General features: G+C 28.6%; 1 protein-coding gene across 1 annotated transcript; it reads left to right on the forward strand.

The window, feature by feature from the left end:
* The first annotated feature begins 12,082 nt into the window (after positions 1-12,082).
* On the forward strand, positions 12,083-16,896 carry LOC129980691 (uncharacterized). Its single transcript, XM_056091072.1, has 3 exons — positions 12,083-12,088; positions 13,553-13,624; positions 16,117-16,896. Exons 1-3 carry the CDS (start codon positions 12,083-12,085, stop codon positions 16,894-16,896), a joined length of 858 nt encoding a protein of 285 aa, XP_055947047.1.
* Positions 16,897-72,089: the final 55,193 nt, after the last annotated feature.

Consider the following 72,089-nt stretch of genomic DNA (forward strand, 5'->3'; position numbering starts at 1 on the left):
TTCACATGGATACTGTATCCCATTATCAATAGTTTTATTTAAATGAAGCATTCGGAGAGCAGAATCTAAACATTATTATGTATTCTGGATTATCATACAGATTGCATAAAGTCGTAGTTCCGATTCAACATTCGATTAGCAACTTCAGATAAACAAACATGTTTAGTTTAACTGGTAATGACATCTGCTGAAGTCGCAATTGACTGAGCGCGCAGAATGCCAGCTTTACAAGATTGGATAGTTATTAAAATCTAATGAAAGGAGGTCATCTCGAAATTGACAAACTAAACAGCGCAGAATGGGACATGGGTGCGGTTTCATACACATGTCCCATTCTGTTCTTGTTTTCATATTCTTATGTTTGTAGTCTCTCAGAATTAGATGAATTTTAACATTGTGGTATAATTTAAACATTTCTTGTAAAATAATATTAGCCTCATATACTGCACAATAATATATGTTAATAAAAATATTCGCAATATTATGTAATATTGTTGAATATTTTATAATATAAAATAATATCACATGACATTGCACAACAATCTGTGCTACCCGGTAGTGAAGGAAAAGAATGTTGTGATTATTATCCCCTGTATTTTAATACAAATTAAAAATAAATCTCAGTCATACTACATAAATTCTAAAATAATTTGTGTTTTATGTCTAATTTTGATAAAAAAAATAATTTTATAATTTTAATGCAGATATAGCATCGGAGAATTTGAAGGTTTTTATTTTGTTTTCTCTTAAAATGCTAGTTAATTAACTCTTAGCATTTGAAGAGACAAGCAAAATAATGTTATTTAATGAAATTTTCTAATGAATTATAATTCTATTTAAATAAATTTAATTATCGAATTCAAGTCGACAAGTCATTTAAGCCGCGTTTATTTTTTATGTTGAAGTAAACTTTAGAAGGTCACAAAGAATCATCAATCAAAATGTCATTATTAAAAGGAATTGAATTAAATGTGAAGTTTCTACTAAAAATTAAATGTCTTATATTTTAAAATTTTTGCATATACCAGTGAAAAAGTAGATTTATACTCGAGAGGTTTATGTCACATTAAATTTTTGCTTTTAAAATTCTGAGTAATTATTTACAACAAAATACAAAAAAACTCAATCTGCGGGTATTTTGCATAAGAAACAGCAAAACACTTTTACTAATTTTTAAGTATTTAATTGAAAAAAAAAATAGTGATTGCCCTCAATTTTGCATGGAGTTATTATTTTTCTTTCGTAGAAAGGAAGCTACTCTACACGAGAAGCAAATGAACAAAAAGAAGAGATTAAAACGGTTATTTTAGTGAAAAAGTTTTATATACTAATATTAAATATATTCAAAACAATTAGATAAATTTCCACGCAAATATTAACACTGTTATTAGAATGTAAGTTAACTATTTTTCTATCAGTAAAAAGCTGCACTCTTATAGAAATTTGAGAATAAATAGGTTCATTTTTGATATTTCAATGACACATTTGATTATTTAGAATAACTTTAAGGATAATTGGTCACAATTATACTATAGATTATAAATTTATCTAAGCATTTGACATATTTGAAAAAATAATTTACAAGAATAATCGGATTGCACTTTGTAAAAAAAATTCTTCATTCTGTTACATTGCTAGTTCAATAACATTCTTATAATTTCAAAATTATTATTTTTTCCTTTGTTAGTTTTCATATAAATCATCTTTTTTTCACATGGGTGAAATACTCCTTAGTAATGTGTCGTTTAAAATGTATTTAATTTTTCTCAGTGTTTGCTATATTATAAATAATGCATGTATTGTGTATGAGAAAGTTGTTTTCATCAATATAATATTAAGGTGCTTCAAACAAAAAATATTAGTTAGTTTCCAGAAAACTATTAAAAGAAACTAATTAAAACATTTTTAGACTTCCATTTTCATTTTTAACGTTATATTTTGAAAATATATTTTTAAACATTTGACATTTTAGTTTTAAAAATTTCTGTGAGTTTATCACCACTTTGAAAGATTACGCCTATTGAAAATCTATTAACGATTTTATTATAATAATAAATTTAAATATTGATTTTTTTTATCATTCGTAAATTGCATTCCATCAGATAAAAAAAAAATGTATTCAGCGGCCACGATACCTTAATGAAATATGTATCTGTTTTATCGCCTTTAAGCATTGTTCAAAAATGAATATATTGAATTAAAATTCAACAATTTAACACTTGAAAACCCACTAATTCGTTATTCATAAATCCCAAGATTCAAATTTTCCAGTTCTTGTGAAGCACATATTGGATAATAGGTATGTATTATATATTAGTCAACTCCATATTATATATATACCACGTATATGCCCAAAAAATTAGAAGTATGATCTCTATTTACAGGTCGATAACTCACTGACGTATGTAATCTTTAACCCTATCACTTCAAGTGGGGTGGTTTGGGGCGCTTCGGAAGTTTTCCTTTAACATCCAAGTGGGTCGGTTTAGGGGGTCTAATTCTGTTATATGAGAGGTGGGTATTAAAATCGGCTACTGATTTAAGCACTACAGGAGATCTGTGTTATCTCTGACGACCGCGGCGTTTTCACAGAAGATTCCCCTTTCCTTAAGGTGGTACAGTTGTGGGGGTGATTCAATAAATAAGTTGTTTGCACATATTTTTTTGTTTTGATTTTGTTTAGTAGTTTCTAGTGTTTTGATATGTAGTTTCTATTTTCACGTGTTGTTATCGCAAAATTAGAAAGATTTTATAATTATTTATGAAAGGAATTTTTTACTGAATTTCTCTGTTAACAATCAATGATACATAAGGATGCCGACACGTTGTTTATTTTTCGGATAAGCGCGAGAGGCTTTTTTCGATATTTAGACTATGGTAATGATATAAGGACAAACTATTGCATTGTCCCTGTGGCCTATTCACATAGCAGTTTTCTCACAAAATGTGTAGCGACTCTTATTACTGTAGGTGAAAGTCGTTTTACACTCCAAGCGTCTTATTCTATCATCAAAGGACAGTAGGAATTTTTGATGCCAACTACAAACTACAGCTTTCAAATAGCATTAAAATACCGAAAATGGTTGGGAGTTTTTCCCCTCCTTCATAGAGTGAGATAAATTATATAAATGCCGAGTTCCTTGTAAAAGAATGCTATTCTGAAAATTTCTTTTCAGTTGTGAATTTCTACTCTTTATTTTACGTACAGAAATCGGGTTTTGTATCATCAGGGTATTTTTCTATTTAAACGATTATTATTTCTTCATTATATGAGCAAAAGTAAACTTGAATCCACTGATGAAGAAATTAAAACAATTTTACCAGCTATTAATAAAAGCGACAGTTATCTGTCAAGCGAAGATGACGGTTGGTCAAAAAATGATGTTCCAGCTGATCGTTTTGAAACATTTTCTTTAATTTCATTTATTTTTCTGATTTTATTGTAAAATGAAGTTTAAAAACCATCTCGTCTATTTTCCGAATCAATTTAATGTTAAAAAAAGCAGTAATATATGGCATATTGTCTACGATTAACAATCGACTATTTTAATAACATTTTAAAAGTTTAATAAAAATGAGATGAAAAAATAAGGATTTTTTTTTTGTTTAGACATTTGTCCCAACTTTAATTTCAATGATCGGAAAATGCTTTACTAAAAAATTAAGCGCGATTTACTCAGGCGTAAATTTGTGAAAACTTAATTCGGAACTTTCGTTCAAAAATTCATTTTATTTCATTTTAATAAGATCTTGTCTTAATACTATAGAAAATTAAACTAACATTTTAAAATCAGAAATTCAGCTTGAAAAATTTAGTATGATGGTTTATACAAAAAAGTAATATTTATGTTGAATTAAAGAAAAATGTTCAAACTGAAAATTGAAGGGATATATTTGCAAAACTTATTTCGCAGAGTAATTTTTCCCCGAATTTTATTGAAAAATTTTTTGTACGTCAGTATTAAATGAAATTTTAAAACATGTTATCTCATTTATCGAACTGCTTTGATAAATGAAATATATAACGTTTGACGTAATGTAGTTTTTCGTTTGATAAAAATTTTAAAAGATTTCGTAAAAATGAGTTGCAAAATAAAGATATTTTTGGAATGTATATTTATCTCACATTCTTTTACAAGGATTTAAGTAAAAACAAGAATTCTTACGTTTTTGGAAACCAAATTGAATTTAAGGTCTAAAAAATATTTTTGCCTTACGATGGAAAATTCAAAATAATATTTTATATTCAAAAATTCAATGAGCACAGCAGTTGATATTAAAAAATGTAATACTGAAAATAATAATAAAAAAATCTTAACTGAGTGTTAAAACAACGCATTATTTTCGAAATGTCTTTCAAATATTCGGCTCTAAAAATGAAATGCGCGGTTCGAGCAACGATGACATTTTTGGGGAAAAAAATCTTAATACTGGCAGTTATGATTCTAGCAGTAAAGAAAAATAGGACTGTAGCCCCAGAATTCGATAATTAATGTAAATGATTACTACTCAAAAATGAATCGCTTTCAGTTAAACATAGGACTAATCATTTTTATTTATGCTAATAACTTAAAAAAAATAGTCGCCTTCGGTAGCAGCCGTTCACACACCATACAAGTCTGTTTAGTTTAGTTATATTAACGTCCCGTTTTAATGCACCACTAGGGCTATTTTGGAACGGATCTCGTCATTTTGAACCACGGTCAGATAGCAAGTACGACACATGAGATGGTACGCCTTTCCAAGCTTCTATACTACATCAGCGGGAGATGTTTGGCCTCGACGGATTAACCGTGCACCAGACCCGCTCACATGTCGGTTCTTCGATGGAATCGGGTCTGGAACGTAAAACCTTTCGGTTCCAAAGCCGGGACCTTACCATAGGGCCACTGCAGCCAAGCATGGAAGGTTTAAAGGTTCAAGATCATTTTCATTAGACACATATGAATCTATACCTGTCGAACACCAAGACATTGTCAACGACTCTACAACGATATGCAACTATAGGATTGAATTCCACCCACATTTAAGTCTCCATTTTCAAATAAAGATACTTGATTAAAGGGTAGAATTTATCAATGTAATGCGCATTATCCCTTAAGTGGACAGAGTATCATACAAAGAGAGGACAGAGTGCGCCCACGCACTAAACACAATAATAATAATGCCATGTCAGTTGTATTTTACCACAAAAAGTCAACAATATTTTAAAGCATTCCTGTACAGTAAACATAGATCATATTAATTTATAAGTTATACATGCATTCGAAGTTGCGAAAGCGCTTGTCGAATAAAAGTGACAATAACCGGTCAGATTTATCCGGTTGAAACTGATATAATCGGTAGGCTGCGTTATAGTTTTATTACTCTATAACTTTCGAAATGAGAAAATTGGGAGAAAGAAGCATTCATCTGTATAGGGATCATGACTTTTCATATCAAATAGAAACTGGTGAAATCGAACCAGTGGTTCAGGCTGGGTGACTGGTTCAATTTTCCCTTATTATTTTAAATATACAGATTGCTTGTACAATTGTAAGTATGCAGATAAGCCCCTGCGAAAATATTAGACAGCGCAAACTTTACCATTCATTACTACCTTAAAACTTTCTTTTTCACATAGGATGATTAATTCCAAAAAAATCTTGGCTGCAATTTTTTTTACACGACTGTGCGTTATATTTAACAGTTAAATATGCAGGTTTTTTTAAAATTAATTTAGTAGATCATTATTTTATCAATAAAATATCAACTGCAATTAATGAAAAAATAAATGCGATACTGTAGCTTTAAGTACACAAAAAGAGCTTATTCAAGCATTCGCTAAACTTGTTGAATAAATCGGTACCCAATTTTATAAATTCTATATTCAGTATTACAGCTATGAAATCCAATTCCTTTTCGAATTTTCTTTCCATTAATGACAAAAATACAATTTCAAGTGCTAAATTTTTAGTAGATTTTATTTTCTATTTTTTTTTTTGATAAAGGAATTTTAGCAATTATTACTAATGAAAATTAAATTTTATGTAGAAAAATATTAAGTATACATATACAAAGGAGAAAATTCTTAATATTAGATATCAATGATATATAATATAATCATTTTCCTCTATTTATATAGAATATCCCGTTATGTACACTGTTAAAATGCTTTTACTGAGTAAAATGCTTTTACACCTGCTCATTCACGCAAAATTACATTTACGACATAATCACGATTGAGAACCATCTGGATGCTCTTCGCTTTCCTTCGTGTTCTTTTAAATTATCAGTAATATTTTTGAAGCATGTTGGTGTACAAAATAAATTGATATTTTGTAATATTTTCTGTATAAATCTCCAGCACTCAAAACTCTAGAGTGTAAATGTATTTCAAGACGACATTTTATTGCTGTTTAGATGTGGATATAAACTTGGAGTTAGTCTTTCGATTTCTAGTTAAGAAGGAAATTGTGCTTTACTTTAAGAAAAAATCCCAGATATTTGATAAATATTTAAATGTATTAAATAGTTTGATAAATATTTAAATACATTATAAAAAGTGTCAACGAAGAGCAAAACACCTTCATATAGTAAAATTTGCCAAATTCGCAGCTCAGAGAAGCAAGTCAAATTTTTATTGCTAAATTCTAATCATCCACAATATATAAATAGAAGAAAGAATAAAAATCAACATATCCAAGCTAAAATACGATTTTAAACCAAAAATGGCAATACATCTGTATATTTAACAGAAAACTTAATAAAGTAGAAGTAAAAAAAAATTAGGTTTATATAAATTTTAAAGTTGAAAATTAGGAATAGTGCAACGAAACTTCAACATAAATTGTACAATTCATATCCAACTCGGTGAAAAAATTTTAAAATTGTAATTAATTTGTTCTTAAGTAAAGAGCCTTAAAAATTTACTCACTTGCGATCACAAAATATAGAAAGAAAAAGTGAAACAGTAAATAATTATAAACTTTGAATTCGAATTGGAGATTAAAATTTAATAAAGAGAAATCTCAGAAATGGTAATAAATTCGAATTCCTCAAATTTCACTGCATTTCTAGAGCATGAACAGTTCAGCTAATATTAGAATATATGTACTATTATTAGAACTGATATATGTATTATTAGAACAGCGAAATGAATTAACATTTCTAATTTGTCATGTTTATACTCTATCAATAAACTAGCAAATATATTCCAATGCTATTTAGATTAATAAAAAGATTTTAGGTAAAGATTGATTTACATTTAAGCTGAATTGGCTAATGATTTATATTTTAGCTAAAACTAAAAAAAGTAAAGGATAGAAATTAATTCATCTTAAGAATTTACTTTTATTTTATATCAATTCAATAGATCTTAGACGATGTACCATTTTAAATTTAGACTACGATTATGTTAGCAATGTAGTTTCTAGAAAATATTTCACTATCGAAACTAGCAAATATCTGAAAAAATATCAGAATATTTGTTAATTAAATAAAAATATCGAATTGGAAATACATACATTTTATTTTTAAGTTTCATATACAAAAATAGATAGTTTACAAGATTTTTACAATATAAAAAGAATATGAATGCATTTGAAATAAGAATACATAACAGGTATCAAAGTAAATTGGATTTTATAACTTTATGCAAAATGCTTAACAAGAATTAATTCAAAGCATTTTTTTTAAATAAACCGACTCTTCAGTTCCAAATTCTATTAATGCATTTTTAAGAGTTGCGTACATTTAAATAAATTACTGCATGATAACCAATATAGAGAATTTTTAATTATTTCAACATTTGTTTTCAATTGGATAATACAATTCAGAACGAATGAAGATAAAATATTGTACTTAATATTCAAGAAAATACTTTTCCAAATTTAAAACTAAAGAATTCTAAATAATCAACTGCTAAAAGGTTTCATTTTCATTTTCAAAAAAGAAAATTGGGATGGAATCAACACTAGGCTATTGCAACATTCATTCACCTTCTCAAAATGTTGCGTTTTATTCAAAAAAAATTTTCCCGAATAAACAACCTTCCAAATTTATCCACTTGCAATTGGGGAGGGATATAGAAAGTTAATTTTTGACTTTAAATTTAAATGAATATCCCAATTAAAGACATTAAAATGTCTGAAAAACAATATTAAGAACCAGAGAAAAAAAGCCTGCACTAAATTCTACTATACTTCTAAAGCATGACCAGCTTTCCAATATGTCATATCTACACTCTTATCAATAAGCTAACAAATTAATTTTAATAATTTTCATTTAAATTAAAAGAATTTTTGGTGAAAGATAAACAAATAACTATTAATTCATTTTATGCATTTCTGCTTTTAATATGAAGCAAATCTATATTCTAACGACTTGGATGTATGCACCGTCTTAAACTAACAAATGAGTAAACTGAATTTATAATTTCCCCGAGACGTCTCGCATCAAATATGTCTGTCGCAGGAGTCAGTATTCAGAAATTAAATACAAAATTGAATTCAATGTACATAAAATTTTATTTGCATGTTGGATATACGAGAACAGGCATTTACAAAATTACACACATAAAAAGTACAATATAAATGCATGAAAAATCCAGTACAGGTATCAAAACAGCAAAGGCATACTACACAAATAAAATTCGCTTAAGAAAAATTCAGTTTCATAGTAAAACCATCATTTTACATTGAATTATCATACTCGAGTTGGAATATTTTATGCAGCATGAGTTAATATAAAAAGGGAAAACAAGTCTATCCATTTGACATAATTTCAATTAAAATTATAAAAAAATTCAATGCGTAATGTAACAGAATATGGGAAAGTTTGATGTTCTATTAAACTGGGAGAATTTCTTAGCAAATTTATTACTGAAAAGCTGATAATTCAGAACCCTAGACTCGAACATGTTATTGGAAAAAGAAAATCCTGCCCTACATTTAGATTATTTAACATTCATCGCATCCATTCACTTCCTCCCTCGACAAGAGACATTATATTCGAGTAGAATTTTATGTATATTATTTTATACTAATCATTAAAGAGTATCGTATTTTCTCTAAAAGCATACTGATCACCGAGGTGATCAAGCACGATGATCAAATGCTTTCTGAGAATCAAAGCACATTTTGATTGACTGGCCGGCCGAGCCAATCAAAGTATACTTTATCCGCGGATGTAAACTTTATTATTAAATCAAGTTAAATTAAATTAAAAGTCAAAGTAGCGAGATATTTAGAATTTCAACATTATTAATCTTTCTGTAACTATTTTATTTTAAATTTAACATAAATAAAATGTTAATTTAAAAAATAATTGCAAATGGATGTAACGAACAGATTTAATAAATCTACACTGACCATGGTAAAAGTCTGAAATGTTAACGAGACTTAAATTAATAACCAGTGACATTATGACTAAATTTGGATTCAGAAACAGTTAATGCAGAAAGGTAATCAAAAGAAACTAAATATCCTGAAAATGTTATAAAAACTCGTATAGTTTCTGAAGTCAAGTATTATTAAATTTATAATATTACCATAAAACGTTTCTTCAAAATACAGAACTGTTTCATGTGCGTAAATACACGACTTACGATTGATTAATATTTATTAAATATGTTTGAAATTTCAAACAATGCAAGAAGACAAACATGCATGCCAAAAGTACGTTTTGATTTATCCTCTATACATACATTTCTCGACAAGAATTGCTATTCGTATATTTTAACTTAGCCGAACATGCATATGACTGTTATTATAGCAAATTGCGAGCAAGAGTGAACTTGAGTTCACTCTTAGACCATTTAAAAAAAATTGCATCATAGAAAATATAACTGAAATCAGCATAAAACATGCATATGGTAAGCATAAAATAATTTTGCATATTTAAAACAAATTTGAATGGTGAACATCAGAATCGTTATGAAATACAAAATCCCTTTATACTATAATCATACATATGGTCATAAGAACATCGTGAATTATTTGATAACTCATTTTATAATCACAAAGCCAGTTCTAGAAGTGAACAAGATCTTGAAGTTGTTTTCACGACCATTGATATTCAGTACAAGATGAAACCAAAAAACTGCAGTTTTGAAAAATATGTACATAAAATGGAAAACAGATCAGTTTCCAAAAAATATTTACATTTTATTTTTAAGTTTTGTTGTGGTAATCAGTGATTAAAAATAATCTTAACAAATCAACGAATGGCGAAAAGATTCATTTTCCACTCACAATGAAGTAACGCAAATGAAATTTTCCTTCAAAATAACAATTGCGATTCTTGCCTATATTGCTGGGTCAATGAGAGCTATGCTTATCAACTTGTTGAGCTCTAATAAGAGATTAATAACCCACAGAAATTTTAAAGCGAATTTTATCTGAAAAGTAAATCAAACTTTCAATCTTGTTGCAAAGTTGGTTTAGATTACTAGCAAAATTAAATACACTACCAAATTTTAAGTTATCGATATTAAAAAATCATTTCACCAATGTAGAGTCTTTAAAATACTAATTCCTCTAAGATTAAAAAAAAGCAATTATTACATTTGAAGGGAATTGATGAAGACCAATATTTTAAAGTTTGTATAAGAATAAAAGTTTCCGGACAATTTTAAAATGTCGAAAAAAATTCAAAATTATATTAATATTCAGTATCTTGCTCTTAGAATAGAATAAAACATTTCAAAGATGTATTGATAACCTCAAGTAATGCTAACTACATACATAACCACATTTCCACTGTGCAGACCATTTATGTATTATTTTTTGGTACTAATATAAATTTAGGCAAAACCAAAATGAATCTTACAAAGTCAACTACATCAATTGGATCTCCATAGTTCCATTGAAAAGGCTCCGGATTGCAAAGTTGAAGGCCCCAAATGGGATCTTGTGTCGTGATCACTTGGGTAAAAAACATGTAGACATCTGAAAATATTAAATTAATAGATTAAGTCGAACTATCGAGAGTTTTATTTTCTAGCATTTAATAGCAGACTACATTTTGATCTTTAAATCCACTCCAATAATTCAGTAATATGAAAAAATATTTAATTGCTATAAATAGAAGTGGAATCTAGAATTTTTTTCCACCAACAGTTCGCATCATGAAAATGTCACTAACCATTGAAATACAATTTGAAAATTAAGCATTTTATTTAAGCATAAGCATTAAGCATTGAAAATTAAGCATTTACCCTCTGAGACATACGCTTGATTTTATTCGCCATGAAAGTCAAAAATGGCAAATAATGAATGCTCTAATAGCGTCCGATAGTCCTATTAGAGTATAGTCCCATTATAGCAACGTTTAGATTTTGGAATATGGTAGATTTTGTGAGGCTCTCGAAAGTTCCACAAAACCGCTTAAAAGCGCCGAAAAAAAAAAAAAACTAATGCATCCATGCACAGTGGAGAAAAAAAAGATACGATGTTCAGAAATGAGCACAATTTCATTAGCAGAGATTGCGAATGAATTTCCTAGATTACCGTTTATATACTTTAAAATCAAATGAGTTCTCCTTACTGATTATTATATTCGCTTAATGAAGAATTGAAAATTTTAAATAGCAACTGCAATACGTTCGGATTGACCCCAAAACTTTAGCGGAGAATTGGCATAAAATTATGTAGAAACCTTCTTTGCTCATCTCTCACAGTCACATGTCTGAAAAGGTTTGACCATACATATCCCTATTGACAAGATGAAAGCATACATACGCCAACTCCATTCTTGGAGGATGAATTACTTCGACATCTATTTACAGAAATTGATCTCCTAATATAACACGAACGGTAATTAGGTTCGTTTGTTCAGAGGCAGCTAAAACATCAATGCTTCCAGGAAACTACGGTTCAAGTATTTTTTGTGTCTTCGGAATACTGCCTAGAGTGTCCAATTAAAGTAGTTTCCGAATATCATGCTATTCTGATAATTTTATTATAATGATTCAAGAACTTACCATGAGATTCGCCACTTCAATTTATCTTAAGTTAGTGAGTATTGAGGGCTTGTATATGGAATCGAGAAAGCATTACTGATGGTGAGGGCACACTTTTATCCAAGAAAAAATGCATCCATAATGGTCGTAAGTTGTCTGACCCATGAATACCTAGTGAAATAAGAACATTTTTATAGGTCCAATTATTTCATAATCAAGAGTGTTTGGATACAATTTTCAATTCGATTTGACAGTTATAATTCGTGAAACTTACCGATACCATTTCGGTACCATTTTTCCGCCAATCCAGACATCTCCCATATTTTGAATTTGTGGCTGTAGGCGAAATGGTATTCACTGCACAGATGAGGAATGGCATTAAGCCGTTGTTCAATTAAATTGCCTCTAATGTATTCTTAGCAGAATGCGCTGATCTTATATCAATTGCAGATGATGCTCAAGTTTTCCAGATTAATAAAACGTTCCATCGTAAGTAAACACTAAGAATTCCGTCAGAATACTTTCAGGTATATTATCTCCAAAGTTCTTGCTATTCTAAAAATTGAAATTCTCTTTTTCCTGTTCATCTCTTTAAAACAGCTTAAGAAGTAATGGCCATGGTTTTTCCCTACATTAGACTGAGAAATCAACGTAATTCAGATTCGCCACTTTCCTGGAATATGCACGGTTTATAAACATTTCTCTTTCAATCCACTGTGCAGGTCATTTTTAAATTCCGGTAATTTTACTGTAAAAAGTGGATACATTAAGCTAAGTCTAATATTTCAGGCTTTATAAATCATCCAATAATTCTTTGGTCTGCAAGTCTGATTCATTAGGATCCAAATTCTAATAAGCGCTTGTTGAAGCTCCATGATCACTTGCTTCAAAACATTTCAACCTCTGAAAAGAAATTAATGATTAAATATAAAATCTGTCAAGAGTACTATAAAATGCAAGAATATATACATTTTACTTTTATTCTTATCTACATCGAAAATTCTAAAATCTGATAATTTGCTTGCAATTTCATTGACAGAAATTAAAGGTTTCTCGTTTTAATCAGGAAATCTTACTGCTCACATCAGTTCAATTTTTCTTTTAAAGAATTAAACTCTTGGTAATATTTAAGATATATTCGTTAAAAAATTCATACAAATATTTGTTTAAAAAATACTTCAAATCTTATCCGAGAGCTATAAGCGTGTACAGGAAAACAAGTCCTGCATCAAATTTATTAATTGCCCGTTACGCATAATTGTCGATTATACTTAATATAAGAAAAAGTTTATTCGCTTAACGCTACAATACTCTTTAAAACGATCCACAAAATGCTTAGTGGTAAATTACATGCAATTTCATTTAAGGAACATTCAATTTTAATTTTGGACGGTTGCATTTCAAATTTTACGGAATATCACATTTAGATGCTTGAAAAATAGAAAAACTAATTTGAGTATCTTACCACGAAGTATGTTTAACTACAACTTATAAAAGATCGAAAAACATCAATTTTTTAAATAGCAATACAGTTATTCGATCTAAAATGCAAGTTTCCCACAGTCCATTTAGAAACAAAACAATTATCTTTAATCATTCGTCCTGTTACAGGTGCGTGTTGGAATAAATGATTTGAGAGCCTCTGTCCCGGAAATTATGTTTCACTTCTCTTTGCAGCTTCCAGTAAGCTTACTTTCGAGACGAATCGAATACAATTAGTTTCCAAACGCCATGTTGCTTTGTCAGTTTATTAATATAATTTGTAAACTTACTGTGTCCTTGAATTTATTGTACTTTGACGTCATCATAAGAGAATACTTCCTCGCATTCAGCACATTGGTACAGATGGATAGCATGTACATGAAGCTGAGAAAACAGTACGTCGTGCCTTTGTCAAACAAAACGGCATGGGCACAGATAAGTTGCCCTACCTATGAAAAACTAATGAAATAAGAAAGTGCATTTTTATAGCTCTCATTACCATTGGCAAATTATTGCATCCAATCTTCATTTCGATATGACAGTTATAGATAGCATTACTTACCGATATTACTTCTGTACGGAACCGAGAGAAAGTCCCTTGGCCATCCAGATGGCTGACGTTGACACAATTTTTGCCAAGAGCTGAGAAGACTGTCACTCCACATATGACGAAAGGCGTTGTTTCATTGCTCCAACAATCATATGAAGAGTCTACAGAGAGCTGCTATTATAACTGCAGGATTGGTTTCGTTGATAATTTCTGTGAGGTTGCATTTCTTTTAAGTGAGTGAAAAATCCGATGAATCCAACACACATTTCATGGTATGAGTAAGGCAGTTTAATGATATCCAAGATTTTAACCACTGAAACTTATCAAATTAAATATTTATTCAGCATATTTTCAGAAACGGCACAAGAAAACATTCACTATGGCTCTTCCCTATATCATTAGACTATATCAAGTAGAATCCGCGTAATTATGGCACTTCCGTCACTTGAAAGCCACTTTTGTAGAATATCCAGAGATTAATTCTTCCGTATTCAATCAAAATGCCAAATGTTCAGATTTCAATGCGTCTTAACTTTCCTAAAGTTTAAAAATATACGAATGGGTGGCTAGGAGTTTAGTATTTAATTTTGAATTTTGGAAGACTGAATTTCAAAGATATCCCGTGCTAACTTTTTAATAAAAAAAATCGCTCTCGGATAGAACCTTCTTCGCCTTAAAGCTTAAAAAACAGTCGGCACAGATTTATGAAAAGGAAAGTTATTTTTTTTATGCATTAAAGGATAGATAAATCCCATGCGAAATTTTCCTACTTTCAAATACGTTCAAAATAGCTGCATTTAAATGGGCATATGCCCATTTAGTTTAATGCAATATGTCCATATCTTCATTTGAAAAGACAATATCTCCAATGCTTAGTTAGATTACATCTCTAAGCGTTTTTCTATCCCTGATCTAGCCCATTACTTCTCATTCAATTCAAAAGGTAATTAGAATTCATCCGCATTCAATATACGAGATCAAACTTCTGTTTTCGAATTTTGATATGGAACCAACTAAATTTATAATTTCACTCTGACTCCTATTTTATTTAGTAGAAATTATACTTTATTGCACCTCTAGTCACTAATTGATACGCGAGCACGAATTGAAAGCGTTTTTCTGTGTCAGGTGCGATGTTGCAACCTCAACTAGGGGAATAATTTCAAATATAGAAAGAAAACGACATCCACAATATTGCTCTTCATATTATAGTTTGATCATTTTAATTTTAAGATTGAAGGGGGAGGAGGAGGGAGGGTAGTTAGAAGAATGCAACGCTTCATAATTTAAGATTACTTATACGGAATTAATATTGTCCAAGATGGCAAGCATTTTTTTTAATCTGAAATTTAAAAAATAAGGCAGCTTTTAAACGTGATGTATAAATTTTGGAATAAATTGTTTAATTTCCAATACGCAAACTTTTTTATTTCACTCCACGAATAAGTAAACGCAATTCGAAAAATCTAAAGTTTGTATATTAGGCATTCCAAGTTATTTTTAATGAGCCAATAGATTTTTTTATATCGAGCTCAGCCCTAAAGAAAACGCGGCCAACCAAAGACTCTGGAAATCAAATATCTAATTTCACCACAATATGAACCCAAATCTATTCTTTTCATCAGTTCAAATCTATGTTATTCAAGTGCAATTTGTCGATCCTTGCATACCATGAAGAATTTCGATTTTTCATTAAAATCAATGCATTTGAACAGTCAGTAAAAGCAAAGTTCTAATTGTGACAGATTCTTCGAAATATTATCACAAAACGGATATCAGAACAATCGATTTATCTGTTATTTAATCCTGTTCAAGCTTATTCCTATGTAAAGTGGAAACTTCAAAAACGATTTTTCAGCCATATAAATATATAGCTGTCAGATTTATGGGATTCAAATACAAAATGATTGTTAAGAGTATCAAGAAAAACTTGGTTTAATGTTAAATCTATTTCGGAACAGTAATCATTCTGTTAAGCATTCTTCGCCTTTTTTCCTACTTCAAAGCAACGTTTCAAGCTCATCGCCTCCTATATCCCTACTTTCTATTCAAATAATGGTAGTCAACGTAAAGTTAAAAAGTTGAGAATGGTTAGAATGAGGAAATCCTCTTACAACACAAATGCGGCCCCGTTTTCCTTCAGCATGTTCCATTTCCTCAATGTACACACGTACACACACGCACACACACCCCTCCAACACCAACCTCAAAGCCACATCGCACACATTACCCACGCCTGCGGCACCAACCTCAAAGCCACACCTCGCACACACACATTACCCACGCCTGCGGCACCAACCTCAAAGCCACACCTCGCACACACATTACCCACGCCTGCGGCACCAACCTCAAAGCCACACCTCGCACACACACATTACCCACGCCTGCGGCACCAACCTCAAAGCCACACCTCGCACACACGCATTACCCACGCCTGCGGCACCAACCTCAAAGCCACACCTCGCACACACGCATTACCCACGCCTGCGGCACCAACCTCAAAGCCACACCTCGCACACACGCATTACCCACGCCTGCGGCACCAACCTCAAAGCCACACCTCGCACACACGCATTACCCACGCCTGCGGCACCAGCCTCAAAGCCTCACCTCGCTCACAGACATTACCCACGCCTCCGACACCAGCCTCAAAGCCTCACCTCGCTCACAGACATTACCCACGTCTCCGACACCAGCCTCAAAGCCTCACCTCACTCAGACATTACCCACGCCTCCGACACCAGCCTCAGAGCCTGACCTTACTCGCATTTCCCATGCCTCCAACCCCACAAAACCACTGCTCAAGCGTCCATTCGCCACGCCCTCCACTCTATTTCCAATCCATAATTCTCGTAAATATCAACACCTGCAAATCCATCCACAGTTCACAATTATCACACCTACAAACACATTTCCCGTCTGACACCAACTCCCAATATAAAATATTGCGTACAATCGGATATCACCACAAGTTAAGCAAGTCAATCATGTCTTGTCCATAACGCATGGTGAAGTAGCTTGCATACTTTACGAAACATTGATTTTTAAGTTCCACAAAGCTGTTACTCCACTCACTGATTAATGAAACATTGCACAAATTATATTCCACACCCACTCCCAAAACAAAGTACGTTAATTTCATCACGTGAATCATGCTCGTACATAAGATGGCTTTTGTGATGCACATCACTAGGGAATTTTCTAATTCGCATAATGCACCTCAACCCGATACTAGAAAGCATGTCAGTATCCTCATTACTCAGTGAAAATCAAATATTTTGCATTAAATTATAAACGGAATTTAAAAAGTAATGAATCCAGCAGCTTTTATGCTGTTTCCGATTAACACGTCGAGTTGAATAGAGACAGAGCATGCGATTTGTTAAAAGTTTTTTTATAAATTTAATACAAATAGAATCAGTATTCTATACCGCTTCCTCGGCTAATTTATGCATTTAAATATTAAATTTCCTCAGAGTTGGGTGCCAAATTGCCCAAACCCTACATCTAACAATTCTCGATCATGTTTCTGAACAATTGGATTAATTACGATCATTTTATATTGCGGAGAAAAAGTTTTAGCCGAGGCACGATTTGCATCGCATAACGCAAGAATGATTTGATTCTCAAATTTAAGAATAGATACTTGGATGTACGATTTTGTCTAATTTCTTCCATGGCATTTCTTTAATTTACCTTTTCAAATTTTGCATCTCAATATTCCAGATTTCTTTGTGCTCATATCAGTAGGACACAAAACTAATTTTCTAAATCCCATTTAATAAAATTAAGTTAATATGGCTCGGTTTCTGTCCGGAAGTGGTTAAAATACATCACGATTGAAATGTTCCGATAGTTTATGTAATAGCCTATGCAAGAATTCGCTATTTAAGTAAATAAATAGACAATACTAAACAATGAAGCTAGATAATGCTAATTAAATGGCACTCCTTAAAGGTTACAATTAAAATTCAGAAATACAAAATAATCGATTTATTCCATTAATGTAGATTCCACGAAGGGCGTTAAAATATTAAGAATAATGACAGACTAATATAGAAAAACAAGAATTTTATATGAAACTTGTTTACGACATTAAAAACCTTAACACAAAGAGTTATTTCAAAGAGCAAGAGAATGTTTAGGGTACTTATCGACAATTTCAGTACGAAATATGCTTTCCAAATACGAATTAGCGAGGAATACTTCAGACTTAAAAAGGATGTTTAACATCCATTGAAAGTTATAGTAAAAATTATAATTTTCTATCCTTCTTTCCTCGATTCATTCGATTAACCGTTACCGCTCTATCATTACGAACTAATTGTATTTAGCACATAATTTCTTTAAAAATTAAGGAAATCCCTCGATCTATATCGCAAGAAATATTAAACCGTGATTATTTTTAGTACCTGAACTAACAGTTAATTCCTTATCTTGGTTCATCTTGCATTCGATAAAAACTATCAAGAATTAACTGCAAAACTAATTTTTATTCGAAACACAGGTGCGCTTCTTGATTGAGTGGTTAGACATTTTGATTTAAACTTCCCTACTTTAAAAATTTGATTTAATTCGCAGTACGAAATTAGCCATATCAATTCATAAACAGAAGTTTGAATAACAGCCTGAAATCAGATTTTTGTTTACTTTAGAATATACCGACTGAATTAAGTTAACACTATTAGGAAGAAATTTCAAGAATCGTCAACGAGTTAAATTAAGTAGTCCTTATAACTTCGAAATACCCCGAAATAAAACTACATCGGAACTTGACTGTAAATTCGTCAAAAAAAGAAATTAATATTTAGAGGACGAGCTGATCTCTAAATGAACAATCGTGAAAATTTAATGAAACCAAACTAGCTTGAGAGATTCATTTTGGAAAATTTAACTTTTTATCGATCACTGTATCAGAAAATATTCAACTTCCGTTTTCAGTTTGAGAGTATGCAATTATTGCCAGGTTATTATGGGTTTGAGATTTATTCGTTTTTGAGAGGGTATTCGATTTCTCTATATTCTAGACTGTGCCTTTAAAACGTTTGACACCTCGCAAGTTCGCTAAAGACGCTAATGACCGCAAAGACGCTAAAATCTAAACTTTTAGTATTCTGAAGGAATAGGGAAGAGATAATATCCAAATATTCGACACAAGTAACCTCCAAGCAGATAGGGTACCACAATTATGTAGACATACCTGGTTAGTCCAATGAGATGCGACAGCAGGAAATTCAGGAGAAAATATCTCCATCCATCCAAAACCAGCACAACACTATAGTAATGGTGTTCCTTCTTCAAATCATCTTAGAACTAGTATTGAATTGAGTCGAAAAGATGGAAGAATGACTCTTGCAATAGGCGGTAGTTTTAAAATATATAGTCCATCACATAAGGAGTCGGGTATAAAGGTGCAGTTGTCGCTTCCACATCGTATTTGAAACTGTCTCTTGTGAAATGACCTGAAAGAGAAATTGCAATTACCTTGACGTAGTTTATAAATGATAAATTAAGAATTTTATTTTAAGAAATGGGATGCGTTGCCCTACTTTATATTGATTCCTGTGGAAAATTTTATGATTAATGAATACTTCGCATCTCGAATAAGATTTGAGAGAATTATGGTCTTTAAGCGAGGTTCTAATTCCTCTATCTACGCAACAAAAAATACTGTTAATAGAATTGACAATAACAAAACTTAACTTGAGTCACTATATAAAAGAAATTTTTTTTTTATGGGAAAAGGAACAGAATTAGATAAACTGCGTCAAACAATGATTCACCATCTACGCTACATACGTAATAGAATATTATTAAAATATGCAAGTTCCTCATTACATAGAGGAGCACTCAAGCTTGCCTTAACATTACAGCTTTACGCCTTTATCATTTTAGATAAATTGAAGGAACGTACTTTATTCAGCTTTCATTAATGTTACAATGGAAAGATTGACGCACAAATACGTTTTAAATGTTTCATAAAGCACTGAAAGTTTTGTAAGTTTCAGTGTTTTTCGTGATAGAGCAATAATCTTATTATGCTAACAATATATAGCTAAAATATAACCTACAACTAAGAAACCATGTGTAATCATATTTTAATGATTTTATTTTATAAGAATCGTCTGTGATCCCAAAGCTTTAATCGTGTACGCAAGAATGAAATTTAAAAATTTACATTTCACCACATGAATGATTTCCGAGAAAAATATGACAAGAAATTATAACCGTGCGACAATTTTGCAAAGTGTGTCATTAAAATTCAAAACTAGGGAGGCAAAAGCTACGAACCTATATTTTAAGTATAAACAAACCTACATTTCTACATTTTATGCAGCATTCATTGTTTAGCCTATTGTAGTAACAATGTGAATAAAGAATTTAAAAGTATTGGCACTTGTTCAAATTATGCATTCCAATAAATCTTGGCGCGCTGGTCATTGATGGCCCCACGGCGTCAAAATCATGAAGCACCTGTTCTTAGTGACCCTTGACACTCAATTCATTATTTCGGATTATTAGAAGCTTGCACTGTTGAAATTCATACGTTAACTTAGACACTATTAAAAAAATTGTACTTTCAAGATGAAATTACCATGAATTGCGAAGGGCATTTCGCACGGAATATAACGCTCTTTAGACAGATTTGAACCCAAAACTGCTAATTTTGGCAAATAGCGATTTTCGAGAAATGGTATTCAAGAGGGATTCACTTACAAAATTTGATTTTTAAAAATTTAATTCCTACCAAAATTCATTCCTCGTAATAGAAAATTTTCCTTGAAAACTCCAGAAACGATGAAAATATATCTTTACAGAAATTTAACTACTAAGCAATAATTTTATCTGTGAATTTAATTCAAGTTTTAAATAGTAACAATGCTTATACACTGTAATAAAACTCAAAAATCTGTTACATATTTAAATCGCATGCTTTAGCCAATGTAAATCTAACTTAAAATGGTGCAATTTTATTCATTAATTCCAAAGCATAACTTTCACTTCTAATAGATTTAAACTGGTATTCTGCAAATCAAATGACTAAAGTACTTCGAGTAGAATGCGTGGACTAACGGCATAGGGCTGGATCGACTATTCAAGCTGAAAATACCATGCTATTACGAGATTTATATTTGCCATATTTTAAATTTTTTAATCTTTTTCTTCATTGTGCATTTAGTCCAGTTGCCACTTCGCTAATGGTCCTTCTAATTTTGACTATACTATAACTTGTTTCTTCTATTACGATGCAAAAATTAATCTTTCGTTTTCAATAACCTTTTGAGGCATTCGATTAACTTTTTAATGAAATAACGAATAGGCTTAAATTTCTGAACTATATAATCTATTGTTAAATATTAATACAATAATTAAAAATTACTAAAATTTAGAAAGATCTCCTTAAATTAGCAATAGATTTTTTTTTGTATCAGTATTTAAAGAAATATCACAAAACCCACGAAATTCATCTTTTATAATAAAAATTGTCATTAACATTTAAAAAGTTATCCGAGAAGCTACATTACCACTCTTAAAATTATATATGTGCCAAATTTGGTAGCATTAGGTCAAATGGTCCGTTTTGTGGAATGCCAACACACATTGATCTTTATTATTAGTAGAGATGCAGAAATTTACAAGCAAATTTGAATTTTGGGATGTATCAAATCCCTAATACAAAAACTTGTTTTGTTGTACGAAAAACAAGCACATTTTTTTATTCAGCCCAAAAAAAATGTTTTCGTAGTTCAAGAGACAAGTGAGAACTAACCGAGTTCTGGAGGATTTTACAATGCCCCTATTTAACATTTAAATTGGGCTACAATTATGCGTACATTCATTCAAATGAATTAGAAGTCAAAATACCGAATATCTGCAAGACTATAGAGGCTCTTTTATAAGTAAACACGAATTAACAGAAAAATTGAATCTATCATTAAAACTAACAGGATCTTAGTCAAACGACGAAGTTTTGAGCTTTTTGAAATGTGCCCTATTCTGTAAAAAGAAATTTCTAAATGTTTGTTTATATATACATAATGTTTAATTTACGTAGCCATATTTGTAAAATATATCATGGAAATTCATTTTTGGCGGGGTTTTCCTATGAATGAAGTGTGGCTTACAAGAATAAAATTCTAGACTGCTTTTGTCGCAATAAAATATCGCGGTTTCTTCAATTGAATTTCCCAATAAATTTGACGAAAAATGAGTTATGTGATACCGTTATGTTTTACAACAAGCCATTTACATAAAACTAATAATCGAGCTTTGACATTGTAAATTTGTTTATTCATTCATCTAGAAAATGATAGCTTTATTTATATATAGTAATGGTTTATTCAATAGTTGCATAAATTCAGCTACATACTCGATTTCCTGAAAAGTTGTTTAAAATAATTAAAATGCTAAACTTTTTCTAAAAAAAGATTGAATATTTCAGCAGAACAATTTTTTTAAATCTTCGATACATAAAAATAATTATAGTTTATTTTTATACTAATGCGAATTCGAAACAACTAAGTAACTTACCCATTATTAGTTATTTCAGTATGAATATGGCACCAAAGAGTTGCAGACAGCTAAAATATTCCATTTAGATTCAGTCTCAAAAGAAATATTAATAATTTACACAATGTACAAAGTTTAACAGAATTATAAAAGAACATCATAAAATTCGTCAAACGGAATCATAGTTAGAACGCAAGTAACAATAAAACTTAAACCGATACATTCTTTGAGTATTTATCAGTTTATAGGGATCTAGAAATTTCTTACAAATCCTTCTCTTCTTCCAAAAATTCGTGCGAGGTGGCTGCTCAGCTAGCGCGTACGAAGTGGAGTACGAGATATTTTCTGAAAGTTGCTCACTTTTTGAAAAAGATTCAAAAATATTTATCCAAATTCGAACCCGAAAAAAGCATACTCAATAAATATAAATATTATTTTAAAAAATTCAATTCTCGACAAATTTAAAAATAAATATGTCATCTTACGTAGAAAATTAGGATAAGGTGAAACAAAGGTGCCCTATCATTCATTCAATCAGCAATTATCGGTTATTACTTTATATGCTATAAGCTGGATTTTCGCTTAAGGAGCATCAAAAATATGATGACCCAGTAGCATAGGAATCAATGAAGGTACAACATGATATTGTTTGGCTCCGAATCCCAACTAATTCTTGCTGAAATACTCCGATATAGCTTCTTTAGATACTGCAAACTGCCTGTTATGTACACTGCTGACCATTGAGATTGCAACACCAGGAAGGAATGATCTGACTAACGTCAAAATCCTATAAAAGGAAAAAAGAGGTTGGGGTATGCAAATGATTAGAATTTCAGCGCATTTAGATGACGCAAGGGATAAACGACATATGAAGTACTGTATAAAATAAAAATTGAGAAGGAGATTTCTCCTTTGGAAAGCTTTTTTGTAAGAAAGGAATTTGTCCAGAATATGGTTTTATACATTGAATAGTAATAATTGAAATTCAGTAGAAGCAGGATCGTTGGCTATCGACATTATGGATTAATGCTCCTGACAACGACAGTCACACCGATTTGATTCTAGTATTATCATGCGAATATGGAATCAATGGGTTGTAGATAATCGTACTGAAAAACGGGCATGTTTGCAGCACGCCCAGTATCTACTCGTACGGTGCGCTATTACTTCAACTTTCCTTGACAATGCAGCATAGAGAGACGGCTGCATTGTCAACCCTCTCGCTTCCAGCCCGCCGTTTTGGGAAGTTCTGGGAATTTTCCTTTAACGTCCAATTGGGTCAGTTTCGGGCGCCTGCCTCCGTTACAGGGAAGGCGGGCATTAAGAGCGGCTATTGTGTTACGCACTTCAGGAGGTCCGTGTTATAGCTGACGATCGCGGCTTTTTCAAAGATTCCTGTGTCTTAGGCGGTAGAATTGGTGAGGGATTCGCTCAATGGGTTATTTGCACATACTTTGCGTCTTGAAAGGATTTTAATTTCTACTTCAATATGTTATCTCAAAATTAAAGATTTCATGGCTATTTATAAAAAATATCCACTAAAGTTCTTTGTTTACGATGAATATAAGGATACTGACGTATTGATTTTCGGATAAGCATGAGAGGCTGTCCTCAATATTAAAGCTGTTGTAATGATATAAAGACAGACTATTGCACTGATACTGCGGCCTATTAACATTGCAATTTTCTCGCAAAATGGGTCGAGATATTTATTACTAGGGAGGAAAGAAGCTTTATATTCCCAGCATCTTATTCTATCACCAAAGGACAGTCGGAATTTTTGATGCCGAGTACAGACTACGGCTTTTAAATAGCATTAAAAGGACCAAAATTTTGTCCCTCCTTCATAGAGTGATATGAGTTGTATAAATGTTGAGTTTCTTGTATGAATGATATTCTGAGAAGTTCTCTTCAGTTGTGAATTTCTACTCATTATTTTACGTATTGTGAATCGGCTTTTGTTTTATCAGGATCATTTTTTAAACGCTTATTATTTCTTCATTATAAGTAAACTTAAATTCACTGACGAAGAAATGAAAACGATTTTACCAGCTACTGATGAAAGCGACAGTGATCTGTCAAGCGAAGATGATAGTTAGTGAAAACGTGTCTAAGCAGGTCATTTAAAACATTTTCTCAAATTTAATTTCATTTCATTGTAAAATGAAGTTTTAAAATCACTTCGTCTATTTTCTGAATTATACTGAAATACAAAAGAAATTAAGCAGCAATGTAATGCATATTATCTGATTGACAAATGCTTTTTAATAACATTTTAAGTTTAATAAAAATGAATTGAAATATAAGGATTTTTTTGTGTAGGTATTTGTCCCATCTTTTATTTCTATGATAGAAGAATGATTTACTAAATTTATGCACGATTCATTCATGCGATAAATTTGTGAAAACTTAATATGGAACATTCATTTAACATTTTATTTCATTGTAATAAGATCTTGTCTTAACAATACTATAGAAAACTTCAAATAACATTTTGAAATTAGAAATTCGGCTTGAAAAATTTAGCATGGTTTATATTAAAGTAACATTTCTGATAAACTAAAGTACAATGTTAAGGTTGAAAACTGAAGAAATGTATATGCGAAACATATTTCGCTGAGTAATTCTTTTAACTGGACTTTATTGAACAATTTTTTTGTATATAGGTATTAAATGAAGTCTTAAAAACATGTTATCTCATTTATCGAATTGCTTTGATAGATGCGATATATAACGATTGATATAATGCAGTCTCTAGGTTTGACAAATTTTAAGATATGTAAAAATCAGTTTCAAAATAAATATATTTTTGGGATGCATATTTATCTGTTTTTTTTTTTTTTTATTTAAATAAAAACAATAATGCTTAGGTCTTTGAAAACAAAATGGAAAACTTCCTTAAAAATTCAATTAAAAGTCTAAACAATCTCTTTGCATTACGATCGAAAAATTCAAAATATTTTATATTCAAAAATTCAATGAGCATAACAGTTTATATTAAAAAAATGTAATACTGAAAATGATAAAAAAAAATGCTGAGGGTTAAAAGAACGTATTTTCGAAATGACATTCAAGGTGCTCTTTTCATTTATTTTTTTTTAATTCAAAGGATGTGTTTATTTCAGTATTATATGAAGATTGAAAACAATATTTTGTCTATTACTGAATTGCATTGACATCTATACTATGCAAAAAATATAACAGCATTGATGTATACACTGTGTATATCGTATATTATGTAAAAAAATGCATACTAATATATTACGCATTTAATTTTTCAAAAAAAATGAATTTTGAATGAAAAGTTTTTTGAAAATTAGATGTTTTTAAAGTGATATTAAGCCCAATTTTTTATTTTAATGATTTAAATGGTTTGGAAATCTAATATAAAATTTGCTTCACACTAAAAAATATCAATGCACTAGAATGAAATACTTAGGCCGGTAGTAAAGGCAACTCGTTGTCGGAAAAAAGCAAGGCAATTGCTCAAAGTAAAACTATGTCAGATTTTTTACTGCTGCCCACGGAGAGTAACTGCCCCTGAGCTCTCCTCAGCATGAAAGAGTCCATGTCTCCCAGCGATACGCTCAGAAAGTCTGGAAGTTAAAGAGAGTGCAACTTGAAAAGTGCTTGGATGTTAAATAGTTTACACACTCCTTGCCTTGATTTACCCCCGTGATTTGGACGAGCTATCTAATTAGTTGGCTCCATCTTTGATATCATTTGTCTATAGAAGAAAAGGGTCATCTCCAAGGGTCATAATCCAAATCTTAATTTCTTTCGACAAGTGAATATCAATCTACGATCTTAACTTAATATTATAGCACCATTTTAAATGTGTAATTATAAATTAGAATATCATATACGATTCTGCAATTTTGCTTCTTTCTGCCTTTTATAATTCTTATTGAAAATGAATTCGAAAAAGAAAACTCTTATTTTATTTATTCTGTGCAACTTTAGATAATAAATGTTTGTGTGCAATTCAATAAATATTCAAGGTATATATATCCATTTCTGTTTTCCTTCAAATACAATATATATTTTATTCAAAAGTTGCACATAACTGAATTTCTAATTTCAATTAAAATGATGTGTAGCTGCTCTCTGCAGAACGTTGATTTAATATATAAAAATCTCTTTAGGGTTTCAGTAAATCTGAGAGCTTACTTTATAAATAGTCTTGAGTATAGCTGAAGTGGCATGTATTTTGCTGCCGTGAAGTAGAAATGTGCTTTTTATTCAGAAAATACGTGTTTAAGCGGTACATATCCGTCTCTTCATTTAAATTTAAATTTGGTATTCATTGCTAATCTAAGGAAGAAAAAAAAATACGGCATAAAGCCTGTATTTGGATAACGTGTTTTATTAAATTATGATTTGAAACCCTCCCACCACTTCGAATTTGAAGGGAGGGGGGCACTTCGAATTTGAGGATAAGAAGATTCCCCTGTATTATTTGACTCTCACCACCCTATTAGTATAGAAATGGTGGGTGTTGATTGCCTCCTACGAAAAAGGGACATATTTCCCACTGAAATGATTGTATATTGACTGGTAATGACTGCTGCTGTGCCTGTCCGGTTATTCAGATTTAGTCCGTATGCTTTAGTTAGTCGTTTTGGACTAATCAAGTTGTGGTTAGTATTTGAAGCTGCATCCTTAGTCTCCATATTTATCAAGAATTTAATATGTGGTTCCATATTAAAACTTAATTTAAGCAGCTAAAATAGGACCTAAATGCAACAAATCCATTGAAACAGCAGCATTGTTTTCGATGATAATATTATTTTAGCAAATAGTAAAAATCTAGTTTGGCATAAAATTGAATTTTTTTTTCTAATATTAAACATATTTATGTTCAAAATTGTAATATTCTTTCAAATAACATCCCGTACATGATGCGGGACAATTATAAGTTCAAAATGATCAATAATGGTACATAATTTCTCCTACTTTACTTTTAATTGAATAATTCACAATTTTCTTTCACATGAGAAGCATCACAATAATCTGTTGAAGAACAAGAAATTGAATTATTTTTCAAGAAATGCTTCAGTTTTGTAATATTTTAGCATATAAGTACTATTATTGTAATTAGCATATTTCTGTTTACAAATTATTAGCTTTTTCCTAATATATACACTGAAAATGTCTCAGTAACAGATATTTATATATATATATATATATATATATATATATATATATATATATATATATATCAATAATTATAGAAGTGGAATTTCCATCTAACGAATGAAAGCTGAATTTCTTCGTTACCCGTTCGTTTGCCAAATAAAACGGACAATTTTCTTTTTACTCTAAATGAGAGTAAAAAGTCAATCTGTAATGCATATAAATAGGTTGATAAACTTTTTCATATATTAACATTCATTTACAGAAACAAAGATGCAGAAAAATTATAGATAGAGAAGAAAAGAATTTCGCTCACTTATTTTTGATGTATCACATCCGATTATTTTGTCAACAGGCATTAGATAGAATTAAAAAAATAATTAAAATTTGCTCTTCTAAGCAAGTAGAATCGTATAATGCTCATATTTCTCCGCTGATAAGTGTAAAGCATTTTAACGATTTAACACTAATCGCTTGTAATTTCTAGGTAATTTTATCCCTTTATTTCCAGATTCAAAGTCATTAAGCTCTCATTTAGTACATCGATTAGTCTCTTTACTTAAGAACTGAAAAATTTATAAAGCCTTTCTTAATTTCTTACTGCAACTGCTATAACCTTCCATAATAAGTACTTAACTGAAATATTATACTGTAAAACAATTACAGACTTTCGAATCACTTCCGGTTTACCTCCACGTAACTGTAAAGTAATGATTAAAAAAAATGAATGCTTTATCATCTCTAGGTAAGGGAATGATATCCTTTCCTCACTTCCTTTTAATTCAGCTTTGGATATAACGTGTTAATACATGTTTGTTTAATACATTTCTTAGTTCAATTGCGAAACAAATCATATAAAATAGCTCATTCATCAAATAAAAATTTTGATATTTGAAAATATACAATCAGTATTAATCCCTTTAAATATTTATTCAATTTTTCACATTAATTTTAAATACAGTTTGCTTAACTGAGAAACTAGATGAACTAGTTATGTGATAAGTTATGTCCCTTGTGGCAGTTCAAGTGCTTCGAAGAATCCTTTTTTCCATTGAGTTTGCTTGCCCACCAGTTTTATGATAGCAGAATGCAGCTGCAGTAAAAGACAGGACACACACTTCCTGCAAAGAGGGCCCTTCCGTCTAGTCAAGGGCGTCTGCCAAATATAAAATTGTGAGTGTTCATTACGGTATAAAAGAAGTTAATTACTTTTTAGTGAAATGAGACATTGCTTGATGTGTAAAGGAGTCCACTATTCTTTGGATATAAAGGCTAATTTACCACTGAGAGAAACAGTTATCAACTTCCGTGACATTCAATGCACTACAGAAGATTTGATTTTAACTTCTCAGTTATTTCGCCAGCAAATTGTGTCAAACTGCTTTAGTGTGGCCCTGCCTTGGGAATCAAACTAGTTTTTTTTAACTGTACCCATAAGGAGTTTTCAGTAATACTAGAATCGAAGAGATTCCCTGTGTGTTTTTAAATATGCTCATTGAAAGCCTTGAGGGTTTTTTCAACTCCAGTCGCAAGACGATTCTCAAATTCCTTGCCCATTTAGCATCGCCATCACGTATGTTTCCAACTATCTCCTTCCCACTCGAAGATATTGTAAAACGAATTCAATGCAATGTTACTTCAAGATGCCTTTCAAGGAAGTGTGTCTTCAGAATTCTAAGTCAAATATCCTGGGTGAGTTGGTAAAAAAAGCATATATGATTTGAAAGAGTATTCCTTGCTAGATACATGAAAATGAAAGTTAATAAATGCTTACATTTTTATGCGCGAGTGCATCGTTCCATCGGATATACATCCATACAATTAACTGTTTGTCGAACAGATGACGATGTTTATGGGAATTAAATGCAATATGCCAGAGCAATAGTTGCATCTATTTTTTCTTTATTTTAAATAATTCTTAAGTAGATATTTAGATTTATTGTTCGAAGGATGGGTTTGAACTGGATTAATTAAAATAATATTGTATTTTTCTTTATATAGAGATAGCAATTTTCATATAAAATATATATATGTGTGTGTGTGTGTGTGTGTGTGTGTGTGTGTGTGTGTGTGTGTGTGTGTGTGTGTGTGTGTGTGTGCGTGTGTGTGTGTGTGTGTGTGTGAGTGTGTGTGGGGGGAGGGTGAGTGTGAGTGAGTTTAAAGATTGAAACTAAATAATTTAAAGATTGATTGAATTGCATAATAAATGTAAATTGTTATTCTGAAATAGGCTTATGAAAGTTCTTTACGGATAACAGCATTACGAAAAAGAATTTCTCAGTTTTATAACTTACTTAATATGCTTGTCGGTGTCCTGTCCTAGGAGTAGCGAGTCTTAATGGATCTGGGCATTCCGAGTTCGAGTCCTGATTGTTCCGTACCTTGTGTGTTATCTGTGAGGTATGTAAAAAAGCCTGTTCTGCTAAAAGGGGTTGGGTAAGCGTGTGTGTCAGTGTCATCTTCATATGAGCTAGAACACAGACTTCTGCCCTCGGGTGCTCAGGGGCCTTTTCCCTTACAAGATACTCCACAAACTCGGCTTAAAATAGATGACTGAGTCAGCGACCTTGTCTACAACAAGTGCCATAAATAACAACAGCTGACTAGAACTCATGAACTTTCAAATAAGTTACTTTACCTTCAAAAAATCAGAAATGGATACTTGCATAATTTGTAACAGCAGCCAACAGAAAAGAAACAAAGTTATAATATGAAATTAAAGACATGTGACAGAATGCGCATAAAATATTTTTTTTTCTTTTTACTTAATCTAAAATAAAACGTAAACATCTGTGAAAATAAAATTTAAAGAAATTGGAAAAGGAGGTTGTAATAAGGCCGCAGAATCATAATTTTTATCCATACTATATTTTTATTTATAATGAAGAGAATTTCTTTAAAAAAGAAATGGAATCATAAAAAGAAACAATTTTCCTTTTAAAATATCCGATAATTATTTTTTTGGAATCCAATTAAAAATTATGTATAAAGTTAGACATAACGCATAAAAAAAAGGTTTTGTATCTTTATGAAGAGACTCTTTTGATTGATGTACATTTTCAGACAAATTTATGAGAATACAACTAAACAAAGATTTTTCTTTCATCTTATGATTATTAAAAGAATAACTGCCATTGATTGATTATTTTCGGAAATCAATAGCCATCTCAATTATGCTCAACCTCGTCTTGCCATTTCCTTCAGAAAAAATGTCAAAACATTCTCTAAAATAAAACATCCTTGGATTCAAAATATGATATATGTCATAAAACTACACAATGCAATAGAATATACAATACAATACAATATAATAATGAGATACAATAATGTTTCATTCTTCTTATTTCACGCTCTTCTATTTCCATTATTTTTCCAAAATTGACACAATAACCTATTTTTTCTTCAGTAACGCTACCAGCTTTGTTGAAGATAATGGAACGGTGATGCGAAAGGTGTAGATAATAGATAAAACCGTCTGTGTTGCAATTCTAGAAGAATGAATCATGTTATATGAGTCGAATGGATGGTCACGAATTCTAGGAATAACGGCTTTCAATAGATTATTTTCTGCAACGAGAATAATTAATGGAGCATTTTGTTGTTTTTCCCCCTTCTTCTTCTATTATATTCACCCATTAAAATGATATGTTAGAAAGCATTGTTATATATAATGTCTTAGTAGGGAACAAAATTATTTCCTTTATCCATCTAATATGCGATTTTAATACAAGTTTTATATTACACCATGTTTATATTACATTATATTACATTAATAAGTAGATTTTAACATTAAGTGTTTTCTTCATGTGTATGAAAACTTAGAAAATAATTTGATGTAAAAATATTATCAAGAAATCCCCAACAACATTATTACAATATGTTTACATTATTAGCCAGAATTTAGAATATAAAAAATCGTGATGACATACAATATTTTATGATAACTGGAAACATAAGTGTAATTACAGTTATATTGTGAAGTATGTTACTAAAAGTAAGTTGATTTTTAATCTACATATTTGGAATTTGTAATGAAATTTTTCAAAATTAATGAATTTAAAGCTGTGTTGCCTTGAATTATAAACGATACTGAAGCAAAAATCCTCATAATATTCTACTTCCTCATTTTTTTTAATAATTATTCATTTTGTTATATTAGAAATGATTTTTATTAGTTACTAGGATAGTTTGAATATGTGTGTAGTTTATGTTTACCGAGTATTTCGCGTATATCCGAAAACTTTAATTGGCTTCATCGTGTATTTATCACGAGATCAATATGGAAATACTTTTGTCCAGTATAGATGTAATTTTTACTTACTTGTTTAACTAGAAAAGTGTTTCCTTTCATTTTGAAAAGTTTCTATATAAATACCGGGTAAATATGAAGCAATATAATCGTAAATGATTATTTTCATTAAAACACTGGTCCCAATGAATAGGAAAGGAATAGATAGTTTATGAGTAGACATCCTTGAATTGCTGGCGGATCCATTTCTTGGGTAACCATTACGCAAAATTTTGCCATAACCAAGCTACATGTGAATTATGTGAATGTGAATCTTTTACTTTTTGACGGTTCAACAGCAAATTCGCATACGGTATCGCAACGATTCGTTATAGAAATCTTCTAAAGCCGAAATCATGGCACTGTTGATCGTAATAAGCATGGTAAATCCTTGATGGTTAAGCGCCCCTCTCATAACGCTGACACCACCAGAATGTGGTGCACAATGTGAGATATTAATCACTGTACACTTTTTTAATCATGCTATAAATTTTCACTATGAAATTGAATAGTTACTTTTTGTGCTGATCTGAATGAATCCATTATGCAACGACATGTGGAAACAAATATCTCTCCAGAAACGAGGATACTAATTCGAAGCCGTTAACTATGCCATCTATGGACTAACACATTCATTCACTAGGGATTGATATAACGCCACCTCATCTAGGTATCCTTTTCTTGTAGACAGACTTTATATATGAAGGAGGCTATAAGAACTTTATTCGAATTACGATCAAACAATTATAACTGATGTAATAATTGTATTAGCGTCATTGAAAAAAAATGTAAATGCTTCAAAAATTAAAATTGCTCTTGAGATAAACTGAGAAATATTTTTAGCTATGATTTTCATTGTCAATTCTATTAAGAACCACTAAACAAATTAAGGAATTCTCTGATATAGGGATGGAGATATATCCTCATTTCTTTAAAAGTATGATAAAATATTGAATTATTTAGAATAAATAAATATAAATAAATCCAACCATTTCAATTGTATAAATAAAGTAAGTAATTCTAAATGCTTATGCAATCGCTTTGACGGTCTAAATTGTTTCAAATGTTTTTTTTTTTTTTTTTTTAATAATTAGTTAAACCTTTTCTCTTAAATTTCCTTAATATAAATTGCCTTATTATACAATTTTGTTATGTATTTGCAAACTCTGAATTTTAACAAAAGTTACTTTTGACATCTATAATAAAAAACAGAAAATGTAATTAAAAATTAATAATTAGTATGAATATTTAAATAAAAAAAGTGTTATGAAGTCATTTTTTATTAAAAATATGATTTTTTTTCAAATATTTGATTTTTCTTCTAATTATAATGTATGAAATATTTAATAATTACTTTTATTTTATCTTATAATATATATTAATGCCTTTTTAGAGAAAAGAAAAAGTTCCCTAAAAAATGCAATCCCATTAAAAAATTCTGAAATATTTGTGCGAATTAATCACGAATCGCTCCATTCTTTTTACAAATAAATGAGCTCCTTACTTAAAAAGAGGAATTTAATGCCCATTGCTTGCTACATAAGAGCAACTATTGTAAATTTACAGACCTCTTTGGTAATTCCTTCTGCGAATGAATATTCTTAGATAGCTAAAATTGCTATGTTTCATAGTTAATACAGAGTTTTAAATCGCAACCATCATTTTAAAGCAAATTTTTGCATTGCTAATACAAATAAATAGATGTTTATTATCCTTTTATATAACCGATATTCATTTGCAAAAAAATGACTATTATTTAAAATGTTCCTTTCATATTAAGTAATTGTAATTTTGTTAAAATTACATTTACTACGCATCAAAAGGACAAAATGGAATCATTTTAAGAAATCATTTCAGAATTATTTCATTTTACGAATATATTAACCAAGTGAATTTGTAAAATTCTTCGTAAGTAAATAGAAGAATGTTATATGTATAGTCGCAAAACCCGCACATTTCAGAATGCTCTATTTTCTATTTTTGTTAATGTTCATATTTTAATGCTCACAAATTAAACCAAATACAGAAAATGGTAAATGGTTTCTGAAAATAATAATTTCCTAGATGTAACTTATTTTTTAAATCAATAACTTATTTACAATCCGTATTCTTATGTCATATGGAGATGCAATTTCTAATAAAATCTCCAACGTAACTATCTTTATTTCATTTTTAAGTTCTTGCTATGCCCATGCATAGGGCAGATAACCAATAAGGTGATAACTTCAAACATCAAAATTATGCAAGAGGGATAAGTAAAGGAATATAAGACTAACAGAAAATTAACAAATTTTGTTTTAAAAAAATTATTATATCCTAAATGAAAATAAAATTTGTAATTATTTCCTCATATTTTATAAAGCTCTTTAATTTTCTTAAAGATGCAGGTATTAATAAACTCATTTGAGTCCATTTTAGCCTTTCTTTAGAAGTTCAGTTATAGCATATTTCATACAATTTGTTACTCCTTTTAATTGACAATTAAAGAAAGAAGTGGTTCTATTATCTTGTGTTTGGCGCAGCATGGTCAGATATAGCTCTTGCGCAAGAAAACACAACTCAACCAACCAATCCTCATACTTTACATGATATTTAGATATATTTGTATACTTCTTGGAGTAAAGATGTGAAATATCAAACAAACATGACTTTATACAATATTAGAACTTATTTTGTTCAATATAGCTTTATTATTTAAAATTTTATTACAAGTCTTATATTTCACACTAATTCAATATCATTATACACTTCACATTTTGATATATTTTGATACATACAGATTTCAAATAAAAGAAATGAAATGGGGGCGAAAATGTATGGCAAATAAAACAAAAAAGAAATCCAGGGTAATATTGAGATTTCATTTCAAGGAACGTTAGATTTCATTTTGTTCCGGTATACAAACAAGTTTTTTTCTTTGCATCACCTGGGAATCCATTCCAGAAAGGTATAGTTTACAAAAATAGAAAAATAAAAAATAGTTTCACAAGCGCGATATCAGAAATTCTTTCAAACTATAAATTCTTGGCAATAGTAAGATACTGAAAGTTGAAACAAAAAATGACGAAGTCTATTTTCGTCCAGTCATCTTTATTGGAATTTATTTCACTTAAGATTGAAATCTGAAGATTATGCACTTTCGAATGTCAGTATACGATTTAAGTAGAAATGTAAGCTATTTGCAAGCTATAGGACATTTATTTTATAGATTTATTAAAATGTATACTTTAATATTTTGACGGCTATTCTTTGTATTTACGGCCAGTTTGCAAGAAAATAAAGCATTACCAATAACGGGTGTCTAATAAATAAAATAAAAAAATAATTAACTAAATATTTATGAAACAATTTTCATAATTACATTTGTTGCTCTTGTACGTCATCTTCAATAGCAAACTTTTACATACAGAAATTCACAAAATATTAAGATTAAGTCAGATTGAAGAGTGATGAAATCTGATACAAGTTTGATATAAAGTAACTTCTGCTTATATTTTCTGAAAGTCCTCATGTAGAATAGAATAAAACAAATAAACTATTTAAATAAATAAAAAAGAATATTTAAATAGTGTTTAAAGATGAAGTAGCTAGCTTTACGCTAAAAATAGCAAAAGAATGTCAAAATTTCAGATAATTATTTATTTATTTAAATTTTAATTAAGATTCTAAAAAATCACAACAAGATGTTCAATTTTATCCTCTAAAGTATATATATATATATATATATATATATATATATATATATATATATATATATATATATATATATATATATATATATATATATATATATATATATATATATATATATATATATATATATATATATATATATATATATGTGTGCGTGTGTGTGTGTGTGGTGTGTGTGTGTGTGTGTGTGTCTGTGTAAAAGCATATTTTTGAAGCAGATTCGTAGCCCAAGAGAAAGAAGATACTTTGAATTTTTGAACTTCGTTTTATTCCATCCCTGGAGGCATAATTTATGTACAAGAAGCGCGTACAAAACTTGCGTCCGTTTATCAGCATACAAGAGCCAAAGAGAGAAAAGGGAATGCAATATTTTCCCGTTGATTATATACCTTGAGATTCTGATAGGGATTTCTTTACATATGTCGATTTAAGTAAGGGGAAAATAGATATATTTTAAAAGAATTCTCTAAGCACGACAGTTATTCATCCGTCCACTCGGAGTGTGGGAACCTGTCGATTTCAGCAATTTTAGAGCTTGTGTAGCATTAATTAAGTAAAGAAGGTAGAATTAGATGAGAAAATAAAAAAATATTTTAGCATGAAGTTAATAAGGACTAAATTAAGATAAAAATTAGGAAATTAATTAGGATTTAATTTATATATATATATATATATATATATATATGCAAAGCGTGATAATTCTAGCATTCTTCTTTGCACATTCATTTTTATTATTACTGGAAATTATTAACATTTATTCCTTTTTATCTATTTAATTTTGATTTATGGATTATTCATTTAAATTATATCCATATTATTTATTTTCTGCCTGCGAAATTCAATGCACTTTAATGTAGGTGATTTTAAGAACATGCAGTCAGCTGTAATATCTGCTTTTTCATTATTATCGAGCAACTTAAAGTCACCACATAGACAATATACAAGCATCGTAAAAGTAGGAGTAAGTGTGAGCGAACACTTCACAATGGAAAGTACGTACAATAAAAATCCTCAAATGATCAATGAAGATAAAAACCAGTTGTTTATGAACTTTGAAACTAAGAACTGTTGAAAATGCCGTCCCAATACTTTTCACAGAATATCAGATAATCTTTTAACAACGTTCTCGGCAATGTTTTATCCAAAGACACTTACAATCAAATTGTTATCTATTTCTATCATATTGTTATAAATTATTATGATAGAAATTTTTTTCTGAATCAGAAATTATAGAAACTGATATTGAGAGAAGGACTTTTAATATGATCCGAAAATCCAATTATGTCTTGAATGCTTTCATGAGCTTCGCCAACTTTTGGAATGTCTGCATATTGTCCATGCGTTGTTCATCAGTTCGACAATTAGACCCATATTTCATATCGGCTGAAGAGAAAGCTCTAATATGAAGCATGGTCCTTTAACGATTATGAATTATTATTTTCTTTAAAAGTAACAAAAAAAAATTAAAAATTAAATAATTTACTCTACAAAAGATTTCACAGTTTCACTTTCCTCTGAATTATAAAACAGGCATCTATAAAATACATGCTATTGCTGAAAGTCAAGAAAAAATTTCTACGCCTTATTAGATATCTCGATAAACAAAATATTGAGGAAAAATAACATAGCCGATCTGAATGAAGTTTTGGAATTTATCCATTTCAGAAATTAAAATTACATTTGTTTCAAAATGATTAAAAGAAATAAATATGTCCCTTTTGTCTTAAATTTAAACGAAATTTCATTGCTCTCGTACTTTCTCGGACACAGATTTAATTCCTTTTGTGTGTTTGTAGCAAAAAAATGAAGGGATACAAACGAACTAGTTGTGTTAATTTTGAATATTAACATCAAATTCTTTTCAAATGGTAATAATATAATGAATTACATAGAAAGTTTATGGACCTTAAATGATCATTGACAACTTTTAAATATACTTTCCTAATTGTAATTGTTTTGCGTTTTCCGAATAATTTGATGCTTTAATGAGTTCCATATTTTTTTAATTCCTTCAAGAAAATTGGAGATATCTTAATATAATTTTAATATATCGGTTATAAATATGATATATGAATTTTAAATTAAATTTCAGCATAACTATAATTTTTAAATTCTTGCTTTTTATGATTGAAATTAAAATACAGCATATCAGCGAAAAAAAAATAAAATGACCCGTGTTAGTTTCAAATTAAATTACTTTACGTTAATAGTTTTGCTATAATATAATAATTTCTATCTTAGAAAGCTTTTTAATCCTAATTCAATCAATGTTCACCCTTTTCTTTTTGAGAAATAGATTATAACATGTAAAACTTTTAAATGAGCTAAAATACGAATGAGTGATGCAGTTTGCAGTCCTTACATGAAAAATGCATTAACCATTTATAATTATTTTAATGCTTTTAGTTATTAACTAAAATGAATATTCAATTTTTGGCATTTAATAAGAACTATTATGTGTATTTATTTAATGAAAATCATTATTTTAAATCTAATAATTTATCCAACATTTGTATATCCGCCTTTAAAACGAACACAATGTGAAAATATATTAATATTTCCTGATACTATTGGATAAAGTGAATCCATCTAATTCCATTTACGTCTTTCAAGCAAAATTGGTCGCACACAAAACTTCAAATATAGCGTCTCTAAAACTTTTATGGTACAACTCCGGAATCTTCGCGAAAAGCGACCGGCGATTCACACTGAATAAATCTTCATAAACCAGAATTCAAACGAGCAATAATCTCTTTACTTATCGCAACCCGTCATCATTTCCATTATTTAATATTCAATTTCCAGGACAAACATAATTACCTAAATGGTCTTCACTTCTAAACCATTTCACCATCGTCGGAAATGCTTTGCTTTCAAGCAACGTTAATTAGGAGTAATTTTATTAAAATGCTTAGAAGGATGCTCAGCCTTTTACAACAAAGCTTTAGCTCACTAGAATCATTTACAAATTAACTGTGAAGGGAGAGATGAACAATGCTATAAAGGAATCTTTGAATAAAACATGAGAAACTGGACAGAGAATACTATGCGCTTTATGTATATCTAGTGACAAGGCAACACAAAAAATTAAATACAATAAAGTGACATAACATAATGGAATTCTTTAATTAATTTCAGTACATATTTTTCCTGAAAGGCTCATTTTATAATGACTTTTTCTATGGATGCGTGTGTATAGTATCTTTTTCAAAAGCTGGACATAATTTTTTTTTGACAAGTGTTGATTTGAGTATTATTTAAAATTAATTTTGAATAACAACAATTAATTTCTGTCTTTAAACGTTTTCATGCAACGTTTGCTTTAACGTTTAAAACGTTCTGTTTTAAACGTTTAATACATGAAATTCTCATATTTATTATAGAAAATTCTATGCTGTTCAAATTTATTTTATCATAATTTTTATGACGATACTGGAATTACGTGCAATGGCTCTAGTTGATAGCCTTCTACAATACACTGGATTCTGTAAAAATTTTATCTTTATTAGTTCCGTTCTTCTCCATAATATAAATATTAATCATGTTATCAGCAATGCACAAGTGTGTCTTACATTTCTTCACTAGGAATGAATTGATTACTTTTGCTTTCTAGGATATTATGCTTCCGAAATAAAATATTTAATCATCATAATGTCTTTCTTTGTCTTCAGATTATGGTGGCGCATAAAATATTTTTAAGAATGCTCTTTAAAAATGATGAATTTTGAAGAAAAGCTTTTACTTCTTGATATAAATTCTTTTATATTCAGTTCAAATAAATAAAGATATAATGTTTTATGGTTATGGAGGAAAAATATGTAATGCATTATTAAAGCACATTATATATGCCATGAAAAAAATATTATTATATTATATAATATGATTAAGAATTTTTCTATTCGAAAATAAGTAGCCCAATAATAAGTGGAATCATTCATTATTGATGGCACTATAAAATTATTACTACAACAAATTAAAGGAACTTTAAAGAGAAAGTATTCTTATTTATTATTACTTTTCCTGAACAATGTTTAGATTAATAAGAAATTTTCAAAATGTTTCTTTCAGTCCCATTGTATGGTTGAAATATATGTACTTAAAGCAGTCTTCTATTTTATTAGTCTAAATCATAAAAATATGAACATAAAGATTAATTTGATATTTCTCAGTACTGTAAGAAATAAAAACATTTAAATACATTTTGTCAAAATTTTATTACATCTTTAAAATTTATGTCACGTCTTATTTTTTTTATTCAAATAGTATGATTTTAAACATAATTATGTGAAGATATATGAAAAAGCAAAAATGCATTAAAAATATTATTTTATCAAATATACTTGTTATTCAGTAACATCCAAAGAAATTTAATCTGGATATTAAGTTTTTATTACATTGTTTTTAAAACGAGATTATTTAAAAAGAACTGAATTAAAAGTAAATCATTAATTGATTGAGAGAACACCTTATTAATTAATGATAGAAATCTCTCTTTATAAGCATCATCAAGAGAAATTATACAAATCTAATAATTTAGGCATTCAAAAAAATTTTTAATACTGTTTCCTAAAGTCTTCAATTAAACATAACGTAAGATATTATGCTTAGGCAATATATGCATTCAATTTCATGTCGGTGATATTTAGCATCCAGTGCTAAAATGTAGTAAAACTGAAATATTCCAATCAATTTTTAGCTTTAGCTAATCTTCAATAAGGTTTTCCATTTTTTATAACAATAAATCAATATTGAAATTTCAAAATTAAAATTTTACGGAGAAAAGAACCATTCTCTTATTTATAACTAAAGAAAATCTGTTTTTAATTATATAGCTAAGAAAAAAGTGGATAGAAGTACGTCGAATCTATATAATATGAATATAGAAACAAAGTGAAGTCCCTACATCTATCCATCACAAAGATTTTTCAGTTTAAAAGACCTTTTATTGATATGTTTTGTATGTAAAGTTCTATTTATTAATATATACATTTCTACTTACTTGTTAAATCATCCAGAAAATTTCTTGCTAATTTTTTAAATGGAAAAAAATGTACTCCTCATCATATGATACATATATGTATATGTAAATATATTTTAACACTTCCGTGGTCAAATAGAAGAAGCTTTTGAAATTTTAACTTCTCAGTATTTCTTCCCGGGAATCATAATTCACATACAAACTATAAGCGATCATAAAATATGAGGCAGTCTATATCGCGATACAAGAGCAAAAGAGACAGAAATTTTCCCATCAGTGATTTACTATATGATTTTGATAGGGATTTCTTTGGAAAGGGACTTAATAGGGACAACTTAGGAAAGGGAATCTTGTGTATCTTTTTAAAAAATCTTATAAGCATTAGGTATTTTTATCTTTTTATTCGGATCGTAAGAAGATACTGAATTCGGACGTTTTATAGAACGCGTTTTGAATTCATTAAATGGAAAATTGAAGACGAATCAGGAAATAAGATGCAATTTTAGAATAGAATTAACATGGACTAATTTATGATAAAAATTTTGAAATTAATCAGGATTCAATTTAGATTTTAAAATATTACTACATATATTCACATATAACAGAACAGTTTGCACTTGCTCATTTCTTCTCTCTTCTACCTTGTTTTAAATACTTTTCTTTTTTTCTGTTTTATTTTTAGTTCTATTTTGTGTTTACGTGTCATTTTTTTAATATTCATTTTCGTTGCGCTATTTTTTAAATGTTATCTTCTTTGTATTGCAGTTATTTGGAAGCCATCGTGAAGTTTGAAAGCATAGTTATTACTGCAAGTTCTTCGAAATCATTCTCAGTAAATATAAAATATAAGTTCATATCAACCATTTACAACATTCAGTAAAACGATTTATAAATTGCTTTCTATGTTCTTATAAACAAAATATTACAATCTCTCTAGTGTTTAACTAAGACTCTAAATTTTCTTAGGGGAGGGAGGGAGCAGAAAATAAGGTTCAAGCAATTACTTCGTTATCCTCCGATCCAACTAATTTCAGGTGATATTTGCATGCATAATATTCCTCAGAGACGGAAATTATATGCGAAATCACGAACGGAAGACTGGTCCAGAATACATTCGTTACTCAGGAAGCGATGCTATCAAGAAGTAATTTATCCGGGTGAATGCAGCTTCATGTTTTCGATGTAATGATTTCATTAGGAAAGAAGAGGTAATCATTGGGTGTGAAACTTTTCCCCGATCGTTAAGTTAGAGCACGACTTAAGACGATTCGTGACAATAGATTATGGTGTGGTACCTATTTTTTTTTCTTTGTCTCCTGCTCAAACTGAGATGAAACATTTTGCTGATTAATCCAAAAAAACGTGCCTTATTATTTATTTTGTGTAAAATTAAGGTATAGGAGTGTGGGATGAAATTACTAAGAAACACTCTAAAGTAGTTATACTTAAAATTTTTTGCTTAGAATAAAATGAAAAAACAGTTATGAAACCAAAATACACCACTAAATGCTGATATCAATTGTTATATCAATTAATTTTAAGCTGTATTTCTATCCAAATATTGAATTTTGGGGTTTGACTGATAAATAACATGGCATTTAAAATTTTATTGCATTTTGAAAAAAAAATATATCTGCTATAGACTGTTTTAAATGGATAAATTGTTTATTCCATAGTTGGGAGCTGCAGAAACTACTTGAATAGGAATTGCATTATAATTATTGAATGAAATTAGTATAAAAAATATGAATGTAATCCTGAATTGCGAAGTTTTTTTATGATAAGTGGTCAAAATTTAGAATTTGGGGAAATAACAATTAAAGATGCAAAATTGTAGTAAATGTGCTATATAAATATAAAAATCAATTTAAATTACCAAATAAGGAGCTTAAAATCAAATTCAAAAAGTTTCATAAAAAAACTGTTAAAAAATTAAGATTCTTATCATTTCTTTTATTCGGCAAAAATTGTCTTTCTAGTGATGTATTTTAGAGTTATTCAATTTAAAATGTTTTTTTATGAAATAACTTTATGAACTAACGATTTCACACCTCTGAAATAATTTCTTGATATATGTAATGAAAAATGAATTAAACATTATTTTGAATTAATTTCCATGCTGAAAGAATAGGGAAACCCATTGTAGATGCTTTAGTTCTTTTAATTTATGAAGGCAACTCTTTCATGGAAACAAAGTCAGTAAATATTTATATTTTCATCTACATTAATAAGTATAATAATTATATGTTGTTGTTCATTTAAAGATGTAATACGACTTACTCGAAATTGAAATTAATAACATATGGAATTAATAGTGTAGATTTATATTTTTATTTTCAATGTTGATATCCATGAATAAGATACGATTTTAATAATTACAGTGTGTAATTATTCGCTGAGAAATCTACATCAACAATTCAAATGAAATATTTTCCGATTTTCTGTTTTTGTTTTATGACTATAATCAAATATTTAATGACTTTTTGTATTGAATTATCTCATAAAACTTTTTAAGTTTTTCTAAATTTAAGCATTAAATTTTCTTTTTACATCGGCTGCCAGTTCGATGCTGGATTATTAAATTAAAATCTATATTGCTTTTTAGATATTATCTCGAGTTTTTTCAAGTTCAGAAATTGTTTCTACTCAATTAGATAAAAAAAATGATTTTATTTTCTCTTAACATGTTTACTATAAGAATATTTGGTACAAAATATTTTTGTTTTACTTATATAAAGACGCTTCATTCCGAAATGGAAATAAATATCAATTATTAGAATTTAATTTTTCGGAATTAAATGAAATTCAAATATATTTTCATCTAACATGTTGACTTTCAGAAGATGATGAAGAAGATATGATTGAAAATGTTTGCTTTATTTATATAATGATGCCTGATTTATCAAATAGAAAACATAGAACAGTCTAATAATAAAATGAAGGCGTCCTGGCATAGGGGTAGCGCATCTTCCCCGTGATCCGGACGTCCTGGGTTCGAGTCCCGGTTTGGGCATGGTTGTTCTTCCGTTGTTCTGTCTGTGAGATGTGTGAATGTGCCCTCCTGTAAAAAGGGGTTGTGCAAGCGAATGAGTGATGCGTGAGTGGCAAAGTCGTACTCTTGGCCCTAGTTGGCGCTACTATAAAAAACAAGAGGCGCTCCCCCACCGGCTTAAAATCACTGATAACAGCGGGCTTGTCCATGGCAAGTGCCATAAGAAACAAACAAACAATAATAAAATACTTGGACTCTTTTTTAATGCGTTTCAAATGGTTTGACTCTATATTTATTTTACACTTAAAAAAATACAAACAACTTTTTTGTACATGGATTTTTGTTTATATGAAAGTCGTCATTGCTGAATAGATGTGTACTCTCTAATTCCATAAGTTAAAGATGAATAAAAAGTATACAGTCACCAAAACGTGCATTTCTTTGATAAGTAGAGGGGTGAATGGTCTATTTCAAATTTACTAAATTTTATAGAAGGAAGAAAAAAATTGCTATCCCAAGTTAAAAACAATTGACCACTTGAATTATAATTCTTTTAAAATAATGTCGAGAATTGAGAATTTTATCGAAGTATTTTAAAAGCATCTTTCTCAGATTAATAAGACTCATGTAAATTATTTTTTTTTTCGATTTTAATTTCAGTGTGATTTATTATTTATTTCAAAATCTTGTACGCTTGCAATCTATGATAAACAAAAAAATTTAATCTTTACAAATAAATCGTTCTTTTATTTTAATAAAATTGTTGTTTTTTTCGTTTAATTTCAGTTTCTTTATTTTAAAAAATTAAAATTTTTAGTGAAAGACTAACAGAATTTTGAATTGTATGCATATAGATAACAATAATTTATTTTTTAGAAAAGAATCTGCATAGAAAAAATAAATAATTTACATCAGCGATGATCCCGATTCTCTCACTTAAATGAATAAAAGGACATTTTGAATTTCAATTATATGAGAGACAGAATATCGAACAAGATCTCTCTATTATTCTAGTGGCCAGTTATCTCTTGCAGAACAAATGTCTCAATGAGCATCACACAACTGTTCTACTAACTAGAATTCAATTTCAAACTTCTACGAGGTGAGTAGTTTACAAATGGGGTTTCCACTCAACGTATCCCTATGATAAAAGGGTTCCCTAACTATGCCAATAGGAAGAGTACTTTCTAGAGCTCTTTCAGAGAGAGCTCAAATGAAACGACTCTCTATCTATTGAGGATTTCAGATATCACCCCATGATAAGTAGCTGCGAGTGACTATGCTTTGAATGTAATCAATCGAACTAGAAAATATATATTTATATATGTATAAATTATGATTTAAAACATGCTGTAAAAGTTATTTAAAGCCGAAAATAGATCTATATTTCTTTCACAAAATTTAAAACTTGCTCTCAAGTTATATGCATTTTGTCAAAAAATGTACTGAAATAATGCCTTTAAAAATGTACTGAATTAATTAAATTTAATTTACGCTTGAACTGAATAATAATGAAAATATAAAATCTCACTATTTTGTAAACTGTATTTGAAAAAAAATGCACTAAGAAGCACTAAGGAATATTAGTGTTAGTCTAATGTGTAATTAGTGTTTCTTTTCTAACAAATTTCTCCAAATTCTAAAATGTAAAAGCTTTGTTAATTCAATGTGTTGGTTTCTAAAAATGGAATATTTTCGACAAAAAATATAAGAAAGATGTAATTACTGATTTTTGAAAATCATTTCTAATCTTCTCAATCTTCTAAATGTTGAATGCTGAAAAAACTTATATACCAACCATTATAGCGGGGTCCTTTTACTTGATTTGAAGTGGAATTTTTTTTGCTTGGCTTGAAATGGATTCTTTTTTTTCGATTCTTGAATGTCATATCTGATAACTATAAGACTATAAAATCTATATTTCCTGTGAAGTTAATTATTTTTTAAGCTCACAATAAATTTAATATCAGTTATGCCAAGATATGATGAATGCTAAATTTTATTTTATATACAGTATGTTTCTTTTATTAATGAATATACACTGCGTACTATAATTTTGAGTATTGTTTGAAAATGGAGCTATAATCTCTACTTTTTGCACAGATTGCTTCAGTACAATCAAATATAATAAGAAACAAGACCATAAAGTAACAAATAATTTTATGATAAAAGCATAATTTCAGACTTGAATCTTAATATGACAATTTTTGCCACACTTGCAGGAATTCTCGGTTACTTTTATGTTTTCAAATTAAAATCTTAATATAAAATGCAGTATTATTTCAGAAGTAGTAAATTTCAAATTGAAACTTTAAACTTTAAAAAAAAATTAATTTGCACGCTTGCAAAAGTTAAAAAATGTGAAATAAAATACCTTCGGTTTTGCTAACAAATGATTTATATATGAATTCATATCATATAATTTCTTTCACTTTATTCCAAAAGAACAGATATTTATTTGTATTGTTACTTTGAAAAATTAGATTCCAACTTATAAACACGAAAAATAAAATAAAAGTTTTTCAAGATTAAAAAGTAGTTTAACTAAGATCAAGAACAACAGCAACAAAAAAAAATCCAGCAAATATAAATTTATGTTCACAAAAATTTATATACCGTTAAATATTTCTGTCCCTTGGAAAGAAATTATCATCAAATTTTAAAGTAAATTTCAAACCCAGATGACTCATGCTTTTAGACATTTCAACAGTATCTTTTGTTTATTATTCATATTCTTGCTGGAGAGCGAAGTTATTCTTACAAGTCTCAGCCCGCAGTCTTGGATTTCAACAAAACATTACCAAATAGCTTCGTACTTCATATTGCTAATCTTCATTTCGATTGTTAAAATAACGTCTTATATCCAATAGACAAAGTTATGATCCTAACATACTAGACATTATCCTAACGTGCTCTCAATATTATGGTTTCTTTATATTATGAAAATTTGCTAAGAATATGCCCGCTAAGAATATGTCATCGATAAGTGAGTGAATATAATTTTTATGAAAATAATACATCCATCATCCAAAAATACATCATACATAATTTTAAAATGTAACATTATAATTCGATTTAAATTTGTCCTGCAAAAAAAATCTGAATTCATATACCTTTAGTGAATAATTCGTTAAAAATATTTGTAAAGGCAGCATTACTGATTTGAAGCACCTCTAGAAACGAAACTGATATCCCGTCTAATATTTCAGTTTTGTTGCATTTTTCAGCATCCTGCATTCTTGAAGAAATTCTAAAAGAAGAAATAAATCTGAAAAAAGAATAAGGTGAAACTTTGCAATGAACAAAAATTGATATATAAGCTTTATTATATATACCAGTATTCTATATCAGAGGACATTACGCCTTTGGAATAATTGAATTACAGAAAATGGTAAAATTTCAATCTAAAATTGTATCGAAATCTCTGTTTTTTCTACCATTGAACGGTTATTTTATTCTTCACATATGTTTGTCTTCTAAACAGGATTATAAAAAAAGAGAGAATATGAAGATATATTTATGAATGACATTGAATATATCATATTTAATTTTTATTTTGCAGGTGCGAAAGATAATTTTTGTTACGGTTCCTAATTTACTTTATTTTCATATTTTTTAATTTTCAAATAATTAATAATTAATCCTGAATAAAAGTATTACTTCATATGATTTTCTTTCCCAAAACGTTTAGTGTGAAGCTTTTACTTATATGCAACTTTATGCATCGAACATTTATTATAGAAGCAATATTGGTCTACCCTAAATTTATCGCCTTTAATTATCCACTTAAAGCTTAGTAAGCATTGAAAAAGCAAAAAATAATTTGTGCCGTAAATTCTGAATATTTGTAAGATTCATATTAGGACAAATATATATACTCGCTGAAAGTTAATATTTTTAGTTAATTTTAAGATCATGCACACATCACGCTTAGAGATTTTTTCTTAAGTGCCATCAGTGCCATAGTGTTCTTATTACACATCCTTATAAGAGTTTATTATGATATGATATATCATATCATACAATTTAAAGTTTTGAATGAAGCATGATGTTAAACTTAAATGATCATAAACACCATTGTAAGCGATATAAATTTGCCTCCCTACCTCAGATGAATTATTTTGCAATTTAAAATGATAATTTGAGTTTTTTTTCTTTGAGTTTCTGCTTAGGATTTGTCAATAATGAACTTTTAACTTTTAGTTTCTTCTCCAGTTATCTTGTCTAACTGTTTAGAGCACGTCTAAACGGACTGTGAGAATGGAGCTATCCAATGCAGCAAATAGTCACCAAAGTTTTATATCATTACACAAATCTTTAAGCTCATTTCTCAAACTCGAAATCCACTAAATATCGCTAACCAGCTATTTCTCCCTTTAACGAATGCATTTTAACGTCAGAAACAAGAGAGTCGTCATTATAAGGCTAAGGCTAACCCTTCATCTGCTTATATCACGATATCCGCGGTTTGGCAATCAGACCATTTCTATTGCATCCCGCATTTCCCGCAGTTTAGACGGCTTATTTTTACGAATACAGTTTCTTTATTATATTATATTATTATCATGTAACATATAATATAAGTTAATTTTATTTGAGAATTATTTGAACTTATTTGCAAGCAACGCATCTAAATAATGATTTTAAAAACTTACGCAGTCAGAGTGCTAATATCACATTTATATACACCGTTATGTCTATACACGACTAACACATGAGAAAACATATTTTGCTACAGTAATTTTACTATGTTTTTCCTGGATTCTAAGGATTCCTATCTATCAGTTTCGGAATTTTTCATAGGAATTATTTGTTATTACGTTTTATATTAATAAAATTTCAAAAGCGACATGCAAGCCAAATGAAAATATCACAAACACTTTTGCTTAAGAGCTAGTAGCTCTTAAGAGTGAAATGATAATTGCATTAACTCTTACCACTTATGTAAAGCACGAAAGTAAGAATAACATTTTTGTAGAGACATAATAATATATTAATCATTGAAAACAAGTCTATTATGATATGAATGTAAATAGAGAAGAAATTTTGAGATCTAATTTTAGTCATTTACTAAATTTAGAAACCTATAAACTTAAACTGGCTACTCCCACCCACCGGACACATGGAAAAATCTGAATAACAAGACCGCTTCAACAGCACACTGGCGGGAACTGTGGTTGAGAACTAAGGGTCATCACCGGACACACCCTTCCCTGTGGCAGTGCATCCCGTCATGGATGAGAGGAGTCAGACTTCCACCTTTTTCTGTACCGACCACTGTGCCGAGAACCAACCACCATGCCGGAAGCTTCTCATCCTAATTTACTCAGTGCTTTTCTTTTTGACATTTCTTCGTTGTCTTAGAAATTGCTTTCTTTTTCTAATTAATCGCAGTTTGAACAGCTGAAAATTCTTAATAACCTACCTCACAGTCCAGGTGATTTTTAAATAGGGAAAGAAGCTAAATAATGTGTTTTGAAGGTATGATAAAAACATAGAACTAACGCACTTTTAGTGAAAATTTATTCGGATTATATTTAATGGAGGCGGTAGAAAAAATTTTTAAAAAGGGCTTCATTAATTTTTTTTAAAAAAATAACCAGATCTTTCTTGTTTACTGAGAAATATGTGCCTGAATTTGTTTCATTCTTAGTTCATTTAGAGTCAATTAAACTACGACATTAGAAATTCAAAGCAATGCTATTAATTTGTTATTTTTAATAATTTTCCCTCCTTACATTAATTTAAGAGGCCATATCCTCAGTTGATTATGTGTCAAAGTATTAATATTGTATAATTCTGTTTTAATTGCAATTGCCCTAGATAAAAAAATAAATTAAGTACATCCGCAATTATTCTAATCAGAAGTAAAAAATTCCCATGAATGTAATGAATGGAGAAAGCAATACACTATGAAGGAATTCTTAATGCAATAATTGAAGCAATTAAGTAAGATGGAACATTAGTTAATTAAGACGGGATTATTTCCATTAGATAAATAAAAAAAACCTCTTGAAATACTTTTGGTATGTGTCAGCTTGAATTAGTTATTCCTTATCCCAAGAGTATTTCAGTTAGAACAACTTAAAAAAAAACTAATCATGCTTTTAAGCATTAGTTAAAAATTAATGAATAGGAAAATACATTTTTTCTTCATTTTAATGTTTTCATTTTATAGTTCTTTTTAATCATATAATCATTTTATAGTTCATTCTAATTATATATTTATAAGTCCATATTAATCATTTTATAGTTCGTTTGGGAAAATTGCATAATATCAATTTTATTGGTTTAAAGTGATAGAGTCGTATATCCAAAATTGGAAATTAAATTTTTTCCAGGCAATGTTACTGGAATAAGAAGTGGAGTAGGAGGAATAGATAAAACATTTGTTTTTCCTCGTTTAAATAAAATGTTATTAATCATTAGAAAAATTATAAATAAAAAAGGTATATATGCTTAAAAGATTTTAAAAAAGGAGATCTAAATTGTTATGATTGCTTAATCAGATCAGGAGCCATTTTATAAAAGAAGTAAACTTAAGAAATATGCACTTAAAAATTTATTTCGGGAATACTTTTGGAATTCCATATTAACTTCTCTACAAAAAATGAAATTTTGCCAAAATTTCAAATAGATGTATGTAATTTTTTGTCGAGTTTCGAATTTATCAAAAAAAATAATGTTATCGAGATATACTTAAGCGCTATCAGGTTTGCAATATACAAGTTATCTGTAAATCTTTTAAAATGCATTATGTATAATTATAACTTGTTTTTTTTTTTGCTTTAAATTTCTTTATAATTAATTTTATATTTCAGTTGTTTCGAAAAATTCGTCAGGTGGAGTTAATCTCACATTATTTAATACAAATTTCTTGAAAATTTAGATTATATTGTTTTAAAAATAAATTAAAACTAATTAATTTAATATGACATTTGATTATTTTTATGCACCATATTTATTAAATTTTTATTACGATAAACCTGCAAAGTTTATTACCTAGCGCCATTTTTGAAAATAAAATAAATGCTAATTTGTAAATAAAATTCTATATACATAGTTTAATGTTAAAAAAATTATATATATATATAAAAATTGTACAGTGTTGTAAAGCGATCTGGTATAGCATAAGTTTTGAAATCATAAGAATTAGGTTGTTGCGTTATTAAAGGAAATACATATATTATCTTCATTTATTATTCATGGTTTATTTTAAGTGAAAAGGTAGTTAAGAATTTCGAAAATTATTATTTTTTGATTACTCTGAAATTTAGTAAAATGGCTGAATGGACACTTACGAAAACTTAAAATGAACGTTTAATCAACTTATCAGATTTGTTAATAAACTTTGAAATGTAAGACGCAAAATATTCTCTTTTTGCAATTTTAATTTCTTTAAACGCATAAACTCAATTTTTAAGATGATGAAATTTATAAATAATTTAAATTTGTTTTGGAAAGTAAAATATTTTCTAATTTCATACAAATTGATTACTAATATATAATGAGCATGTTATTTTCTAGTAACCTAATGTATATTTTACGTGTTTAAAAACTGCAGTTTTAAAATAAGTTGGTAATTCTTCAGAGAATAATGCTTTAAGCATAACAATCACTAATCTATTTTTCTGGGAAACTTTATAATATTTAGATGTCCACAAAACCCGCTTTTTCTATATTGTTACATTTAATATTTAGTTTAATCGTATTAATGATACAGCTATAAAAATCATGTTCATTGTATTTATTCCAAAAACAGTATTAGTGCATTCTAAAAGCACAAAAATACAACATTTATCGTTATGAAGGATTATCATTTTAATAAAAAATACATCAGAAATTCCTAACATACAAATAAAAACTGTATATAGAAATTTTCGGGTATCTTTCGGAGAATTCAAATGCAAATGGTATCGGAAATAAATAAATGGAAAAACCAAATATGAACTCAAAAAATGTGATTGATTTTCTAGGTACGCTAGCTTTCATTCTTATCTGTTCTGCGAACAAGTTTCTTCTTGTCACCTCTGGGAAAAGAACTTGGCCAAGGGAATGTTATGGAAACAAAAGAAGATTAGTTTGAGTCTCGTAGAATCAGTTACGTATTAATATGATTATTTTTTTCAACAAAAACGTATGAAAAGATTCTTCCATTCTTATATGCATTACTATAGCAAGATGTCTTATGCAGAATATTTTCCCTAATTATACTAAAGTTAGAAAAATGTATAATGTCATTACTACAAAAATATGATGAAAATGCTAAAAGTTTTATTATTTTTGACACACTTTTTACACAAGCAAAACACATAAAATAAAAGATTAAAAAGCAGATTTATATCCTTAAAAACTTATTTCTTTTAACTTCATAAATTCATCCCTTGGTTAATAACGAATTGCATGTTAAATTATTTAATATTTGCTCATGTTTTTAATTCTGGTCAAAAAGGAGCAATTAAAATTTGTCGAAAGAAACATGCGTTAAAATTTTAATTATCTTGGATAATGCTGTTTCGAAGATCTCGTTTGGCAGTGAAGGATTTTATGAAAAATCCTTAATAAAACAATTAAAATATTACAAATTACAGTTAAAATATAGCAAACACAACGAACAGATACAAAAAAAATATCGCAATACAGAATATAATTTTTTGATTAAGAATGTGTAATGGCATGAACAGAATGGAAGAATTAAATTATACACATATTGTAGAATATTAAACCATTTATTTCAAGGGAATCATAAACAGTCCATGATCATGGAAAATGAATGATGAAAAAATGTATCAATAACGAATTCTTGGTTGAGATGGAATCCAGAGGGATTAAAAAATGTTGCATTCAAAAAAGTGGGATGGAATAAAAAGATGTGTGAGTTCATCATCTTGATATTTCAGCTGCACCTTCAAGATTCTAGTTACCATGTGGGACAGTTAATTACTCTGATGTAATAAGTTGCTATCTCTTAAAGAAAACATTTGTATCTTGAGAGAAAAATTCGGTATTGAAATTATCCGCCATCGCGAATTGTACATTTTGTCTATCTGCCTTTCGAATAGAGAATGACTTTCTAAAGCATTTGTTAACAGTTCGAGGTGATACAATCAACAAGTCCTTTTTCATGATATTTGTAATTGTTTCAGGAAAAATTTGTGAAACATCGATATTGTTGTCGTTGTCGTGTGACAAGTGAAATAAAAAATAAGGATGAGCGAGGGACTATTAAATTGGAGCGAAATAAGGCAAAACAGACCTGGACACATCTTTAGCTTTATCGGTATAAAGAAAATCCCTGGTGCAATCAATGTCTGTACTGAAGAGGGCTGAAATACTAGAATGGTAGCTAAAAATATTCTCCGAATCCAGCTGCACTCCTGGACAGTGTCTGCATTCTTCATAGAGTCTGGAATCATCAGGCAGGATCTTCATACCCCTCAGGTGCCCTGTTCTGATGTTGTTGTGTGACAAGTGCAATAAAAAAAAGTGAAAACAAAAAGTAGCCAGTCTGGTGAATATGGCAGTTAAGGCAAAAGTTTTCGGTCATGTTCTGAAATTATCTTTGATATTTATTATTCCGGGGGATGAGGCGTTGTCTTGTTGCAAAACCATTTTACCCGGTCTTCTAGTTCAATCAAGAAAAGTCTATATCAATGCATAACTCAATTTTATCATTGTTGATGGTTGCGAATTATTCATCGTTTCATTTGATTTTAGAACTTCATCGTACACCACACCTTTCTGATCCTACCAAATGCAAACGTGCGGAATCAACACTTTTGAATCGTCTAAGCCAAAGAGTACTTACGTCCTATTTAGAGTTTTGTCATCTCAAAAATACTTCGTCTATGGATTCACTGTTGGCATACTTTTGAGCTCGAAGAGGATATTGAAATTTTATAATAAAGAACAGATATAAGACCTTAAAGCATTTAAAATGCTCTTGTAAAGACGATTCAGTTACAATATATAGAGTTTTAAGTATGAAAAATTAACTCCAGAAATTTGTTTTAATGACTAATGAAGAAACTCAATTCGAATCAATTTCACATTGTATTAGGAAAGCTAATTGTAGAAAATTCCGTGGAGCTGATTCCAAAATGCATGCCAAAGACTAATGGACTGCAAAATGATAAGTTACTTTCAAGAATTAGATATCGGAAGGTTATACATGGTACAATAAGATAGAATACTCAATTGTTTTCATTCAAGAATTTCAAATGACTTGCCATTTTAGTCTTCGTTGCATAATCCATCAACTCTATAAAATTAAATTAAACTGTCAGATCAAATCCAAGAAATACCTTACTGACAAAAGCTACATTTTAGCATCGATATACCAATTTCAGCATCACTATGTGCAATGCCATCTACCATGTCTCCAAAGGAATTCCGTCAAAATGTTGCTATGTGATTCAAAGTCGTCTATGTACAGCCTATCCGTTCCTGAAGTTTAATCCTGGTGCCGAGGCACTCTGCAGTGAAATTTGTTTTGAAGAATATTTCAAGAATTAAAAACCATAATAAAATAAAATATAAATAAAATATCATTTTAAATATCCCTATAATAAAGTGTAAACTCTTTCAGAAATTATTGTTTAAATCATTCTGTCAGCTCTCTTTTCTAATCACAATATTTTAAGAATATAAAAATAATTTTAGTGTTAATGCAAGCTCAATAATTAGAATTAATTGTTATTTGGGTAAAGGAATTTAATTTCTGGCAAATTTATATTTATTTGTTATTTTTCAGTTTATTTTAGAATTTAATATTTATGGGAAAACATCAAACATCCGTTCAACTAATTTAATTCAAATGTAGCGTTCATTTTAGATATTATCGTCTAACGGAAAATTTATCCGCCTGCTTTAAAATTTCCATCTTATTTGATTAAGAGAAATCCAATTATCATCACTTTCAATTCTAAATATATATAAATTTGGATCATAAAAACAAAGTTTTTCTTTGTTTATTTTTTTTTTCCTTTTATATGATTCTTATATTTTTGCCTAAAATTACTCAAAATATATACGTTACTTTATCAAATAGTTTGATATATAACGGTATATTTAAATTTCATAAATGAACAACTTATTTTGAAAGTTTCCAACAGCTTAATAGAAGCGGTTGGAATTAATTTGAATCGAAGTCATGACAGGAGGATTATATCCACTTACTTTTTATACTTCACCAGCATTTAACTCATGTTCGAGAATAAGTGAAAAGACACGTCTATAAGTGTGATGCAATCGAATGGATGGACGAATTTAATTTGAATATTATAGTCGCATTTTGATTCTTAGATGCATAATTGCAATTTTAAATTTGGATATAAAATTTATAAAAAGCAGTAAATGAAATTTCAGCATTAAATCAATGTGGAATAAAATGTGATATATATATGAGTATTTCCTCAATTTAAATTATTTTTTTGCCCATCAAAAATTATTTTAAAAAATTAGTTAATCATAATGTTAATCCATATTGATTTAAATTTGAATCAATATGATAGAAAAAAACTATATTATTATATTCCAATGTATTAATTAAGATAACATAGGCATCTGACTCTAAATGGAAATGGAATTTATATTTACTTAAAGCGACTTCATTTTAATTTGAATTAACTTTTCCTTTAACAAAAGTAGAACAATTGTCCAGAAAACAATATTTTTCCTCAGTTGGTAAAATATTATTATCAGGCATTAATTTCAAAAAAATGACCCCCACTTTTCACCTCTATCATGGATAATTTATTAGACGATAAAAGAATCAAAAATTTCATTTTAGTTCAATAAGTTCAATAATATTTCGCAATTTTTAGTATGTTAAATACTTCAAATATATATTAAAGAATTGATTGATTTATGCAGTCAGTAAGTATTAATACATTAGAATAAAATTGAAGCAAATATATTTAAATATTCTACTGTTTTATTCCTTTAATTGTAATAAAGTAAAAACAATATTCGACTTTGGTTTACAAATAACAATAAATGCATCTAAAATTTCCGTATTTTACATCGTTTGAAACTTTGACATCCTAATGCTAGATCCTTTTTGACAGGCGATCGACGAATGGTGCAAAATAAATATTCTGAAAGCATGATACATATGAGTAATGATTGCTCTACTTATCACATATTTTCATTATCTAATATTTAATTGGTTGCACAAATATGATTATCTTGATAGCATTTACTTTTGAACTACTGTACCATCAAATGGAAAGGCTCTGGCATCTCGCAAAGTTAATTACGAATAATTACATGTTCGGTAGGATGTACTTTTAGATCGAAATATTGTCAGCTTTCTCCTGAATCATTTGTTAATTAAAGACATTGGAACGGATTAACTGTGCTGTTGAGAAATACTTAAGAATCTTCAGATTAATGTTGTTACATTCTATGTTTGAAGCTAGTAACTCTTTGATCGAGGAAAAATAAACATACTCAATCAGAAATTATATAATGATATAATTTAATTATTGCATTTCTTCAATTATTTTTTCCTAGTTTTGGTAGTCTGAATAGCTACATTTTGTTCGTTTTTAATAATTGTAATTTATTTTTTTAATTTAACGAATTAATTAATTAGAACAATAAAAATTTATTTTAAGAATTTCATAAAATTACATTATATAAATTTTATTTGTTTTAACTTTTATCTTTTCTATTACATAATTCTTTCAGTATCTGTTTACAATAATTGAAGTTTCTTGCAAATGCATATATATACTTGTCAATGTCTTATGAATAGTAATTGATAATACAAATGATAAAGGGAAATAATCTAAGTGCTAAAACATTGAGCTTGTAGCCTACACATTTCGTAAATACCATATTTTTAAATATTAGAAGCGATATAAGTATCCAACGCACACTAAGTGGTTGGAAAATGTTTCAACATATGTCACCAATCATGTTAAATTATCACAAGGTAATACTCTATTGCGCTACCAGCACATCCATGACTGTGCTTACTGAGAAGAGAATAGCTCTAAAAGAAACCGAAGACTCTAAAATATAGTGGAAAGTTAATGAGAAAATAAGGAGGCATTTCCTTGCATCAATTTTATTTATTTTCAGAACACATAATTTTTAAACTGAATTCAAAACACGTTCAAACAACAGTTATGAGGTTACAGTCAATAAAACTAATACTAAATAAAAGATCGATAGACATGAAAATGATATAAATACTGTGGTACCTTACTTGAAAAACATAATAACTGCCTTAACGATACCAGAAGGATTCATGGATTCAAGATTGAAGTAAGCATCACTATTCTTCAAATTGCAATAAGTGTCAAAATTGGCCTGAAAAACTTCGCTCTCCAATAAAATTTGCTATTTTTCCTTTACTACATTTTCTATCTCTAATATTCGGTTATCATAATCAAAATAATTTTTAGCAAAGCAGTACGTTTGATGTGTCGCATTAGATATGCAGGAACTTTCTCAACTGAGTTTATTTTAAAATTGTAACATCAAGGTTTCATGGAATTCGAAAGATAACGAAGATGTCAAAAGTAACTGTGGCAGCAAACGAATATCGACATGTCACAAATGCATAATCATTTCTTTTGAATTTCGTTTAATGTATGTTTTCTTGGTTATCCACTAGCATATCACGCCTTGTTATGAAATATCCATCATTATATGCATAACTTCTGCATATAGATTATGCAATGTATGAGTCCGAATTCTATACTTTCAGTGGACGACTTATTAATAATGATTCTACTGCTCTGGTCTGTCTTTCAGGGTTAATTTGTTTTCTTAAATATAAAGATTTTAAAATGAAAAAAAAAATTACTGCATGTTTCTTTGCAATTTGTAATTTCCCAAATGAAAACTCATACGTCAAATTTAGAAAATGTTTTGTTTTTCATATGTTTTTTATACGAATAATTTGTTTTAATTTTTATAGATAATATAATATGCAATTAACACACTGTAAAAATGGTTTAGATTACAATGCTTCTTCTTTTTATATTTACTGAAATTTTAAGCACTGTTTTTTTTTATCTCCAATTCGTTTTAATTTTACCTTTCTATTAATATTTCGCATTTTATAATTATATTCTGAAAGTTCCACAAGCTGTATTTGAAATATTTGAATAAATGTAAGGCTAGATTATGACGAAAGGAATTTTTTTGAAAAATATTTCAAGTGCGCTTAAAAATAAAAAATAAAAAATAATAATAAATGCCATTTAAAAAAAAAAATTTTAGTGCATAGTTCAAAACGTCCTCTTTTATGATTATTTCAAGGAATTGATTTGAGATGAGAAAGTATTTCACCTTCATGAGGCTATTTTGCATCAAAAATATTTTATCAATGATTCCCTATGGATGCTCAAATACATTTTCAATAAATATTGTAAAATAGAAACAGTACAAGAATAATCAACCTGCTTTTAATATCAAAACATTTTTTGCTTTTATACGCTGAAAAATGTTAATAGTTTTTTAAAAAGAAAAATATGGCGTCATTACCCTTGAAACCCTTTAATAACATACAAAACGTTCTCTATATAAGAAAATATTCGAAAGCCAGAAAGTGATTATAATGATTAAATTTTAAAATTTAATCACTATAAATTAGTGATTAAATTTAATTAAGTGAACTCGAAGAAAATGAATGTAAAGTTAGCAAAAAATTTATATAAATGCGAATATAAGCTGTCAAATGAAATACGATTTTCACTAAACGGCATATGTCTGCTTTTGAGCCATATTTTTGTATTCAGTCCTTTTATTAGATCTAAATTCTAATTTTAGTTAATCTTATATTAATAAAGGAAAGACATTTTAAAATTTTATGAAAATGGATTTGAAACAGTTTTAATTAATTTTTCAACAATACCGGGAGTATTGCGTTGGGATATCAAATCTCAATTTTTTTTTTTTTTTTTTTTTTTTGTAAAGGGGAGTATTGGAGCAAAATTCAATTAAGGAAGTATGTAATTCATTAAAAGGTAATCTTATTTAGAGAATCCAATTAAATTTCTATGAATAGTTTGAATTAAATTTCTAGAGAACCCTATTTCTATGATTATGAAGCGAATCTCTTCAATATTTTACTTTCCTAAAAGAATTAATCTTGATATTTTTCATATATATATATATAATTATAAATATAGATATACAGATATATATTTATATACACAATAACTCCAAGAAATGAAAGAGTCTAGACGTTCAATCAGATAACAATTTCGCTTCACCGAATTCTAAATTGAATAAAAAAGATTATATTACAATTAAATAAGATAGAAAAAATTCCTGGGTAAAAGAACTTACTTTTCAATGCAATTTAAACTGAGTTTTAATTCCGATGTACTTATATTAAGAAAAAAATCGATGAGACGTAATTCTTTGATAGAGGTTCTTCAATTTCCTCAAACACCTCTATAGACATACAACCAATGTATTATCGCATCACAGTAATTTGACATCAAGAAACTTATATATTTAAAAATTAATTTAAATGCACGGTTTATCATTTATTAAAAAAAATAAACATTACATATCTCAATAAGCATTTTTATTTTTAGTCGACAAAATGTAAGCATCTTAACAAAAAATTTAAATACATTACATGGATGCAATCCATGAAATTAATTTTTTTTTCTGATGTTGCATTAACTAAAAACCGACTGATACATTATTCTTATTAAATTCAGATTTTAATGAAACACAAAAGTAATTTTCAGTAAAAGTTTTTTAATTGTGTCCAACATTAATCATTCTGTTTACCTTTCCATTTTTTTTAATTAAACAACTATTTGACGCTACTTTTTTATTCAAAACTTACACATGAAAATATCTGAATGAGGTTTCGAAATCCCTAATCTCGAATATTCGGATTCGAAGTTCAAAAGCAGAACAATGATCAAGAAGTACTACTATTTTAATGGCTAATCCCCCTCTTCCCCTATATAGAACAAATATCCCAACCCCAAATGTTCTAGTAGCTGATGTTCATTTTCAAGTTTCCACGAACTGAGTATTTTAGGAATGACATTTCCATTCAGTGATTCCCCAGAATAAAAAGGTTTTCCAACCTCTGAAAACGAAGAATAAATTCTATACTTCTGTAAGTAAATGCACCGGTCTATCCATTGGCTGTTTGAAGTCTCACTTGATAATTTTTTTGTGATAAATGTATGCCAATTCCGTCATTCCTATAATTGTATGTCAATGCCGCCAATAATTTTGTCTATTAAAATATTTCATATATGGCATTCGAATTAGGGTAGAATAAATTTATTTCCAAATTGTTGAAAATCTAAATGAGATTAGAATTTGCATTAAAAGAATTTGCATCTGTTAAAAAGAAATTTAAAAGAATGCAGTGGAATATAGTGGAAAGCCGATGTAGAGATGAAATATAAAATTCGCTACTAAAGCTGAAATCGGAGCAATTTCAGAAAATATTGAAGTGAAATTGATACTGACTTTTAAATAGTTTGTAGCATCAATACAGTGGTTATCAGTTCCGATCATGTTTTTATATGGACAAAAAAGTTTTATTAATATTTAAAATTTATTGAAAGTAAATTTAGAAAAAAGAAGCAAAATGGTTCAAAAGCAATATAAGATCAACATTTTTTTTTTTCAAAATTCAAATTATTACCATGAATTTTCCTTTATTCCAAATTATATTTTCTATTATTATCAAAATATTTATTTGCAATATTAAAAAAAGGTGTCTTATTTTTTAATCATTTATTATGCAAACAAATTATTTAATCTTATTTTTAATTTTATAGAATAAATGCTAATATTACAATTCAATATTGCAGCTAATATGAAACTTTATAGTGAAATTATAAAAAAATAGATGTTTTTCACCTTCGTTGTCATAAAAATTTCATTTTTATATTATTATTAGAATATTTTATTTGTAATATTGAAAATAAATTGTGTTTATGATTTTATAGCATTTATTATGCAAACAAAATATTTCATCTGATTTTTAATTTTATGATATCACTACTGAACATTAAATTCAATATTGTGTCAAATGTGCAACTTCAGAGATAAATCGTAAAAAAATGATATTAAACATTCATCATCTTTGAAATAATAATTATATATTTTGAAAAAAAATTTATTCATTCAAAAGAAAAGGATTACACTCATTATTTATATTCGTCATATTTTCTTCTTAAAGATTATTATACTAATTATACTAATTGATATCATAATTATTATACTAATTAATATCATAATTATTAAGATTATTAATTCTTCTTTCTTTGAAAAAAATAATGAAATATTCCATTCTTGAATAGTCAAAATTTCTATTAACAATATTATTTTTAAAAGTTTGGATGTGGATTCAATTGCATATCTAAACTAAAATTATGTTGTTAATGCTATATTGAAAAAGTAATTTCAAAACAGAATAACTTCTTCAGAATTGCGTTTTCTGAATGGCAGATATTTTACATTTATAAATAATATAAACCTTCAAGTAAGACTTCAGCTTTGAAATTAAATATGTGAAATAACAACACGTTTGAAAAATTCAAATTTCATTAATTAGTTCTCCAGTGATTAAGCTTTAAAATATGACTCTGAAACAAAACGTTATTACAATATTCTTTCATTACTTTTTTTATGAATATTTATGAACATTTATTAAGACTATAATTAAGCTATGAAATAATGAATGTCCTTTTCAACAATTATCATTCTAGAACATACTTTTTCTATTTATTTCCTCCAAGAAAATTGAAAATATGCATAAATATTGTTAGGGCTTCAATGGTAAATATTTGCACACGTCAGAAGTATTGATCCGTCGTTACTCGACGAAAGAAACTGGTATCTCATTCTAAAAGTAAAATCCACCTTTCCATTTAATTTTCAAACATTGCACATACAAGTATTCCAGAGAAAGCAAAAAGAAATTTAACAGAATCAGAAACTACAAAGCTTATAAATAATAATCATACATCTGCAATCTTTCGCCCAGGTTGTGATTCTGAAGAAATCATAGGAAGAACCGAAAATAATTTTAATTCAAAGAAATATTGGGATGCTTTTCCATGCATCCTTTCAGCAGATATTTATCTTTTCATATCTGCTAGCCTTGTAAACACTCATGTTTTGGTGAGATGGATGAGTAAATATAAATACGCTCTTATAAAGAAGAATATGCAGAAGAAAAATCGTATTTTCCTCATTTTCCCTTAGTATGGTAGAAATTTAATCAATGTAATCTAGTCATTACTTTCTATTTATTTCCATTTCACACATTTATGTTTTAAAGTTATTAAAGGAAAACAAATATTATGTCCTATGACCTGCATTTTTTTTTTGTTCAATCAATGTTTACACCTTAATAATCATTTAGCAAAACTTATAATCACAGATCTAAAACATACTTTTCCTAATCATTTAACTGTTATTTTAGAAAAATGGAATAAATAAGCTTTGAGGTAAGTAAAAGTAATTACCATTCTGGCTCTGAATTCAGTGTAGCTCTTTTAAACCATCATATGCATACGCATCATCTTATTACTTTATTATGATTTATGATGTTACAAAAATAAATAAAAAGATTAGAATTCAAAATAATATATTTTAAATTCAAGTTTTATCAATATAGTTTTATGAATTATTATCTAAGCAACATTGTAGTTTGTGTTAGATATGTGAATCAAATAAGAGATGAATAAACAGAACATTTTAATAAATTTTAAGAATTTTGTTTGAAAGAGATAAAACCCATATCGGATCACATATACGCTACCAAACGTTATTTTTCATGTAAAATGGCACTGATATTAGGAAGGAAATAACCGCTTGTAAACGAGTCAGATCCTAATGTATGATATAATATTTTTTAAACAATTCTCTAGCAGTTCGCTGGCAACGCGAGGTTGAACAAAATTTGCTACATTTTCTTTCTTTGCCTAATGTTGGATCATGAAAAACTGTATCCAACTTTGATTGTATTATATATCCGCGTAATAATCTGTCAGAGAGATCTGATTAATTGCTTATAATTTTTAAGTAAATAACTTTTCTGTGTTGAAAGCTTCGGATTTTTTTTCACTTCAATCCCCGACCTATAATGACTTTGCAGATGGTTAGAAACCAGATTCACTTTTACTAAAAATTAAATAATATGTGGATCTATCTTATAGATGTTTCTCTTTGAACAAATATGTGCACTACATTTATGATGAAGATTAAATAACGTTTATTTGCGAGTTTAAAAAATTTTAAAAGTCAGATTCCAAAGCTGAAAGACAGAAAAATATATGACATACACACATACACGCAGAAATATATATGAACATTTACAAACAGCCACTAATAATTTCATTTTAATGAAGTAAATATTACTTATATCAATTTAAAATGTCCCATTGTAATTTTATTTTTCAGATAGCACAGTTTCTAGTATTATATAGTGCGATAACATATTATTCAATATTCAAAAATATTGCACAATAAAATTAATATGCTTTAGATATTATACAGCATGCATGCGATAGGTTAGTTTTTCATCTTAAGAAAATCGAAGCTTGTTTCACACACGCGTCCTGTATCATTTAATAGTAAATATTTATAAACTATAGGAGTATTGATTCGATCTACCTTAGGGAAAGAAACTGATATCCCGTTCAAGAAGTAAAATCTGAGATACCTTACATTCTTTCGAAATCCTGTATGCATCAAATTCCAGTCTATAGAAAGAAATCTAACTCAGAATAAGATGAAACCCCGTAATGCATATAAATTTCATTCAAACAGTTTCATATATCAGTATTCTATTCCAGAGGATGATATACAGGAGGAAATATTGAAAGAAACAAATATAATTTTCACACAAAACCTATAGGAATGCCTTTTTTTTCTGCTTTCTCTCATCAGATGTTTGATTTTTTACATATATGTATCTCGTAAGAATAAATATTATAAGAAAGATGAAAAAATAGATATTAGGTAGAAAGAGAGTATTGTATTAGAAAATATTCAGTTTCTATTTTCAAGTTTCAAGTTTAGTTTCTACTTATGTTAACTTATTTTAATTTCGTATCTTTAAGTTTTCAGGGAAATAATCTTTGAAAAATCAAAAATTGGGATCATGTATGCTTTACCTTGTTTAAAAATGCAGTATAGTTAAGTTTTTGCAGAAAATTTTAATAATGGGATGAATGTAGGAATTTCAGTTCGTATACTTTTATCAATTCTGAGTAGAAATTTGTGGTCTGAGGAAAAAGAAGTATCAATTTTTTGGATGTAAATTTTGATATATCATAGAAAAGAAACAAATATAATATTCTATTATGATAAAATAATTTCAAAATATTTGATGAATATTGATTCATTTATTAAGGGAAAAAATACACCCATTCTGTGTAAGAATTCATTTCTGCAATAAAAAAAAATCTGAAATTTATTTTCTAATTATCACTTGTCACTTTGGATTATAGCCTTTCAAGTGACATAAAGTCATTAGAAGCTTCACAATAATCATTTTGCCAGCTGTGTATTGAGAATTCAATACAGAATGTAATATAATTTCTTTCATTTTTCAAGACATAGAGTTTGATCTTAAATAACAGCAAATACTGGTACATGAGATATGAACTGGATTCATCAACGCAAAGCAATGACTATTTTGAAATTCAAAAAAATAATTTGTGGTCCTGATGCGTTTAGTAATTGCTTGGGATTTCTGATTAATGGCATTTTAGTGAGGAGCCCCTTTTCTATTTATAAAGGCATTATAAATGGAAGGTAGAACATAAACTATTTATTAGACAAATTATACTCATGAGAATTAAACTGAATGTGTCGCTTGCTTCCGTTCAGCCTCACTAAACAAGATTTTGTGAGTGAAGAAAATTATTCTTACATATACATTTAAAAGCAATTTTCAAATTAATGAAATTATCTTTTAATTGAAATAAAATTCAAATTATATTTTAAAATATCTGCATAAAATTCCAGACGTAATATTTTAAGTCTCTAGTGAAAAACATTGCGATTGTTAAAGTTTTTTTTTTTTTTCATGTACGTGAAAATTGTCATTTCATGTACGTGCTATGTTAGGAATAAATTTCATTTAGTTCCTCCGCAATCTTTATATACAACAATAATTCACTTAACGTTTACCGTAAAATTAAAAAAAAAATCTATAAAACCGTTCCTGACATGTTTTCCTAGAAGTAAATAAACGATTACTTTTAAGGTGATGTATAAGCAAAAATGTTTCTTTTCGTATATTACTAGCAAATCTCATGTATCTGTCATTATTCCTGCACAATTCAAAACAATAGGATCTTCAGCAACTTTTTTCTGGTCAATAATATTAAAATAACTTAACAATCATCTAAAATATATAGAAATATTTAACAGATTTTTCAACAAATAAATATACCCAAACTCTATTCCCTGAAATAATCTGATAGAGTTGATGAAGTAAGACAAATGTTTGCTGGCAATAAATAGATTTTAATTTTCATGATCTTTGATATGGCACAGAATGCTTCCATGTGGCCTTTTACTTGCCCTAAAATTGATGCTATTATAGGTATCGCAATCCCGATTCTGATGAAAAGAATGCTAATTTTATCCATGAATTAAATGCGAAGGAAATTATACGTCGGCTTTATTGAGTTGCCAGAAAGAGTTTGGGACTTTATAGTGTCTGATTCCTCATTTACCTATAAAATAATATTTAGTTTATTTATCTTGGCTCATGATTCTGAGTCTCTGCTTTGAAAAGGAAAATGAATCATTGATGTTTATGGAAAATTCAAAGTAGAAGCTTCCTTTAACAAATAGCATTCTTTAAAGTTGCCATTGGTATTTCGAACTTACCACATATTGACATGTTTATGATCTTAAATAATGAATTCAAGCATACCACGAAGAAATGTATCAATAAAAGTCTAGAAGACTTCCTGCTATTTCTTGAGCTATTCCATCATCCTGAACGATTTATTCTCAACAAAGTTTGTTATCACAAATGTACTCAAGAAAAGTTTCATGTAATCTGCATTTCAAGTAGTAACAAAATCAACAATAATAATGGTCTTGCATTTAGTACGTTTTAAGATTTTACTGAAATCGAAACACGAATTGAATTGAACGAATTTATAGTAAGGGACGAACATAAAGCATTTCAAGCTGGACTACTTTTCATAGTTTAATTGATTAATTTGTATAACCTAAAATTATATGAGATTTTTCCGAAGAAGAGATGCGCAAGTTTCTTTTTCAACATGCATAAATCAAAGCTTCAAGTGTTGTTTTTTTTTGTTTCCGATAAACAACAAATTGGTTCTTCATTTCGATTTCTTTTAATAGTACTTCAACGTTGTTATATATTTAGATATACTATGTATATTCAATTTAATATTTAAATGTCTCAAAAAACATAATAAGCCTTGATCATTTTCATGAAAGTATATATATACACATGAAAATATATATGAACCCTATGGATTGAAAAATACCAGGCACTCAATCAGATATTAGTCTCGCTTCGCTGAACTCTAAATTGAATCAAGAAAAACTGGATCACAATTTAAAAAAGAAAATCAGAATAAAGTCCTAGGGAAAAGAAACTTGCCAGGTAATTACTTTTTGATGCAATTTCAGCCGATCCTTAATTCAAAGGTGCTGCTCAACCAATGAGAAAATTCGACGAGACGTAAAGATTGCCGTTTGCTGGAGGACTATCGCGTTGATTGGAACCCACGATGGACTTAGTTCAGATGTGACGAGGTGAAATTGAAATCGATTGTAGATTCTTTTTTCTTTTCCCCCCCAGTCCAGGCAGCCTTATTAGGCCCTTATTGAGATATAAGATATTTTCTATCTGGTATTTGAAACATCCTCATGAATCGATGAAAGCAGCAGATGGAACAGAATATTTTTATTTCCAGTCATGTTAGAAATGCAAGGTACTAGTACCTTAATGCCTATTATACACATAGCTACGTTACAATTAGTGGACAATTATTACGCTTAGTGGAAGAAGCTAAAAAATTACTTTTCACAACGCTTACATTATCCTTATTCCTCTGATAAATATAAAAAAATAAGGATGATAAGATAAGTTGATAGAGATGCCCGGAGTGATAAGTTGAATTTGGTTCTACGGTGAATACCAATGCAAGTGATTAAAAGAGAAAGCCAGATTGCATTTGACAACATCATTATCAATAAATTAGTATTTTTACAAAATAGCTTAAATCAATTTTTTTAGATAACACATAAAATTTTAATATAAATACATAAATGCATGACCTAAAAAATGGTACTTTTGAAATCTTGTCTTCTATTTATTTCATCATTGGAGCCGCATTATGTACAGAGAAAAAGCGATTAGATATGTATTAGTTTATATCGCAATATAGAAGCAAAATGACAAGAATATTTCCCTTCAATGATTTGGGATTTCCTTTCCACATGTTGACTAGGCAAGATAATCTTGGGTAACTTTGAAAGGTATGTACAAGTGTTAGGGGTTTCATCTCTTCGATCGGAACGCGAGAAATAATTAAGTCATCAATTTTCCATAGCGCACGTTAAAATTAATAAATAAAAGTGGAATTAGATTAGAAAATAAGAGAACATTTTGGAATGGAAGTAACATGGGAAAATTTAATATAAAAGTAAGGAAATTAATTAGAATTTAATCTAAGAGATATCTTTTTGCACACGCAGACATACAACACACATAAATTATATATATATATATATATATATATATATATATATATATATATATATATATATATATATATATATATATATATATATGAAATTATATATATATATATATATATATAATAAAAGTTAACTCAGTACTCTTTAATGAATAAATACCAGTATTTCAGAAATAATTATACAAATTAATTACAGGATATATTTATATTTGTAATATTGTTAAAATTTATGAGTTTATATGGTTTCCAACAACAAAATTTATATTTTTATGACTTTGTTGCATTAAAGCTTGGTATTTATATTGATTGAATAAAGGCAAAAGTGGATTCCACAGGCTGCCTCATAATTGATATTTATTTTTTACATCCTGTTTTTAAAGAAGATAAAAAGTGTTGAACAGGATAATGATAATCGATTTGTAGCATTTAGCTTATTCAAACTCTATAAAGCATTCAGAGCATTCTAAAAGAAAGTGTAAATTATAAGCAGTCATGATAACAATATTTCTTATTAGAAGTACATTATCTATATAATTAAAATGGGATCGTTTCTGAAACTAAAAAGAGAAAAAAAAATGTACACTTAATAGTTATGTGTATGTTAAGAATGAATGTCAATGTTTATGCAGAGTGTTGCAAAATGTTGTACATTTTACTCATAATGTTGTTTTAAAATTAGTTTTATAAACCATATTGCTACCATGTTTTATTTATTGGTTATCATATCAACAATAATTCCTTTTTGAGATATAAAATTATCTTTACTTTTGTATGCCCGCATTGCTTTTAAATGCATCTACATCTACAATATTTAAATCACTGTACTAAAGGCATAATTTGTTTCAATCATTCTGACAGACAAAATGCATTAGATTGATTTTATTTTACAGAACATCTCAAATATAAAATGTAATTCGATTAATTAAAAAAAAACATTTAGAAACATAACAGGATCCATTTCAGATTATCTCGTATATATAGTAGTTTTTCTTTTGTAAATGAATATTTCCAAATATATATGATGAATAAAAATAAGTAGTACCAAAGGAACCAAAACGTCACTCATACATTTTTATTGTATTTCAAGAAATAGCATTCTGCGAAAGAGCGAAATAATAGTATAATTTTGAATTTCATTTTATATGTTTGGACAGGATAAAAAAAATAAAATTTATATTTTAGATGATTAGTTTCTTCCTCCTTGCGTAATATATATTTATTCTGTCAAAATATTTCAGGAATCGTATATTTTACAGCGAAAGTAACATATGAAGTATAATTTATTTAATTTTTTTTTCAGTTCCTGCGTCGCAAAATTTTATGTTGTTATTATGCTCTAAGTCATAATTTTTAGCGAATAATTGTAAATTCTTTTGTTAATAAGGACTTGATAACATTGGAAAATATGTAACAAAAATAAAATTAGGATTTTTTTAATAATTTAATATATAATACAAGCATTTCCATATTTATAAAAGAGCGATAGTTGCTTAATAGTTGCTGAAGTATTTATACATATTAGGTTAAGAATGCTGGTGTTCCATTAAATTTTAATATTGTAATTCATTTATCTAATGAGAAACAATCTATTCATCTTATATGCAGCAATTCATACATTACTTTAATAATTCTTTATAATATTTTTTATGTAATAATTCGCTTCTATAATATAAATTCTTTAATCAATAAAGTCAAGTTTTGTCATCTAGACAGTTTCGTCTTTGGAGTCATGGCAAAGATACTAAATCCTTCTGAAATGCACTTATTCTTTAACACCTTGATTGCCGTGGGGGTCCCCCGTGACCAGCAGGTCCAAATAAATTACACTGTAAGAAATTCAGCGGCGGTAAATGTGTTAAATTACTTACAGTATTAGTTTTAATGATTACTTCCTTCCTTTACTGATTATTTGTAGCCTTCTCAGAACATTCGGTCTAAGCAAAAAACTGGTAAAAGTGAACAACATTAACGACACTTCAATCTTTAGATAAAAGTTTGAATTATTTAAAAAGTATGAATCCCAATTTTAAATTAGAGTATTTCAGATTATTTTTCGAGGATATTTGTGTCTGAATATTTAATATGTTAAGTATCTAAATGATGCCATTAATAAATGGTTTCCTTTAATCTACGGGCATAAAATTATGTAAGTCGTTCTATACATTACTTTAATAATTCTTTATAATATTTTTTATGTAATAATTCGCTTCTATAATATAAATTCTTTAATCAATAAAGTCAAGTTTTGTCATCTAGACAGTTTCGTCTTTGGAGTCATGGCAAAGATACTAAATCCTTCTGAAATGCACTTATTCTTTAACACCTTGATTGCCGTGGGGGTCCCCCGTGACCAGCAGGTCCAAATAAATTACACTGTAAGAAATTCAGCGGCGGTAAATGTGTTAAATTACTTACAGTATTAGTTTTAATGATTACTTCCTTCCTTTACTGATTATTTGTAGCCTTCTCAGAACATTCGGTCTAAGCAAAAAACTGGTAAAAGTGAACAACATTAACGACACTTCAATCTTTAGATAAAAGTTTGAATTATTTAAAAAGTATGAATCCCAATTTTAAATTAGAGTATTTCAGATTATTTTTCGAGGATATTTGTGTCTGAATATTTAATATGTTAAGTATCTAAATGATGCCATTAATAAATGGTTTCCTTTAATCTACGGGCATAAAATTATGTAAGTCGTTCTATACATTACTTTAATAATTCTTTATAATATTTTTTATGTAATAATTCGCTTCTATAATATAAATTCTTTAATCAATAAAGTCAAGTTTTGTCATCTAGACAGTTTCGTCTTTGGAGTCATGGCAAAGATACTAAATCCTTCTGAAATGCACTTATTCTTTAACACCTTGATTGCCGTGGGGGTCCCCCGTGACCAGCAGGTCCAAATAAATTACACTGTAAGAAATTCAGCGGCAGTAAATGTGTTAAATTACTTACAGTATTAGTTTTAATGATTACTTCCTTCCTTTACTGATTATTTGTAGCCTTCTCAGAACATTCGGTCTAAGCAAAAAACTGGTAAAAGTGAACAACATTAACGACACTTCAATCTTTAGATAAAAGTTTGAATTATTTAAAAAGTATGAATCCCAATTTTAAATTAGAGTATTTCAGATTATTTTTCGAGGATATTTGTGTCTGAATATTTAATATGTTAAGTATCTAAATGATGCCATTAATAAATGGTTTCCTTTAATCTACGGGCATAAAATTATGTAAGTCGTTCTATAACATTAAAAAATTTACTTAACACAAAGAATAGAGAATCAATATGAAATCAAAACATCTCCGACAAAATTGTAAAACTGATTTCATGACATACATCTTAGCTTTTTTTAAATAATTAAAAACGTAAATATTATCAAGTTTTTATAAAAATGTCTCCTCCCGATCGTTATAGTAAACGCACAACTTAAGACGACTCTAGACAGCAAATTATAATCTACATCGGAATTATTTTTAATATCTTTAGGACTGCTATGTAGAGAAGGAGAAAAGTTATAATTATTGTTCTGCATTTAATTACATGACACTGACGAATTATTTGAATCCTTTTGTATAACGCCATAGTTATAAAACATTTAAATCATGTTTGTATTGAAACTATCCATTAAAAAGTATTGAACCCTGAACTTCAATCCATTATCTAAATTCGAAATGGTAATTTTATTCAAGCAAAGAATTGCCCTAAAGTCTATTAGGGTATAAACCATTGACAATTTGAGAAAGTTAATTGAAATAAATTTAAAAAAAATAATGGATTTGTATTTTCTTCGAATAAGTGAAAAAGTTTTCTTTTAATGTAAGTATTTCTCAAACGAGGATTTTAAATCATTTTAAAAGAATTTATCCCCCTTGTTTCGACTATTCTGATTACAGTATAGCCATAAAGATATTAAAATACGTGCAAAAATTCTTCTACCGATCGTTAAAACACAGCATGACAAAAGACATTTCCTGACAGCAAAAGCTTTCTTCGAGTTATTGTTGTGAAGCAAGGTCTTGAAGACAGATTTTTCCCATCTTTTTAGCAATATATTATTTTTTTAAAACATAACATTCTAATACATAACACAAAACTCTTACTTAAAAAATAACCATAAAACTCTTACTTAAAAAATAACCATATTCTATTACGTGACTTAATATATAATAAAATTGCTAATTCCACACTTAGCACATATTATAGAAGAAATACTTCTTTCGATGTAGCATAAAAGTTTCGTTTTGCCGATTTATTTTTCTTGGCATTTTTTAAAATTTTTCACTGAATTTTTGTTTAATTTTTTCTCTAACCGTATTTAATATTTTAATTTCTTAAAGAAATGAAAATTTTAGTTTTAAAAATTCTATTTCACAGAGCATTTTTTAAAAGTATTTTGTCAAAAATGGGTTGAAAATGAATGAAGCCATTAATTCGAGAAAAATTTAATGTTACTCTGATTTTATAAGACAATTTTTATAAACATTTATATTTACGGAATGCATTGAAGTAAATAATGATCACCTCTGAGTATCTCCGCATTTTTTAAATCTAAATAGGGTTTTAAATGAACCATGTAAATATGGCTTTAAGGTGTACGTACACACTAGAAGATTTTTTAAAAAAAATTTTAACTTTAAAAATCCAGTTTTTTCACAGTAGGTCATTAATATATGTTTAAGCTCATTTCAGTGAGAAAAAGCCATATTACACTAATTATTAATTAATTAAATAATATTTAATGAGCTAATTAACCTATTTTTTGAAACATGATATCTTAAATTCTAATTTGTACA

Source organism: Argiope bruennichi, chromosome 8, assembly GCF_947563725.1.
Source record: "Argiope bruennichi chromosome 8, qqArgBrue1.1, whole genome shotgun sequence".
NCBI classification, from domain to species: domain Eukaryota; kingdom Metazoa; phylum Arthropoda; class Arachnida; order Araneae; family Araneidae; genus Argiope; species Argiope bruennichi.

Bases quoted from the DNA above. Each gene is read 5' to 3' on its own strand.
- LOC129980691 (XM_056091072.1), top strand. The intron at 13,625-16,116 runs GTAAGCTTACTT...GTTTTCCTTCAG, and splicing joins ACTTCTCTTTGCAGCTTCCA to CATGTTCCATTTCCTCAATG.